This window comes from Oncorhynchus tshawytscha, linkage group LG34, assembly GCF_018296145.1.
Source record: "Oncorhynchus tshawytscha isolate Ot180627B linkage group LG34, Otsh_v2.0, whole genome shotgun sequence".
Taxonomy (NCBI): Eukaryota; Metazoa; Chordata; class Actinopteri; order Salmoniformes; family Salmonidae; genus Oncorhynchus; species Oncorhynchus tshawytscha.
Window position 1 is genome coordinate 765924 of NC_056462.1, and position 72089 is coordinate 838012.

At 41.5% G+C, this 72089-nt stretch overlaps 2 protein-coding genes across 2 annotated transcripts in view; both read right to left on the bottom strand.

Moving 5' to 3' along the window:
- Positions 1 to 1142: 1142 nt before the first annotated feature.
- si:ch211-197n1.2 lies at positions 1143 to 46091 on the bottom strand. The gene is made up of 8 exons (XM_024398374.2): positions 45971 to 46091; positions 42697 to 42807; positions 22884 to 23019; positions 18239 to 18363; positions 15037 to 15280; positions 3191 to 3363; positions 2778 to 2949; positions 1143 to 2403 (listed from the first exon to the last, which is right to left on the bottom strand). Exons 2-8 carry the CDS (start codon positions 42714 to 42716, stop codon positions 2146 to 2148), a joined length of 1128 nt encoding a protein of 375 aa, XP_024254142.1. The 5' UTR covers positions 42717 to 42807; positions 45971 to 46091; the 3' UTR covers positions 1143 to 2145.
- A 15399-nt stretch (positions 46092 to 61490) lies between these two features.
- LOC121841758 overlaps positions 61491 to 72089 on the bottom strand; it is a 14245-nt gene continuing 3646 nt past the window's right edge. The window contains exons 3-6 of the mRNA XM_042311770.1: positions 71804 to 71904; positions 71398 to 71475; positions 68060 to 68248; positions 61491 to 61820 (exon numbers count right to left, since the gene is read on the bottom strand). Coding sequence (XP_042167704.1) covers positions 61628 to 61820; positions 68060 to 68248; positions 71398 to 71475; positions 71804 to 71904 — 561 coding nt within the window. The 3' untranslated portion in view covers positions 61491 to 61627. The remainder of the gene's footprint in view (positions 61821 to 68059; positions 68249 to 71397; positions 71476 to 71803; positions 71905 to 72089) is intronic.

The following is a 72089-nucleotide window of genomic DNA, read 5'->3' on the forward strand; positions in this document are numbered from 1 at the left end:
CCATAGATTTTCAAGCCGATTAAAGTCAAAACTGTAACTAGGCCACTCAGGAGCATTCAACGTCGTCTTGGTAAGCAATTCCAATGTATATTTGGCCTTGTGTTTTAGGTTATTGTCCTGCTGAAAGATGAATTTGTCTGCCAGTGTCTGTTGGAAAGCAGACTGAACCAGGTTTTCCTCTAGGATTTTGCCTGTGCTTAGCTTTATTCCATTTATTTTTATAAAAAAAAAAAGTCCTATTACTTGATGACAAGCATACCGATGACAAGCATACCCATAACATGATGCAGCCACCACTATGCTTGAAAATATGAAGAGTGGTACTTAGTGATGTGTTGTGTTGGATTTGCACCAAACATAACGCTTTCTATTCAGGACGAAAAATGTATTTCTTTGCCAAGTTTTGCAGTTTTACTTTCGTGCCTTATTGCAAACAGGATGCATGTTTTGGAATATTTTTTTTCTGTACAGGCTTCCTTCTTTTCACACTGTCATTTAGGTTAGCATTTTGGAGTAACTACAATGTTGTTGATCCATCCTCAATTTTCTCCTATCAGAGCCTTTTAACTCTGTAACTGTTTTAAAGTGACTATTGGCCTCATGGTGAAATCCCTGAGCAGTTTCCTTCTTCTCTGTAAACTGAGTTAGGAAGGACGCCTGTTGATACACTATCCAAATCCTAATTCATAACTTCACCATGCTCATAGGGATATTTAGCGTCTGCTTTTTTATTTTTACACTACCAATCGGTGCCCTTTGCGAGGTGTTGAAAAATCTCCTTGGTCTTTGCGGTTGAATCTGTGCTTGAAATGTACTACTCGATTGAGGGACATTTACAGATAATTGTATGTGTGGGGTACAACGATGGGGTAGTTATAAAAAAAATAATGTTAACCACTATTATTGAACACAGAATGAGTCCATGCAACTTATTTTGCGATTTGTTAAGCAGATTTTTACTCCTAAACTTATTTAGGCTTGCCATAACAAAGGGGCTGAATACTTATTGATTGCCTCATGACATTTCAGCTTTAAATGTTTTATATAAAAAAAAAAAAATCTACAAATAAAATCCCACTTTGACATTATGGGGTATTGTGTGTAGACTAGTGAAACAAAATCTCAATTTAATCCATTTTTAATTCAGACTGTAACACAACAAAATGTGGAAAAAGTCAAGGGGTGTGAATACTTTCAGAAGGCACTGTATATATTTTCACACGTTGGAATAATATTGGGAAATCATGAAAATTATGACAATGCTCTTTTAGTGTGAGACGTGTTTGAAAAGATTGGTAAATTAGTTAATTGACTACTAAGAGCGAGAGTTCCAAACCTCTCTGTCAATAACAGCTAGTTTTCAGTTTTCCCCTTCCACTCAGACCACTGCCAGAAAGTCCTAGCAACTACATTGTTTCTTAACATTCTCTGAATGTTCTGAGAATTAAATAGAACCATGAAGAAACTTGCAGAAAATGTTACGCTGAAGTACTGAAATTCCCACAGAAGAACGTTGTTTTTTTAAAGTTCTCTGAACATCCTGAGAATATGATTTTAAATAGAACAATGAGGAAACCTATAGAAAACGTTATGCTGAAGTACTGGCATTCTCACAGAAGAACATTGTTTCTTAATTTATAATATAATTCTCAGAATGTTATGTGCTAGCTGGGTATCCTGCACCATTCCCAGAATGGGAATGCAAAACAACCAGAGGACAACCACACTTTCACCAAGCTCTAAGAAATGTGTTTCTCAAAACATTATGTGATAGCTGGGTTGTATTATTGTGGAGTGACACTTAAATAAATACAGTCATGTACAGCATTTCGCCACACCCGCAATAACATCTGCTAAACATGTGTATGTGACCAATACATTTGATTTGATGTCTAAATGTTGTTTGTATGTCATTTTGACAACCTAATGCAAAGCAAATTGCCCCTGCTGATTTGCCCAGCAGGCAAATCTGGTTGCAATGACAAGCTGGCATATTTTGTAACATCACGGTCAGGTTGTAAGGCGATTGTAAAAGGATGTTATTTAGACATATTTTTAGTGACCAGGAAAATACGTCTTAAATTTGTTGTATAATCTGACGTCACATCAACCAGAAAAAAACATTTCAACCCGGAAATGACGTCATTATGACGGATGATGATGACTCTTTACTCTAGTCCCAGAGGTTCTTCTCTTGCGTATGTCCTGGATCAGCCGGCGATAGGCCACCCGGCCTGCCAGGTCTCGGTCCAGCCCGGCCAAGACATGGTAGTACTCCTCCGGGTCCAAGGGTACGTCACACAGCCGCAGAGCCGCTCGGAACTCGCCTGGGGAGAGGTAGCCACTGTCGGAGCTGTCCAGCCTGTGGAAGGCCCGACGCAGAATCTTGCCCTGCCGCTGAAGCTGGGTGGAGGGTATCATGGGGAGATGGGGAGGTTTTCAACTCAAAGCAACATTAATACAACTATAGTGTAATTCTTATTAATCATTCTGCTTATGTGACTCAATAAAAACAATTGTTCCGAAAAAAAAACCCGATACTAATATGGTTCTCATACAAGAAGTCTCGCATAACTCTAACATTTTCCAAAGGTGTGTTGTAATTTTCTTTTAGCAGCAATTATTCGATAAAGCTCATTATGAAATTGAATCAGTGTAAGGTTTTCATCATGCAGAATGGGGTTTAACTAGATCTTGCAGTCTATGAGGATATGGAAGTGGATTGAAATATCCTAAATCTATGGTGGAACGCACTGATTAAAAGTTAGTCAGTGTACCTTCTTCCTTAGTCTTGAGCTCAGTGGTACTTGGTCACACAAGGAAGAGCCTTTCTCTGCAGACAGATCCTCTGTTTCGTTATGGAACTGCAGTATGCCGGCCATGTTGGATCCATGCCTCCACGGCTGTTTCCGTCTCCCAAAGGGCCTCAGGAACTCAACGAAGGAAACCCTGAGGATGGAGTGTTGCTGCTCATTCACGATATAAGGATCAAAACCATTGGCCATAGCCGCTTGAGGAATGTAGCTGAGGCACAATCAGATGGAACATCAGTCTGATGGTTCCAGATCCATGCTCTGATTCTAGAAGCAATTTTATGTTTGTGCAAAAATGTTAGGTTTGTGTAAAAAACTTAAACAGGGATAGGCCATCCTGTATGTCAACTAGTCAGAATTTCTGGCAATTCACCCACCTTCCATCCCTGTTGATGTCAAACTTTTGAGCCAGCATCTCCCACTCGTAGTCATCGAGGTGCACACACAGACCTTTCAGCACTTCCTGGAACTCCTCCTGGCTCACAAACCCCGTCCTATAAGGATCCAACTCCTCAAACTCCGCCCGCAACTCATCCAATGACAGCTCCACCTAGGCCAGTGTAGAGGGAGGGAAATAATGGCGACAATGAGAAAAAGTTGACCTGGGCCAAAGATGGGGTTAGGTACATTAACCTGAAAAAACCCTGGACAGACTGCAGATGTGAACAGTGGCTAGCACAGTCCACATATACGCTTAGGGATGCCAAGGGCATTAGCAAAGCTAAAGATGTAGGAATATTACATCTCCACATTTTTCAGCGGCTAGTAGACACGTCTCAGGACGAACTAAAGGCTTAGAGATTGGGCGTAAGTGACGTGTTCCACTTAGAGACAACACAACAGTTCTGGATAAACTCGATCACTTTCTGGGCCATAAAAGAACCTTACACTAGAACCGCCATAGGCCAAGGCCCCATGAGGTTTGATTTTGAAATTAAGATAAATCTGCCTTTTCCTAATTGCCCAGTTATTAGAATTTTAAAATCACAAACAGCAAAGTATTGAGAGCCGTTTTTCCTGTTTTTCCCCCCTAATTTAAGGGGCCAAGACAAATGCGCTGCTGGGCGTTGGTACCCAAGCGAGCTGTACGTGAGTCCTGCTGCTCTGATTGGATAAAGCAAAGCTGTCACCATTCACTCGCTTCATATTTCACGCAAGCTGTCTCAGTTCACTCACTTCATAATCTACCCGATCACTTCTCACAGCATGTTTCGGGTCTGATCATTTAGATTGCTGCTGCATCCTGTTAGCCTGCTACTATAATAAATCAATAGGCGAGGATGTTTGCTAGCAAGCTATCAATGTGCATAAAATCTTACAAGCGAAGTGAGATTAGTGAAAGTTCTGTGATAGCCTAATCAATTATGTTTGTTTGTTCCTTTATGTTTTCCAGACACCTTGATCACTGAACCCGAGACCATGGTGGATGGGGAAACGTCACTGGATTTGGTAGCTGGCACCGATCGATCCAAGGATTCTCCCCCAATCTAATGTCCTCGGCTCCTAACCCGTTATCAAACTCACAGGAACCAGTGCTACTCAGCCCGGGATGCAAGCATCTCTACTCAAATAAGCAAATACTTTGATGTTATCCAAGACATTGACACAGATGCTGCACTTATCTTCTGGGCTAAATTCAAAGACAGATTCCCAAATCTATACACATGGGCAATGAAGGTCTTATCAATCCCTGTCTCCTCAGCACTGGTCGAGAGGGTTTTTAGTAGAGGGTGGCTCATCATGAGACCCCACTGCGCTCGTTTAGGTCATAGAAGGGTCACTGCACCTGTATTTCTGAAATGTAATCATACCCCGTTGTAGTTGATCTCTGATAAGAGCTACACCAATCCATTCACTTTCTTCAAGCAATTCAAACTGGTATGAAATGGCTTAATTGAAGCTGGTAATGTGATTTGAAATGCCAAGATTATACAGTTGAATTTACAGTACACCTTAGCCACATACATTTAAACTCAGTTTTTCCCAATTCCTGACATTTAATCCTAGTAAAAATGTCCTGTCTTAGGTCAGTTGGGATCACTACTTTATTTTAATAATGTGAAATGTCAGAATAATAGTAGAGAGAATTAATTATCTCAGCTTTTATTTCTTTCATCACATTCCCAGTGGGTCAGAAGTGTACATACACTCAATTAGTATTTGGTAGCATTGCCTTTAAATTGTTTAACTTGGGTCAAACGTTTTGAGTAACCTTCCACAAGCTTCCCACAATAAGTTGAGTGAATTTTGGCCTACAAATTTTCTATGAGATTGAGATCAGGGCTTTGTGATGGCCACTCCAATAGCTTGACTTTGTTGTCCTTAAGCCATTTTGCCACAACTTTGGAAGTATTCTTGGGGTCATTGTCCATTTGGAAGACCCATTTGCGACCAAGCTTTAACTTCCTGACTGATGTCTTGAGATGTTGCTTCAATATATCCACATAATTTTCCTTTCTCATTATGTGACATGCACCAGTCCCTCCTGCAGCAAAACACCCCCACAACATGATGCTGCCACCCCCGTGCTTCACGGTTGGGATGGGTTCTTCGGCTTGCAAGCCTCCCCTCTTTTTCCTCCAAACATAACGATGGTCATTATGGCCAAACAGTTCTATATTTGTTTCATCAGACCAGAGAACATTTTTTGAGAGGACAATCTTTGTCCACATGTGCAGTTGCAAACCGTAGTCTGTTTTTTTTATTGCGGTTTTGGAGCAGTGGCTTCTTCTTTGCTGAGCGGCCTTTCAGGTTATGTCGATATAGGACTCGTTTTGCTGTGGATATAGATACTTTTGTACCTGTTTCCTCCAGCATCTTCACAAGGTCCTTTGCTGTTGTTCTGGGATTGATTTGCACTTTTCACACCAAAGTATGTTCATCTCTAGGAGACAGAACGGGTCTCCTTCCTGAGTGGTATGACGGCTGCGTGGTCCCATGGTGTTTATACTTGCATACTATTGTTTATACAGATGAACGTGGTACCTTCAGGCGTTTGGAAATTGCTCCCAAGGATCAACCAGACTTGTGGAGGTCTACAATTTTTTTCCTGAGGTCTTGGCTGATTTCTTTTGATTTTACCATGAGTTTGAAGGGAGGCCTTGAAATGCATGCACAGGTACACCTCCAGTTCACTCAAATTATGTCAATCAGCCTATCAGAAGCTTCTAAAATCATGACATAACTTTCTGGAATTGTCCAAGCTGTTTAAAGGCACAGTCAACTTAGTGTATGTAAACTTCTGACCCACTGGAATTGTGATACAGTGAATAATAAGTAAAATAATCTGTCTGTAAACAATTGTTAGAAATATTACTTGTGTCATGCACAAAGTAGATGTCCTATCCGACTTGCCAAAATTATAGTTTGCTAACAAGACATTTGTGGAGTGGTTGAAAAAACGAGTTTTAATGACTGCGACCTAAGTGTATGTAAACTTCCGACTTCAACTGTATGTGCACAGTATACTCTAGCCTGTGAAATGAAAATATTGGCTTTATGATTTGAATATATCAGAATGACAAGATATAAAATACATTTTATATTTTGAGTTGGTGTTGAAATGACCTGATGAAATCTTTTTCAACTTGTTTATTTTATTTATCATTAATGATCTCATTCCAAAATCATGGGCATTAATATGGAGTTGGTCCCCCCTTTACTGCTACAACAGCCTCCACTCTTCTGGGAAGGCTTTTCACCAGATGTTGGAACATTGCTGAGGGGGCCTACTTCCATTCAGCCACAAGTGCATTGGTGAGGTCGGGCACTGATGTTGGGGCTGAGGTCAGGGCTCTGTGGAGGCCAGTCAAGTTCTTCCACATCAATCTTGACAAACCATTTGTTTTTGGACCTCGCTTTGTGCATTGTCATGCTGAAACAGGAAAGGGCCTTCCCCAAACTGTTGCCACAAAGTTGGAAGCACAGAATCGTCTAGAATGTCATTGTCTACTGTAGCGTTAAGATTTCCCTTCACTGGAAGTAAGAGGCCTAGCCAAACCCATGAAAAACAGCCCCAGACCATTATTCGTACTCCACCAGACGTTATAATTTGCATCTATGCATTGGGGCAAATAGCTTTCTCCTGGCATACGCCAAACCCTAATTCGTCCGATGGTGAAGCCAGATGCCAGAGGGTGAAGCATGATTCATCACTCTAAAGAACACGCTTCCACCACTCCAGAGTTCAATGGCGGCGAGCTTTACACCACTCCAGCCGACTCTTGGCATTGCGAATTGTGATCTTAGGCATGTGTGTAGCTGCTCAGCCATGGAAAACCATTTCACGAAGCTCTTGATGAGTAGTTATTGTGCCGACATTGCTTCCAGAGGCAGTTTGGAATTCGGTAGTGAGTGTTGCAACCGAGGACAGACAATTTTTACATGCTGCGTGCTTCAGCACTTGGTGGTCCCCTCTCTGTGAGCTTGTGTGGCCTACAATTTCGCGGCTGAACCGTTGCTCCTAGACATTTACACTTCACAATAACAGCACTTACAGTTGACTGGGGCAGCTCAAGCAGGGCAGAAATGTAACGACCTGCCTCGTTGCAAAGGTGGCATTCAGTAAGGCCATTCTACTGACAATGTTTGTCTATGGAGATCGCATGGCTGTGTGCTCAATTTTATATACCTTTCAGCAACTGATGTGGCTGAAATAGCCGAAACCACTCATTTAAAGTTAAAGTTTTGTATATATATTGTATGTCATAGTAGTTCCTTATAAATACCTTTACTGTCTTTTAATCAGGATAGACTTATGTGTTGGGTATATGTTGTATGGCTAGGGACGTTTGAACTTGTTTTGTAAACTGGAGGGCACTATTTGCTGGGTCAAGGGTCACTGGTCATGTATAATGCAGCCAATTCTGATCTTTCCACTAATTGGTCTTTTGACCAATCACATCAGATCTTTTTCAGATCTGATTAGTCTAAAGACCAATTTGTGAAAAAAAGACTAGAATTGGGCTGCATGTCTAAACTCAGCCAAGTTAGCATAGAAGTCGGGTGTGAATCATACGCTGGACCTAGTTTTGTCCCATGGAATAAATGTGGTGGATCTTAATGTTTTTCCTCATAATCCTGGACTATCGGACCACCATTTTATTACGTTTGCAATTGCAACAAATAATCTGCTCAGACCCCAACCAAGGAACATCAAAAGTCGTGCTATAAATTCACAGACAACACAAAGATTCCTTGATGCCCTTCCAGACTCCCTCTGCCTACCCGAGGCCGCCAGAGGACAAAAATCAGTTAACCACCTAACTGAGGATCTCAATTTAACCTTGCGCAATACCCTAGATGCAGTTGCACCCCTAAAAACTAAAAAAAAATTCTCATAAGAAACTAGCTCCCTGGTACACAGAAAATACCCGAGCTCTGAAGCAAGCTTCCAGAAAATTGGAACGGAAATGGCGCCACACCAAACTGGAAGTCTTCCGACTAGCTTGGAAAGACAGTACCGTGCAGTACCGAAGAGCCCTTACTGCTGCTCGATCATCCTATTTTTCTAACTTAATTGAGGAAAATAAGAACAATCCGAAATTCCTTATGATACTGTCGCAAAGCTAACTAAAAAGCAGCATTCGGCAAGAGAGGATGACTTTCACTTTAGCAGTGATAAATTCATGAACTTCTTTGAGGAAAAGATTATGATTATTAGAAAGCAAATTACGGACTCTTCTTTAAACCTGCGTATTCCTCCAAACCTCAGTTGTCCTGAGTCTGCACAACTCTGCCAGGACCTAGGATCAAGAGAGACGCTCAAGTGTTTTAGTACTATATCTCTTGACACAATGATGAAAATAATCATGGCCTCTAAACCTTCAAGCTGCATACTGGACCCTATTCCAACTAAACTACTGAAAGAGCTGCTTCCTGTGCTTGGCCCTCCTATGTTGAACATAATAAACGGCTCTCTATACACTGGATGTGTACCAAACTCACTAAAAGTGGCAGTAATAAAGCCTCTCTTGAAAAAGCCAAACCTTGACCCAGAAAATATAAAAAACTATCGGCCTATATCGAATCTTCCATTCCTCTCAAAAATTTTAGAGAAGGCTGTTGCTCAGCAACTCACTGCCTTCCTGAAGACAAACAATGTATACGAAATGCTTCAGTCTGGTTTTAGACCCCATCATAGCACTGAGACGGCACTTGTGAAGGTGGTAAATGACATTTTAATGGCATCGGACCGAGGCTCTGCATCTGTCCTCGTGCTCCTAGACCTTAGTGCCGCTTTTGATACCATCGATCACCACATTCTTTTGGAGAGATTGGAAACCCAAATTGGTCTACACGGACAAGTTCTGGCCTGGTTTAGATCTTATCTGTCGGAAAGATATCAGTTTGTCTCTGTGAATGGTTTGTCCTCTGACAAATCAACTGTAAATTTCGGTGTTCCTCAAGGTTCCGTTTTAGGACCACTATTGTTCTCACTATATATTTTACCTCTTGGGGATGTTATTCGAAAACATAATGTAAACTTTCACTGCTATGCGGATGACACACAGCTGTACATTTCAATGAAACATGGTGAAGCCCCAAAATTGCCCTCGCTAGAAGCATGTGTTTCAGACATAAGGAAGTGGATGGCTGCAAACTTTCTACTATTAAACTCGGACAAAACAGAGATGCTTGTTCTAGGTCCCAAGAAACAAAGAGATATTCTGTTGAATCTGACAATTAATCTTAATGGTTGTACAGTCGTCTCAAATAAAACTGTGAAGGACCTCGGCGTTACTCTGGACCCTGATCTCTCTTTTGAAGAACATATCAAGACCATTTCAAGGACATCTTTTTCCATCTACGTAACATTGCAAAAATCAGAAACTTTCTGTCCAAAAATTATGCAGAAAAATTAATCCATGCTTTTGTCACTTCTAGGTTAGACTACTGCAATGCTCTATTTTCCGGCTACCCGGATAAAGCACTAAATAAACTTCAGTTAGTGCTAAATACGGCTGCTAGAATCCTGACTAGAACCAAAAAATTTGATCATATTACTCCAGTGCTAGCCTCTCTACACTGGCTTCCTGTCAAAGCAAGGGCTGATTTCAAGGTTTTACTGCTAACCTACAAAGCATTACATGGGCTTGCTCCTACCTATCTCTCTGATTTGGTCCTGCCGTACATACCTACACGTACGCTACGGTCACAAGACGCAGGCCTCCTAATTGTCCCTAGAATTTCTAAGCAAACAGCTGGAGGCAGGGCTTTCTCCTATAGAGCTCCATTTTTATGGAACGGTCTGCCTACCCATGTCAGAGACGCAAACTCGGTCTCAACCTTTAAGTCTTTACTGAAGACTCATCTCTTCAGTGGGTCATATGATTGAGTGTAGTCTGGCCCAGGAGTGGGAAGGTGAACGGAAAGGCTCTGGAGCAACGAACCGCCCTTGCTGTCTCTGCATGGCCGGTTCCCCTCTTTCCACTGGGATTCTCTGCCTCTAACCCTATTACAGGGGCTGGGGCACTGGCTTACTGGGGCTCTCTCATGCCGTCCCTGGAGGGGGTGCGTCACCTGAGTGGGTTGATTCACTGTTGTGGTCATCCTGTCTGGGTTGGCGCCCCCCTTGGGTTGTGCCGTGGCGGAGATCTTTGTGGGCTATACTCAGCCTTGTCTCAGGATGGTAAGTTGGTGGTTGAAGATATCCCTCTAGTGGTGTGGGGGCTGTGCTTTGGCAAAGTGGGTGGGGTTATATCCTTCCTGTTTGGCCCTGTCCGGGGGTGACCTCGGATGGGGCCACAGTGTCTCCTGACCCCTCCTGTCTCAGCCTCCAGTATTTATGCTGCAGTAGTTTATGTGTCGGGGGGCTGGGGTCAGTTTGTTATATCTGGAGTACTTCTCCTGTCCTATTCGGTGTTCTGTGTGAATCTAAGTGTGCGTTCTCTAATTCTCTCCTTCTCTCTTTCTTTCTCTCGGAGGAGGACCTGAGCCCTAGGACCTGAGCTCCAGGACTACCTGACATGATGACTCCTTGCTGTTCCCAGTCCACCTGGCCATGCTGCTGTTCCAGTTTCAACTGACCTGAGCCCTAGGACCATGCCCCAGGACTACCTGACATGATGACTCCTTGCTGTCCCCAGTCCACCTGGCCATGCTGCTGCTCCAGTTTCAACTTCCACCTGACTGTGCTGCTGCTCCAGTTTCAACTGTTCTGCCTTATTATTATTCGACCATGCTGGTCATTTATGAACATTTGAACATCTTGGCCATGTTCTGTTATAATCTCCACCCGGCACAGCCAGAAGAGGACTGGCCACCCCACATAGCCTGGTTCCTCTCTAGGTTTCTTCCTAGGTTTTGGCCTTTCTAGGGAGTTTTTCCTAGCCACCGTGCTTCTACACCTGCATTGCTTGCTGTTTGGGGTTTTAGGCTGGGTTTCTGTACAGCACTTTGAGATATCAGCTGATGTACGAAGGGCTATATAAATAAATTTGATTTGATTTGAATTTAAATCAGAGGAAAGGCTCAATTAGTCTGTCCCCCAATTTAAACGCACACCAGCTGATGGGGAAATTCTATGTATGTAGTGGCTAATCCCTGAGCCACCTCCTGCACATGTTGAGAGCAGTTAATGACGCAAGTCAGTCATTTGAAACTGAATTTTTTTAGATAAATGGATTGGCTTCTGTCGCTTAGTAAATGAACCAGTTTAGTGGATTTACTTTCTAAAGAATGGGGTGGAAGAGAGAAAGTATATGGCATCACCCATTTTTTCCTGAGTGTGTCAGCTCGTCCACCCCAAACGGCATGGGCACGGTCTTTTGGGATGTGGTCTCCCAGGGCTCTCATAGGGCCATCGCTTATACCAGGCTGCAGCAAGTCTGTCTGGATAGATGCTGAAAGTATCAGCATCTAGCGCCATGACCTAAGATGTCAGGCAATATATATATTGTACACCACCGTTCAAAAGTTTGGGGTTACTTAGAAATGTCCTTGTTTTTGAAAGAAAAGCACATTTTTTGGGCCATTCAAATAAGATCAAATTGATCAGAAATACAGTGTAGACATAGTTAATGTTGCAAATTACTATTGTAGCTGGAAAACAGCTGATTTTTATGGAAAATCTACATAGGCGTACAGAGGCTCATTATCAGCAACCATCACTCCTGTGTTCCTATGGCACGTTGTGTTAGCTAATCCAAGTTTATCATTTTAAAATGTTAATTGATCATTAGAAAACCCTTTTGCAATTATGTTAGCACAGCTGAAAACAGTTGTCCTGATTAATGAAGCAATACAACTGTCCTTCTTTAGACTAGTTGAGTACCTTGAGCATCAACATCTGTGGGTTCGATTACAGGCTCAAAATGGCCAGAAACAAAGCACTTTCTTCTGAAACTCGTCAGTCTATTCTTGTTCTGAGAAATGAAGGCTATTCCATACGATAAATTGACAAGAAACTGAATATCTCATACAATGCTGTGTACCACTCCCTTCACAAAACAGAGCAAACTGGCTCTAACCAGAATAGAAAAAGAAGTGGGAGGCCCCGGTGCACAACTGAGCAAGAGGACAAGTAGAGTGTCTTTCTTCTTTCTTTTATTCTTTCTTTAAAAAAAAAGAAATGTCTAAGTAACCCCAAACTTTTGAACAGTAGTGTATATATACATACAGTACCAGTCAAATGGTAAAAAAGCAAGTCCATATTATGGCAAGAACACCTCAAATAAATAAAGAGAAATGACAGTCCATCATTACTTTAAGACATGAAGATCAGTCAATGCGGAAAATGTAAAGAAATTTGAAAGTTTCTTAAAGTGCAGTCATAAAAACCATCAAGCACTATGGTGAAACTGGCTCTCATGAGGACCGCCACAGGAAAGGAACACTCAGAGTTACCTCTGCGGCAGAGGATTGTTTGTTCGAGTTTGTTAGAGTTACCAGCCTCAAAAATTGCAGGTAAAATAAATGTTTCACAGAGTTCAACAGACACATCTCAACATCAACTTTTCACAGGAGACTGTGTGACTCAGTCCTTCATGGTCAAATTGCTGCAAAAAAGAACACTATAAAAAGGACACCAATAAGAAGAAGAGACTTGCAGCAATGGACATTAGACCAGTGGAAATCTTTCCTTTGGTCTGATGAGTCCAGACTTTACATTTTTCTTTACATTTTTGAGACGCAGAGTAGGTGAACGGATGATCTCCGCATGTGTGGTTACCACCGTGAAGCATGGAGGAGGAGGTGTGATGGTGTGGGGGTGCTTTGCTGGTGACACTGTCTGTGATTTATTTAGAATTCAATGCACACTAAACCAGCATGGCTACCACAACATTCTGCAGCGATACAACATCCCATCTGGTTTGCACTTAGTGGGACTGTGATTTGTTTTTCAACAGGACAATGACCCAACACACTTCCAGGCTGTGTAAGGGCTATTTAACCAAGAAGTAGAGTGATGGAGTGCCGTATCAGATGACCTGGCCTCCAAAATCACCTACCTCAACCCAATTGAGATGGTTTGGGATGCGTTGGAATGCAGAGTAAAGGAAAAGCAACCAAAACGTGCTCAGCATATGTGGGAACCCCTTCAAGACTGTTGGGAAAGCATTCCAGGTGAAGCGAGTTGAGAGAATGACAAGACTGTATTAAGCTATCATCAAGGCAAAGGGTGGCTGATTTGAAGAATCTGAAATATAAAATATATTTGGATTTGTTTAACACTTCTTTGGTTACTACATGATTCCATGTGTTATTTCATAGTTTTGATGTCTTCACTATTATTCTACAATGTAGAAAATAGGAAACATAAAGAAAAACCCTTGAATGAGTAGGTGAGTCCAGACTTTGGTCTGGTACTGTATATACAGTATATAATCCTGGGCAGTAGGACAGCTACGTAACTGGTACTGTATGTCTTGGCCCTGCTCCATGGAGGAGGGTTGTCAAGAGCGAAGATAGCTCCTCACCTGCTCGCTCCCATAAGATGGGGAGGCAGAGCAGGCAGTAGCTAATCACAGTAACAAAATGGGACGAGGAAAAGTCAAAACTTTGTGGACTCGAGAGTACCAGATAGCTCGCCGCCTTTTCCCTAAAATCCAGAAAGTAAAGTTAGATTAAATTACTAGACTGACTGATCTCTAGCTCAATGGAGAGTGTTCTCCATAACAGCCAAGTTGTTTTTGCAGTGGTGGAAAAAGTACCCAAATGTCATACTTGAGTAAAAGTAAAGATACCTGAATAGAAAATGACTCAAGTAAAAATGAAAAGGTGCATGAGGGAAGCCCTACAATATTATGTTTTTCTAAGTAGTGATAAAGCCTGCGAGCAGGCAATGTTGGAAAGTAATCTTTAGACATGCTGTACTTTTCTTAAATGTAGTTTTGTAATTGACTAAAACAAGCAGACAACAATATATTTTTTCCTGGGCCAATGGGGGTAACATAGGTAACCACAGGTTGTTTTCTCCACAGACTCTAGTACCAACTGAGACAATACGGAATGATATTTGCTACCAAAGATTTTGGAAGCATCTATATACAGTAGGTCTTATAAATGGTTTATAGTGCAACGAGCCGGTGGTCTAGTGGTAAATCTCCTGGCCCAAGACACATATGTCGGCTATACCACTCTCTCCACCAGAGATCGAGGTTCAAACCCAGCTCCAACCCTTCAATCTGTTTGTCCAATCTGTATCCCCCTCTGTCATTTCAAATCTGGAAAATATATAAGTGGAATTCCACTATCCTTTAAAAAAGGGGTTATAAAGGCTTTGTTAATCCTTAAAAGTTGTGCTTTGTTTAAAGTGGGATGATTATTATTATCATGATCACAGGGAAGGTAGAAGTGAAGGGGCAGTTGGGAGGTTCTCTTGAGAGTTGCACCAAAGCTGAGTGGCCTCCCCATCCAAACTCACATGAGTGGGGATATGGTGGTAGGGAGACAGCAGTGGAGGTCCTCTGGTTCTCCCATGTGAAGGACAATGCTCTCTCTACTGGGTGAGTGTGAACAGCAAGTCCCCCTAGTGAACTTCCATGGCCCCCTGTTCTCATACCCTCCCAACAGCCAACAGTCCCCCCTAACACACACACACACACACACACACTATGCTGTAACCTTAAACAAGCTCGCAATTGAGGTCCCATTAGACAGACGTGGGTAGCACAGTGTTGTATGTGTGTGTGTTGAAGGCGATAGGGGCTTACCCTGGTTCGCTTTGTAAGTCCCCTCTACCCCCGCTCTTATCTTCCCACCCCTGCCCCCTTACCCCTACCTTGGCACGCACTCCATCTGCAAGTATGTCAGACACACAGTGGAGCTTTCTGGAGCACTGCCGGAGATTCTCATCCCCTTTCTTCGGGGGGCTGCGCTTGGCGTTGGGAAAGCACGAGGACTTGGGAGAGTAGCCAAAGTGGCGCGCAAGCTGCAAGAAATCCAGCGTCCTGTCCTGGTTGGTAATCAAAGTGACCCAAAGATGTCGGATCTCCCCCCGGCTCACTTCGGGGTGGATGTCAAATCTGCAGGATGAAAAGATGAAAAGAGAGAGACAGAGCGAGAGGGAGAGAAGGAACAAGAGAGTGAGAAAAGGGGGAGAAAGGGATGGAGAAAGAAGAGGGGGACAATTCCCACTACATATAGATGAATAACTACTATCTCACAGGGTTTAAGGGCCCCCTTTTTGCTTGCCCAATCCCCCTCACCCACCCACCCACCCATCCCCCAATCCCCACTTCACCAATAACAATGCCAAAACTTGGCAGCCAACCCAGCACATAAGCAACAGTTTCCCATCAGAGAGCAAGCAGCTATCTTAGGCCTTGTTGGCATCGACCGGAGGCCAAAGAATGGGAAGCACTGTAAGAGAGCAGACATGAATGGGTCTGTAAGAAATGTAAAAAAAAAAAATACAAAAATAAACGTCTACACAGTTATACTGCCTGACTCTTAGCTCCCTGAGAATATGTTATTGATGAGTAAAGAAGTCCTTTGAAGAGAAACAGATTTGACCCTGATAATTTAACTATTTTCGTTATTCGATTTTTATATAACCCATGTAGATGGATATATGTCAGATATAAAATGTTTTCAAATGACAAATCCTAAAATATATATATAACATCCAAAAAAAACTGGATTGAGTGGAAAATATTACAGATAGCGGGAGTATCTCAGAAGGGAAAGTTTTAACTGGCTAGATGTGGTATATTAGCTGTGGACCTGGTGGATTCTGACTACTAAGTTATTGTACTAAGACTCTGGAAGGGTAGGGTGAGTGTCCCCCCTGCCAAGGGATGAAGGGTTTACCTTTTCGCAGTTGGCACGACCCTCAATGTGCTCACCCGCACTGAGAACCCCAATGCCCGAGATTATGCAAATCCATGGAGATGTTCTATTCAACACTACCTCTATTTAGGGCAGCCACTGGGATATTCCAGCCAAAAAATGAATAGACAGATAAAGGAGGGAAACGATATAAAGGAGAAAACAAGTGGGAAAGGGTCAAAAGAAGACTCAGATAAATGAACAATACATTTTTTCAAAATGTTCCCCAAACTTTGAAAAGGTATCCCCAGTCTCTCAGTCTTTGTCACTCTTCTTTGGTAGTGGGATTCTGATAGACATGGAGCCCAATGCAGAACAGAGCATGACATGGGAACACCAAAACAAGCGTGCAATACGTCATAGAAAATGGTCTGCCTGTGCTCTCAAGAAAAACAAAATCACAGTAAACGCTTTGTTATTCATGGGAAAAAAAGAGCAGGCTTGTTAACTCCCACAATTAAGGCATCATTTGCCAGGAGAAAGTGCTGCTTTTGATGGCCATTGTTTTTGTGGACAAAAGGTCTCCAAAGCGACCCTCAGATCAGTGCGTATGACTGTGTGAGTATCGCGAGGGTGGCTTTGGTTATCATGTGGCGCCACAACAAGGGGCACTTGTGTCACGAGGAGAGACAGGGTTGTGTGACATCTGAGAAGTACTAAAGATGAATCAGTTGATTTGACACGGTGGTAAGACAAAGAGGCAGTATGCATTCCATAACTCTGTGAAACCATTGAGAGATGCTCACAGGAACTGGGGGCATAATAATGCATTTTGAGCAATTTCCCAAGACATTGCCTGACGAATAGTATTATTCTGTCAGGGAAAAAGTTCAGATTAAAAGCCTTTTTGTTATAGACTATAATATCATTATATCTAAACACCAATCAATTATTCATATTTTGAGTAATGTTTTCCATCAAAAGATCTTAGGTAAAAAATGATTATTTAAAACAAATTTAGAAATTTACTTCTCAGTTCTGTGGAAATAAAGATGAAAATCATGTCTTGTCAAATGGCAAATGATTACATTAGATAACAAAACACAATATTTTCAGTTGCAGCAAAGTTGAGGGTCTTAATTAGTTCTGCAAACGAAACACATTGTGTGGTTGACTCAGCTACTGTAGTTGCAAAGTCAAACTTCAATACCTACAGTAAGTTCACACAACATAATTTTAAAAATTCAGCTTAAAGTGAACAAACTGCCTTGGCTAGTAAAGTATTCCATGTCAGCTCAACATGTTTTAGTCCAGCAAACTTAAGACATTTAAACAGTTACATTTGTATTTATTTTACAGTGAAGCAAAACAATATAAGCGATTCAGAGAAACATTTCACATTTTTAGGAATGATCTGTGTTTGTTGGGGCATCATCCCTTTACCAGTGAGTTGAAATTGTGTGTGAACAGTGTTGGGGAAAGTACCCAATTGTCATACTTGAGTAAAAGTAAAGATAACTTAAAAGAAAATTACTCAAGTAAAAGTCTCCCAGTAAAATACTACTTGAGTAAAAGCCTAAAAGTATTTGGTTTAAATGTACTTAAGTATCAAAAGTAAATGTAATCGCTAAAATATACTTAAGTATCAAAAGTATAAATCATTTCAAATTCCTTCAACACTCAGACATAATTTACAAACGAAGCATTAGTGTTTAGTGAGTCTGCCAGATCAGAGGCAGTAGGGATGACCACAGATTTTCTCTTCATACATGTGTGAATTAGACAATTTTCCTGTCCTGCTAAGCATTCAAAATGTAACTATTACTTTTGGGTGTCAGGGACAATGTAAGGAGTAAAAAGTACATTGTTTCTTTAGGAATGTAGTGGAGTAAAATAAAAAGTAATCAAAAATACAAATAGTAAAGTAAAGTACAGATACCCAAAAAAACATCTTAAGTAGTACTTTAAAGTATTTTTACTTAAGTACTTTACACCACTGTGTGTGAATATATGTTCATGTATATTCACATACAGTATATACTGTACGTTGATATAATGATCATATTGTTTTTGTGATAATTAACATGATTTAAGAGAAAGACAAGTCATGCGTCACAAATAGCATCCTATTTCTTACATAGTGTACTACTTTGCTCAAAAGTAGTGCAGATTGTAGGGAATAGGGTGTCATTTGCGAAACAGGCAGAATGTACCTCTTTAGAAGCTGGTAGAAGGTCTCTTGACTGAGACGTTTGGTGTTCTTCTCATCCAGCTTCTCAAAGACTCGCTCTGCTGCCTGGTAGTGGTTCTTCACCAGGGCCTTGATGATCTGGAACAGCTATTGAAAAGAGACAGATGTGCCACATCTGACATTTACACCATACACTCTTAAAATTCACAATGGAATTCTATGGATATCAATAGTGTCAACTTATGAATCTGGCAAAACATATGACATCTACAGAACTACCCATCCTGGATCCGGGAGAATTGTCATCAACTACACTAATTAGCATAGCGCAACGGTCAAAAAATATTACTAGAAAATATTCACAAGTGAAATATAGTGAAAATCACAGCTTAGCCTTTTGTTAATCACCCTGTCATCTCAGATTTTGAAATTATGCTTTTATCGAAATTAAGTTTATCGATAGCCTAGCATAGCATTATGTCCAGCTAGCAGCAGGAAGCTTGGTCACGAAAATCAGAAAAGCAATCAAATTAACCGTTTACCCTTGATGATCTTCGAATGTTTTCACTGACGAGACTCCCAGTTAGACAGCAAATGTTCCTTTTGATCCATAAAGATTATTTTTATACCCAAAATACCTCCGTTTGTTTGTCACGTTATGTTCAGAAATCCACCGGAAATAGCAGTCACGACAACGGCAAAAAAAATTACATATATATATATTCATAATATCGACAGAAAATTACATATATATATATTCATAATATCGACAGAAACATGGCAAACGTTTTTTATAATCAATCCTCAAGGTGTTTTTCAAATATCTATTCGATAATATATCAACCGGGACAATTGGCTTTTCAGTAGGAGCGAGAGGAAAAATTACTACCTCTGTCTTTTACGCAAGAATCACTCTGAGAGCCCACAGCTGGCCACTTACGCAATGTAGTCGTTTATGCTCATTCTTCAACATAAAGGCGTGAAACTATGTCAAAATGCTGGAGACACCTTAGGGAATACGTAGAAAAAGGAATCTGGTTAATATCCCTTTCAGTTGCCAATAGGGGTATATAGAAACACAACGGTTTCAAAACATGAGTCACTTCCTGATTGGATTTTTCTTAGGCTTTCGCCTGCAATATCAGTTCTGTTATACTCACAGACAATATTTTGACAGTTTTGGAAACTTTTAGAGTGTTTTCTATCCTAAGCTGTCAATTATATGCATATTCAAGCATCTGGTCCTGAGAAATAGGCGGTTTACTTTGGGAACGTTATTTTTCCAAAAATAAAAATAGTGCCCCCTAGTTTCAAGAGTTAACAACAACTCATTTTATTATTACTACTATTATTACTACTACTACTACTATTAATAATACAACAACAACAAAAAAACAGTTCCAAAAGGGTTCCTCGGCTGTCCCCATAGGAGAACCCTTTTGGGTTCCATGTAAAACCCTCTGTGGAAAGGGTCCGACATGGAACCCATCAGGGTTCTACCTGGAACCAAAAAGTGTTCTTTAAAGGCTTCTCCTACGGGGACAGCCAAAGAACCAATTTAGGTTCGAGATAGACCCTTTTTTTCTTAGATTGTAGTACAGCTACTACTACTACTACCTTTACTGCTGATAATAATAATAATAATAATAATAATACATAATGTCACGTTCTGACCATAGTTCTTTTGTGTTTTCTTTGTTTTAGTGTTGGTCAGGACGTGAGCTGAGTGGGCATTCTATGTTGTGTGTCTAGATTTCTCGTTTCTGTGTTTGGCCTGATATGGTTCTCAATCAGAGGCAGGTGTTAGTCATTGTCTCTGATTGGGAACCATATTTAGGTAGCCTGTTTTGTGTTGGGTTTTGTGGGTGGTTGTCTTCTGTCTTCATGTGTCTACACCAGACAGAACTGTTTCGGTTTTTTCACATTAGATGTTTTGTATTTTGTAGTGTTCACGTTTATCATCGTTATTAAACATGATGAACACTAACCACACTGCGCTTTGGTCCTCGCCTTCGTCCACAGAAGAAAGCCGTTGCACATAAGCTCTTATTTTGACTCTGCAAGTAGGAAAGCTGCTCAAGCAGGCAGAAATACAGCCGGAATGGCACTTTATATGAGGGAAAATCATTAATGGCAAATCGATCAGATACACATGAAATGACCCCGGGAATCGATAGTACATCGCTCAGAGTTGCACAAATATGACACAACATTCAAAATGGGTGAATCTTTCCTTTAAAAGTCCAGAATGTAGCTTTGTAGGTGAACTGACCAAATTCATATAGAAATGTGTGTTACAGATCTGTCATTGTCATTGAAGGCAAGTCTGAAGAACATTATTTCTATGCTTCCAGTTCCGGTTTTGCGTCTTTTTTCTTTCTGAGTGAAAATGCTTTCGCTCAGATTTTTCTTTAGCATGACTTAAAAAAAAACGTAAGCTATGCAACATTAACATTATGTTTGTGCAGTAGGCCATAGGCCCAATACATTATCACTGCATATTAGCTATGCTTTAATTTTTTTTGTACTGGACTGATGGCCTGCATCTGATGGTCAGTCTGAGGGGAGGGAGTGAGTAGCGGTGAGGCTGCCTCTCACCCAAGTGACCGACTCACAGTCCCTCCCTCCTCTGAGAAAAGGGGACACGGTCTTCCAGTTGATGGCAAACTCAAGTCGCACTGCATTATTTCTGCCTCATGCACCAATTCATGTTGTTATTCCTATGACCAAAGAAAGTGAAATATTCCTTGATATTAAAAAAGACATAGCGTATAACAGTAACAATGCAAGCTTATCGGAACACTTTGTTATACTCCTTCATTGCAGCTGCTGTGCTGGTTGTAGCGTGAGTGGAAGTAGGGAGAATGCGCATTTTATGGATCATAAAAGTGTTGAACAAAGTGTTGCCAGTGCTAAATAACTACCTAAACATGAAATTTTAAAAAAAGTATCTCTCAGGTCAAAAGTTTAGAAATCTCACAGTATAAACTTTGCTCTGCGTTCAAGGCTTCTTTTTACAGTCTATGGCTCGAGGAAACTGTGCAGACATGTTCATTTGAACTATCTGTTTGGCGAGCGGTAGGCCTACAGGTGCACTTGATTTGCTCTCTGGGCCTGCCGGGTAGGCGGAGTCCTACCTTCAGACACATGAAATGGTTGAAAAAGAAAAAAGGCCTTCCCGGCAGGCTAGGGCAGCTGAATCAAGTGCACCTTTCAATTAACAGCGCAAAACAAACATTTAAAACATTGGAATGCTAGGCTTTACCTCTGTATTTTTTACAGAAAGGATCGACAGGTTGGTGACCACTGCTCTACACTATACAGGTAACTGCCAAAATAATGAACACTTTTGTAAATGAGGAATACAAAGTATATTGAAAACCAGTGTGGTTTATGAGTAAATTAAGCAATTAACATTTCATCATGCTTAGGGCCATCTATAAAAATGCTGGGCATGCCATTATTTTGGTTACCATGGTTATGCCCCTGTGGGATGACAATGCCCCTGTCCACGAGTGGTCACTGAATGGTTTGATGAGCATGAAAATTATGTAAACCCTATACCATGGCCATCTCAGTCACCAGGGCCCAGAGTCACAAAATCTTCTTAAGAAGCAATTTCTTCTTAACTGCCATTTTTTTCTTAACTATAGACTTAAGAAGAAATTTAAGCAAAGTTGCTATTCCTCAAAAAGGTTATTGGACATTTTCTTGCGCTATTTCTTATGTTTATCCTTAAGCATAAAGTTAAGAAGAAATTTGATTCTTGAAAATAAAGTTGTATAATGTTGTTAATTCCAAGATAGCTAAACCCTTGTCTTAAACTCAGGGCAGTGCGACAAAAAGCACATGAAAGTAATTGAACATGTTTAGTTCACTCACAAACCCCATCTGAAAGTTACTTTAAACCCAAGAACATGTTTTAGAACGATATTCTCAGTAAGAAATATGCTAACATGATTGCCATTGCTAGCTAGATACCAAAAACCGTTGCCTAGCAACAAACATCTTAAGATCTGTAAGAAGATATTTGAGAAGCTCGGAAGAAAATCATTAAATCTTACGATATTGTTGAGGAATTGCACTAACGAACTATCATATGAACTTCTTATTTTTATCTAAAGAACATTCTTACGTTTTTGCATAAGAAGTGTTTCGTGAATCTGGGCCCAGGTTGTCAAAATCAATGGCACTCCATCGATATAAAGTTGTTTTTGACAAAAATGTATCAGTTTGTCACTTTCACAAGGTTGGAGTAATAACATGTTCAACTACCTAAGAGATTGGCTTGACTCTAGGTTGGACCTTTTAGATTTTGAGCAAAATAACTAGGGAAGAATTTTTCACTTCACTCATTGAGTTTAAGACAAGGGTTTAGCTATCTTGGAATTAAGAACAAATTGAAAAACGTTATTTTCAAGAATCTAAGGCGAACATAAGAAATAGCCCAAGAATATTTCCAATAACTTTTTTGAGGAATAGCAACTTGGCCCAACACCCTATTAAGACGCTTTATGTTGGTGTTTCCTTTATCTTGGTAGTTACCTGTACATTGTTTTGTCACAAACTGAAATTAGGCGAAGATGATAGAACGTTAGGAACTAGATAATGGCGGATATATGCAAAACATGCAAAACATAATAAGATATGAGGAAAAGTCAATATACCTGTGCCACACTCCGTCCCCGTCCCAGAGTCCCACTCTCCTCATTCTCGAGTTGCACGTTTAGCCCCTCCTGTTCTTCGTTTGTACGCCCCAAATTCCCCGCAGGACTTGCCTCGAAAAGGCTGGGAACTCCTCTCCTGGAATTCAATTAACAGAGAGATTATTTCAGTCTCAATTGCACTGTTTTGTGCTCTGGGAGATTTTGCTCACTTGAAAAGGTCGCTTGAAGAATGTCTTAAAGGGCAGGATAATGTAGCAGTGCAGTGAGTCTCTTAATAAAAGCAGGGGTTGCTTTGTGTCGGGGCCCCCAAGCCTGCACCTTTTCTACACATATGCTTCAGTGGCCCAACGAGGCACATACGCAAAGCGACAACACGAATCAGGGACGAAGACATGAAACGCTTTGAGGCAGCCTGAAAGGACGTGTGATGTGGTCAAACAGTTTGAGTGCACCTGACAAACTTGACATGCCAGTCAACCCTGTAAGGGAGCCAAAAGAAAGGGCAGACAAAAACCACTGGTCCTAATTTGCTCCCTGTCCGCTTGGCTGGACTCATAAGGGGCTGGGCTGGTGTGTCCTCCCAGCCACCCCTGCCGCCCTGCTTTTGTCTGGAGAAATGGCCCAGCCACTCCTCTGCCTTTGGCTTCTTTGGCTGTGGGCCGGGGCCAGTGTCAGAGCCAGTGTTGGGGACGACTGTAGGTTTTAAAGGTCACGCGCCAGAGGTCACAATCAGGAGACCAATCGGGACAAAACCAATCAGGCGTAAAAAACAAAGCTGAAATATGAGCTGACAGGGTAGTTGGGTTGAGGACTTTATCACAAGTAACTGAATGATTTGAATCAATAACCTGTGTGTGTGTGTGTGTGTGTGTGTGTGTGTGTGTGTGTGCATGTTTATTGTGTAAAGTGTGGTGAGGGGGGACATTCTTTACATCAACATGGGGCTGTAGGTGACACTCCCAATAAACTACAGGTCTGAAGCAGAGGCTGGAAATGTACAAAAGCCAATCCCCTATTTCATTCTACCAGATCAGGGTTGAAATGAATTGGTATTCTTTAAAATAATTTAGGCACACTTGATTTAACTTTATCAATAGAAAAGTCCCGAAAGTGCAAACCCAGTGCGCCGGGTAGGCCAAATCAAGCACACCTATAGTGTTTGCCAGACTATTTCAACCCAGATCTGCATTCCACTCACACTATGGCTCCACACAACTACAAACATATCCAAGCTAGCACATAACATTCTGAAAACCATATATTTCTTCGAGCTTGGTGAGAATTCACAGAATATTAAGAAACAACACTCTGCTGTGAGAATTTTGGTACTTCAGCATAGCGTTTCCTACAGGTTTCCTCATGGTTCTACTTAGTCATGTTCTCAAATTTTTCCAGAACGTTAAAGAAAACTTTCCATAAAAACCACAAGAAAACTTTTGAAACGTTCAGAGAACTTTCTATGAATGCTATTTAACCTAAGGGTGAATACAATAGCATAATACAAAAATAACCATAAAAATCTGCCAGTTTAAATATGTTTTTTTTGCATTGCATGTAACACTTTCGCATTTGCGGTAAAATGTGACAGAGCTAGAACCGTGTTTGTCAGACCATGAGACATCCCGGAAATCGTCTGTAGCATCCAAACGGTTTTTCCTACTATTACCCCTCTATGTATAGATGAGACTCTCGCAAATACGATGGTGTCTCCGTTTTGCTCTTCGACCCCCACAAGCATCTTAGGACTCATCTGAAGTCAGTACAGCCAATATTACAGCCAATATTCCAACTTCTCTCTGTAGCATCTGTACAGTTTGGGCTACACACTAATATGATTCCTCTGTGGTAAAGGTGAGACTCTCACAAACTCATACATGTTTTGTTCTAGGATGTCCACAGGCCTCACAAGACTTGTCTGAAGGTCCCATGGTACCAGTTGAAAAAAATATATGGACACTGTTTAGTCATTTACATTTTTTTTTAAAGTTTCCTGATCTTTCTTAAACTTTCTTTTGATGTTTTTGTTCCATGTTCTGAATATGTTATTCAATGTGTTTGTATGGGTTAATAGCAGTAAGGCCCCACCAAAAAATGTTATCAAATAATTTGTTTAGATATTTTATTTTATACTTCAAGGGGTCTTAAACTAAAAAATCTAATAGCTAAAGGAACCTTCTTAAAACAATTCCATTTAGCTTAGTATAACCCTCCCCCAGCTTAGACGGGGCTTAGACTTGCGGTTAAAAACATATACATCTTCCGTTCTTAGCATCAACAAAACTCTATCTTGTTACGTGTGTTCAGGTGTGTTAGCTGCACCCACTAATTGGCCACACCTGATCTTAATGAGTGTTTGTTTCCTTTGAAATAGGGTCTGTCTGAGTAGTCTAAAATGAACAGCTTTATATGTGTAAAATAACAGCATGCTGGTTCCATCCTGGTAGTGCAGTGGACTAATTCCATGGATAAGGAACAGAAGATTATAGATTTGAATCCCACTGATGTCGTTTCAAAATTTAAAAAAATAATGTGTTTGCATGATTCATGTCTAAGGAAATGAATTTCCACATATCCTAACTGTGCTTGGAGTTCAAAAAAGTTAACACAAAATAAGCTATCAGTGTTATTAAAAGTATTATTGAAACATTCCATCAGTTTTAAGGAAGTTATTAAGAAACCTCCAAATAACCTATAATCTTCGTGCTCAGAGCTTTAATAAAACATCCCAGGAAAACGTTCAAGGAACCAGAGTAAAATGTTTGCAGAACCCCCCTGCAACCTAAAAATAGATTTTCCCAGAACAGGTAAAATGTTCAACAATTCTCAGAACGTTTTAAATTCCCATAACCAATGTCAAACCCAAAACATACGATCTAACAACTTCCAAAAAGCCAAATGTGCTAACTGGGGTCTTACTCTTACACTAAATGTTATGAAAATTCAAATGTGGGGATGTGCAGAATCTATGAGACTATAGGCATCAAAACATCCAAGAGGATCATAATGGAACCTTCCTGGACTCCACTACTGCACCCCTCTACTAGCTTGAACCAGAAAATGGCTGCTCATTTTTCGACTCCAGGTGAGAGTAAATGGATGCGTGTCGGAACCAGAAAGAAGGAGAAGATTCGTTCTCGGCGCGTTTGCCTTCTTCCCCTGCGTCCGGACTTAAGAGCTTCAAATTGCTTGGAGTCCCTGTACCAGCTGTCTTCTGCCGGGGACTTGGGTGTTCCCTCCATGGCTGTGGATGCCCCTCCAGCTACCGCTCCCTGTCCTAGTCAATCAACTGCCTGGGCACATCCTGGACCACCGCGGCCCCCCTCCGCTGGGCCTTGCTCTCTGGATCAGACCTCTGTCCCTATGCCTGTTGTGGCCTGCACGCAGCCGGTGTCTCAGCAGCCCTCTTCTCAGGTGAGTTCTGTGGATCTGACCTCACAATCTACTTTGAGATACGGCAGAGGCCTGTCTTAGCACACTCTGCCAACCGGGATGTCCTAGCCGTGTCTGAATCCTGGCTTAGGAAGACCACCAATAACCCTGAAATTTCCATCCCTAACTATAACATTTTCCGACAAGATAGAACTGCCAAAGGGGGCTGGGTTGCAATCTACTGCAGAGATAGCCTGCAGAGTTCTGTCTTACTATCCAGGTCTGTACCCAAACAATTTGAGCTTCTACTTTTAAAAATCCACTTTTCCAGAAACAAGTCTCTCACTGTTGCCGCTTACTATAGACCACCCTCTGCCCCCAGCTGTGCTCTGGACACCATATGTGAACTGATTGCCCCCCATTTATCTTCAGAGCTCGTGCTGCTAGGTGACCTAAACTGGGACATGCTTAACACCCCGGCCATCCTACAATCTAAGCTTGATGCCCTCAATCTCACACAAATTATCAATTAACCTACCAGGTACAACCCAAAAGCTGTAAACACGGGCACCCTCATAGATATCATCCTAACCAACTTGCCCTCTAAATACACCTCTGCTGTTTTCACCCAAGATCTCAGCGTTCACTGCCTCATTGCCTACATCCGGAATGGGTCTGCGGTCAAACAACCACCCCTCATCACTGTCAAACGCTCCCTAAAACACTTCAGCGAGCAGGGCTTTCTAATCGACCTGGCACAGGTATCCTGGAAGGATATTGACCTCATCCCGTCAGTAGAGGATGCCTAGTTATTCTTTAAAAGTGCTTTCCTCACCATCTTAAATAAACATGCCCCATTCAAAAAATGTAGAACTAGGACCAGATATAGCCCTTAGACCTGACTGCCCTTGACCAGCACAAAAACATCCTGTGGCGTTCTGTATTAGCATTGAATAGCCCCTGTGATATGCAACTTTTCAGGGAAGTTAGGAACAAATATACACAGGCAGTTAGGAAAGCTAAGGCCAGCTTTTTCAAGCAGAAATTTGCATCCTGTAGCACAAACTCAAAAAGGTTCTGGGACACTGTAAAGTCCATGGAGAATAAGAACACCTCCTCCCAGCTGCCCACTGCACTGAAGATAGGAAACACTGTCACCACCGATAAATCCACTATATCTATATAAATATATATATATAAATCCACCCAAGCCTCCCCCATTTCTCCTTCAGAATTTCAAGAAGCATTTTTCTACGGCTGGCCATGCGTTCCACGGGGCTACTCCTACCCTGATCAACAGCCCTGCACCCCCCACAGCAACTTGCCCAAGCCTCCCCCATTTCTCCTTCACCCAAATCCAGATAGCTGATGTTCTGAAACAGCTGCAAAATCTGGACCCCTACAAATCAGCCGGGCTAGACAATCTGGACACTCTCTTTCTAAAATGATCTGCTTGTTGCAACCCCTATTACTAGCCTGTTGAACCTCTCTTTTGTTTAGTCTCAGAATCCCATAGATTGGAAAGCTGCAGTGGTCATCCCCTCTTCAAAGTGGGAGACACTCTAGACCCAAACTGCTACAGACCTGTATCTATCCTACCCTGCCTTTCTAAGGTCTTCGAAAGCCACGTTAACAAACAGATTACCGACCATTTTGAATCCCACCGTACCTTCTCCGCTATGCAATCTGGTTTCAGAGCTGGTCAAGGGTGCACCTCAGCCACGCTAATGGTCCTAAACGATATCATAACCGCCATCGATAAGAGACAATACTGTGCAGCCATATTCATCAACCTGGCTAAGGCTTTAGACTCTGTCAATCACAACATTCTTATTGGCAGACTCAACATCCTTGGTTTCTCAAATGATTGCCTCGCCTGGTTCACCAACTACTTCTCTGATAGAGTTCAGTGTGTCAAATCGGAGGGCCTGTTGTCCCGGACCTCTGGCAGTCTCTATGGGGGTGCCACAGGGTTCAATTCCCTGGCTGACTTTCTTCTCTGTATAGATCAATGATGTGGCTCTTGCTGCTGGTGATTCTTTGATCCACCTTTACGCAGACAACACCATTCTGTATACCTCTGGCCTTTCTTTGGACAGTGTGTTAACTAACCTCCAGACGAGCTTCAATGCCATACAACTCTCCTTCCGTGGCCTCCAACTGCTCTTCAATGCAAGTAAAACTAAATGCATGCTCTTCAACTGATTGCTGCCCACACCTGCCCACCCGTCCAGCATCATTACTCTGGACGGTTCTGATTTAGAATATGTGGACAACTTCAAATACCTAGGTGTCTGGTTAGACTGTAAACTCTCCTTCCAGACTCACATTAAGCATCTCCAATCCAAAATTAAATCTAGAACCGGCTTCCTATTTCGCAACTAAGCATCCTTCATTCATACTGCCAAACATACCCTCGTAAAATCAAATCAAAATCAAATCAAATTTATTTATATAGCCCTTCGTACATCAGCTGATATCTCAAAGTGCTGTACAGAAATCCAGCCTAAAACCCCAAACAGCAAGCAATGCAGGTGTAGAAGCACGGTGGCTAGGAAAAACTCCCTAGAAAGGCCAAAACCTAGGAAGAAACCTAGAGAGGAACCAGGCTGACCATCCTACTGATCCTTGACTTCGGCGATGTAATTTACAAAATAGCCTCCAACACTCTACTCAAGAAATTGGATGCAGTCTATCACAGTGCCATCCGTTTTGTCACCAAAGCCCCATATACTACCCACCACTGCGACCTGTACTCTCTCGTTGGCTGGCCCTCGCTTCATACTCGTTGCCAAACCCACTGGCTCCAGGTCATCTACAAGTCTCTGAAGAATTGGCTTTGGGGGTGACCAGTGAGATATACCTGCTGGAGCGCGTGCTACGGATGGGTGCCGTTATGGTGACCAGTGAGCTGAGATAAGGCGGAGCTTTACCTAGCATGGACTTGTAGATGACCTGGAGCCAGTGGGTCTGGCGATGAATATGTAGCGAGGGCCAGCCGACTAGAGCATACAGGTCGCAGTGGTGGGTGGTATAAGGTGCTTTAGTAACAAAATGGATGGCACTGTGATAAACTGCATCCAGTTTGCTGAGTAGAGTGTTGGAAGCTATTTTGTAGATGACATCGCCGAAGTCGAGGATCGGTAGGATAGTCAGTTTTACTAGGGTAAGTTTGGCGGCGTGAGTAAAGTGTGTTGCGGAATAGAAAGCCGACTCTAGATTTGATTTTAGATTGGAGATGTTTGATATGAGTCTGGAAGGAGAGTTTACAGTCTAGCCAGACACCTAGGTACTTATAGATGTCCACATATTCTAGGTCAGAACCATCCAGGGTGGTGATGCTAGCCGGGCGTGCGGGTGCAGGCAGCGAACGGTTGAAAAGCATGCATTTGGTTTTACTAGCGTTTAAGAGCAGTTGGAGGCCACGGAAGGAGTGTTGTATGGCATTGAAGCTTGTTTGGAGGTTAGATATCACAGTGTCCAAGGACGGGCCGGAAGTATACAGAATGGTGTCGTATGCGTAGAGGTGGATCAGGGAATCGCCCGCAGCAAGAGCAACATCATTGATATATACAGAGAAAAGAGTCGGCCCGAGAATTGAACCCTGTGGCACCCCCATAGAGACTGCCAGAGGACCGGACAGCATGCCCTCCGATTTGACACACTGAACTCTGTCTGCAAAGTAGTTGGTGAACCAGGCAAGGCAGTCATCAGAAAAACCGAGGCTACTGAGTCTGCCGATAAGATGTGGGTGATTGAAAGATGAACTGACGTCCACACTTCAGTCGGTTGTAGTAATGCACAATAAAGTTGGTTGCCAACCGCCATATACAGTCCAAAGTAAAAAAGAAGCCTGAGGAAGGAGGAGAGATGATGAGAAAGGAATTTGGTTTACGTTTTATCTGTGAATTAATTGTTGGAGTAGAGGACCTTGTGCATTTCAGGTAAAATAACAACCGAATGTTTATATCCCAGGACAAATTAGCTAGCAACAGCAAGCTTGCTAAATAGGACAAATTAGCTAGCAAGTGCACGCTAACTAGCTAAATTGCCATAAATTTGTAATGCTTTTAGTCCCCAACTTAATGTCATTGGTTTAGAGTATGTTTTGATATCATAACCTGCGTGTCGTGATCACAAAATAAATGTATGCACGATGGCACACGATGGAGCACGATGGTGCACGTGCGCAGCCAGTTTGGGTTCCTTGTTAGAACGCCAGCGCGTTGAACAGCCGCAGCAGGAATGTGCTGACAGGGATTTCGCCCAGTGTGTGGATCTGGACAATGTGCCCAGTCACCTTGCAGTAGGTTACCGCACAGTGAGGCAGCAGCGGGCCCAGTAGATCCGCCAATCACCGGTGGCGAGTCCACCCGGTGGGGGATATCCTGGGCTAGGAAGCCCAGCGCATCTAGACGTTATGTCGCAGCGCAGATACCGACCTCCAACTTCCACCACACAGCAATGCAAGGCAGGATATTCATTCCAACGTGTCTAGACAGTCTGTCACAGCACAGATGTATCCTCTCTTGGCTTTCAGGGAGGGCACCACACCGGCACTATCACAATAGTAGCCATATCTAGGAAATCCAAAGTTCCAAAGGCTGGGCCTAATATAGTGAATAAGAGGTCATATAATACGTTTTGTAGTGTTATGTTATGTTGTGTTTTTTTGATGTGAAGAATATTTGTTGTTCCGTTGTGTGTAATGACGAGCAACCAGACGTTGCACTTGACACATTTATGAAATTGCTTATCCCAGTTACTAATAAGCATGCACATAGGTCTGGCTCTACAACCAATTTGCAAACATACTGCAAATTGAGATATCATGTGACTAAACTGAATAAAAACAAGAAGAAACTACACAATGAAACAAAGATAAATGACATAAATAATAGTAAAAAAGCATCACCATAAATGAAATTTTGGGCAAAAAGGCAAACTCCGCTCCATCATTCATTGAATCAGATCGATCATTCATCACAACACCCACTGATATGGTCAAATACTTTAATGCTTTTTTAAATTGGCATAATTAGCAAACTTAGGCATGACATGCCACCAACAAACGCTGACACTGCACATCCAAGTATATCTGACCAAATTATGAAAGACAAGCTGTCACACCCTGATCTGTTTCACCTGTCTTTGTGCTTGTCTCCACCCTTGACCCCAAGCCTGCCTGCTGTCCTGTAGCTGCCTGACTCTGACCTGATCACGAACCTGCCCTCAACCTGCCCTTTGCCTGCCCCGTGTTTCTAATAAATCATCTGAGAACTGTACTATCCGCCTCCCGTGTCTGTATCTGGGTCGTAATACAAGCATTATTATTTAGAATTCTGTAAAGTAAGTGTGGAAGAGGTGAAAAAATTGTTGTCTATCAACAATGACAAGCCACCGGGGTCTGACAACTTGGATGGAAAATTACTGAGGATAATAGCGGACGATATTGCCACTGCTGCTTGCCATATCTTCAATATAGGCCTACTAGAAAGTGTGTGCCCTCTGGCCTGGAGGGAAGCCAAAGTTATTTGCCTACCTAAGAAGAGTAAAGCCCCCTTTACTTGCTCATAGCCCACCAATCAGCCTGTTACCAATCCTTAGTAAACCTTTTTTTTAAATTGTGTTTGACCAGTACAATGCTATTTTACAGTAAACAAATTGACAAGACTTTCAGCACGCTTACAGGGAAGGACATTCAACAAGCACAGCACTTACACACATTACTGATGATTGGCTGAGAGAAATGGACGATAAAAAGATTGTTGGGGCTGTTTTTTTTAAGACTTCAGTGCGGCTTTTGACATTATCGATCATAGTCTGTTGCTGGAAAAACGTATATGTTATGACTTTACACCCCCCTGCTATAATGTGGAGAAAGAGTTACCTGTCTAACAGAACACAGAGGGTGTTCTTTAATGGAAGATTTTTTTCAATCTTTACAACATGCCACTGGCTTTGAATAAAGCCAGTGTGTCTATGTATGTGGATGACACTATACACGTCAGCTACTACATCGACTGAAATGACTGCAACACTTAACAAAGAGCTGCAGTTAGTTTCAGAATGGGTGGCAAGGAATAAGTTAGTGATAAATATTTCAACAACTAAAAGTTATGTATTTGAGACAAATCGTTCACAAAACCCTAAACCTCAATAATGTCGAAATTGAGAAAGTTGAGGAGACTAAACTGCTTGGTGTAACCCTGGATTGTAAACTATCATGGTCCAAACATATTGATACAATAGTAGCTTGGATGGGGTGAAGTCTGTCCATAATAAAGCACTGCTCTGCATTCTCAACAGCACTACTAACAAGGTAGGTCCTACAGGCCCTAGTTTTGTCGCAGCTGGACTACTGTTCAGTCGTGTGGTCAGGTGACACAGAGGGACTTAGGAAAATTGCAATTTGCTCAGAACAGGGCAGCACAGCTAGCCCCTGGATAAACACAGGGAGCTAACATGAATAATGTGCATGTCAATGTCACCTGGCTCAAAGTGGAGGAGAGATTGACTTCATCACTACTTGTATATGTGAGAGGTATTGACATGTTAAAACTTCTTAGGGCTGCAATTCCATTAACGGGATCGATATGACAACAGCCAGTGAAAGTGCAGGGCACCAAATTCAAAACAACAGAAATCTCATAATTAAAATTCCTCAAGCATACAAGTATCTTATACCATTTTAAAGGTAATTGTGTTGTGTCCAAATAGGCTTTACAGCGAAAGCACCACAAACGATTATGTTAGGTCAGAGCCAAGCCACAGAAAAACACAGCCATTTTTCCAGCCAAAGAGAGGAGTCACAAAAAGCACAAATAGAGATAAAATGAATCACTAACCTTTGATGATCTTCATCAGATGACACTCATAGGACTTCATGTTACACTATACATGTATGTTTTGTTTGGTAAAGTTCATATTTATATTTAAAAAATCTCAGTATACATTGGGCACGTTATGTTCAGTAGTTCCAAAAACATCCGGTGATTTTGCAGAGAGCCACATCATTTTACAGAAATACTCATCATAAATGTTGATGAAAATACAAGTGTTATACATGGAATTAAAAATATACTTCTCCTTAATGCAACCGCTGTGTCAGATTTCAAAAAAGCTTTATAGAAAAAGCAAACCATGCTATAATCTGAGAACAGCGCTCAGAGAGCAAATACATATATCCGCCATGTTGGAGTCAACAGAAGACAGAAATAACATTATAAATATTCACTTACCTTTGATGATTTTCATCAGAATGCACTCCCAGGAAACCCATGTCCACAATAAATGTTTGATTTGTTCGATAACGTCCATCATTTATGTCCAAATAGCTACTTTTGTTACTGTGTTTAGTAAACAAATCAATACTCAAGAAATTGCAGACGAAATGTCCAAATGTTCCTTTACAGACCGTAGAAACTTGTCAAACGATGTATGGAATCAATCTTTAGGATGTTTTTAACATAAATCTTCAATAATATTCCAACCGGAGAATTCCTTTGTCTTCTGAAAAGCAAAGGAACGGGAGATACCTCTCGTGTGAAATGCGCGTGACCAGCGCATGACTGCTGCCAGACCTCTGACTCAATCCACTCTCATTCGGCCCCACTTCACAGTAGAAGCCTCAAACAAGTTTCTAAAGACAGTTGACATGTAGCGGAAGCCTTAGGAAGTGCAAGAGGACCAATATCCCACTGTAACTGAGTTGAAAATCGACCAACCTCAGATTTCCCACTTCCTGGTTGGATTTTTTCTCAGATTTTTGCCTGCCATATGAGTTCTGTTATACACACAGACATCATTCAAACAGTTTTAGAAACTTCAGAGTGTTTTCCAATACTAATAATAATATGCATATATTAGGAACTGGGACTGAGGAGCAGGCAGTTTACTCTGGGCACCTCTGGGCACCTTTTCATCCAAGCTACTCAATACTGCCCCTGCAGCCATAAGAAGTTAAACGCACTAAGCTGTCTGTTTGAATTACTGGCATTCAACTCGGACACCCATGCATACCCCACAAGACATGCCACCAGAGGTATCTTCACAAGTCCAGAACAGACCATGGGAGGCGCACAATATACTACATAGAGCCATGACTACATGGAACTCTATTCAACATCAAGTAATTCATGCAAGAAGTAATATTAGATTAAAAAAACATTTTGTTTCTTTTCTTTGAAAAAAAGAGCCAATTAAAGAGCATTCTCTTGTGTGGTTGTAAGAGTAATGTGTTGTGTGCGGTCCAGGATAGGGAAGGATGAGGGACTGAGGGAGGGAGAGGTGTGGAGAGTGTGAACGGAAAAGGCTGAGGCGGTTAGGTAACCTTATAACCCCACGGTGGCCATCACAGTGGGGCATCCAGGTCAGACACCAGGGCACCAACAACAGCACAGCAGGACCAGGCAAGAACACAAGTCAGCACAGACACGCATGCAGGAACACACACACCCGGGTCTCCTGCCATCACAATACTGTGATAGCCCGCAGAACTAAAGCCTAGACATTATCCTGGTAAGCCAAAGTCTTAAGGCGTCAGGTCACTCATCAAGTGTGTTTCTGAAGCATCTCTTTTACATAAACACTCACAATAAACACTCTATTTAGCCATTTGCACATTTTTCCTACATCTTTTGCACCATTAAACTACGTTCTCTGGTTGATCTGAACAATATGCAAAGGATCTGTCTGTCTGTCTCTGTCTGTCTCTGTCTGTCTGTCTGTCTGTCTGTCTGTCTGTCTGTCTGTCTGTCTGTCTGTCTGTCTGTCTGTCTGTCTGTCTGTCTGTCTGTCTGTCTGTCTGTCTGTCTGTCTGTCTGTCTGTCTGTCTGTCTGTCTGTCTGTCTGTCTGCTTTTCCTAGGGTTTCTAACAAGGCTTTTCATAAATTAGAACACCAAGTCCACAAAACAAGTCTGCTTTCTGTCTATGTAACAAAAAGTGTATTTTTGGGGGGGCAAAACAAACAAGGGCTTGAGAGGCCATTATTGGAGGGCATCTGAGAGGGCAGTGCTGGGTTGGCAGTGCCCTCTGCCAAGTTACTTGGTCCTTTCTAGCTCAGTTGGCAGAGCATGGCGCTGGTAACGCCAAGGTAGTGGGTATGATTCCTGAGACCACCCATACGTCAAATGTATGCACGCACGACTGTAAATTGCTTTGGATAAAAGCATCTGTAAAATGGTATATATTATTGTTAGTAGTCTTCAGAAGCACTTATCAAGGGAGTGTGCTTTTTGGGACACAACCACTGTTGTACAACCCAGCCCAGCATGGGGTGACCATTTCCATGGCACAGGGGTCATTGTGATGTCAGAGGCTGGGCCCTGGGTTATTATTTGGGGTCAGGGGTTCAGAGGAGATGGTGTCACATGTAGCAGGGAAAGAAACCCACTACGGCTACAACTGAAACACTCAGAGAGCCCAGCCAACAATAATACCACAAGTACGTCCAATAACAACATGTTAAAAAACAAGCAAACTGAGAAAAAAAAGATGTATATACAATACTGTATAGCAAGTCCCTTTAATTTACACAGGAAATCTATATAACCATATAAAGTTGAATGAAGGCCAAATAAATACTCACTCATTTAAGTAAATACATTTGATGGCCTTCTATTGGAGCACAAGTGGAGGACAATAGGGTCCAACAATCTTCGAGGTAAAAAACATTATACTTTCACTTTTTGAACAATGAAAAATAGAAGACTTAGGAAGCTGCTTTTTACTGCGAGTAAAAAGACTGCATTATGAGTGCTACTAGGAATCCTGGCTCCATGTACTGTGAGAAACAAAGTCTGAGAGTTCTTTAGGGGCAAACATGCTTGATCAAAATTGACTTGCATACATCGTTTGTGAGTTATATGTATGTTTGTGTGTTTGTAAGCATGACAATCTTATGGTCTGATAAAACCAAGATAGAAACTCTTTGGCCTGAATGCCAAGCGTCACGTCTGGAGGAAACCTGGCACCATCCCTAAGGTGAGGCATGGTGGTGGTAGCATCATGCTGTGGGGATGTTTTTCAGTGGCAGGGACTGGGAGACTAGTCGGGATCGAGGGAAAGATGAATGGAGCAAAGCACTCAGGACCTCAGACTGGGGCGAAGGTTCACCTTCCAACGGGACAACGACCCTAAGCACACAGCCAAGACACCGCAGGAGTGGCTTCGGGACAAGTCTCTGAATGTCCTTGAGTAGCCTAGCCAGAGCCTGGACTTGAACCTAATCGAACATCTCTGGAGAGACCTGAAAATAGCTTTGCAGCGACTCTCTCCATCCAACCTGACAGAGCTTGAGAGAATCTGCAGAGAAGAATGGGAGAAACTCCCCAAATACAGGTGTGCTGAGCTTTTAGCGTCATATCCAAGGAGACTGAAGGCTGTAATGGCTGCCAAAGATGCTTCAACAAAGTACTGGGTAAAGGGTCTAAATACTAAATGTGCAAACATTTGGAAAAAAACAGTTTTTACTTTGTCATTATGGGGTATTGTGTGTAGATTGATGAGGGAAAAATCTATTTAATCAATTTTAGAATAAAGCTGTAATGCAACAATGTGGACATATTTTGAAAAAGTGAATACTTTCCGAATGCACTGTAAATACAGATATAGTATGTACATATACAGTACGTATACAAAGCTGAAAGAAATTACTTCAAAACAGGTAAAAACTGAGATACTGAAATTCTTGCTGCTCCCTCTGCACTGTGGTAAATAACGTCAAACTGAAAAACAGAGTGAGAGAGAGATAAAGAGAATTCTCCATCGTTTGCCGAGACAAGACACCCAGAGATAACTTGGTGAATGGTCCTCTTATTCCCTTTCTCTATCCCATCCCAGGGTAAAAGAGTAGAGATGGAGGGATAAAAAAGAGCCTAACTAGATGCACATTTTACATTGAAAACTGTATTGTTCGCCTCCTAATCTGGCCCACCATCTGAGAGGAGTGCCGTGCGTGTCGGAGAAGGGAGGCCTGAATGGGAGGACGAGAGCCAGGAGCGCTGGGACAGGGGACTGGGGGGCGAAGGGGAGTAACTGGGGGAGGACGGGGAGGGTGGCTAGGCTTTGGCTTTACGGGGGGATCAGGGTGGGTGGAAGTTCAGAATGGATGTTTCTTTTTCTCCAAAAAGGGGGGAACTTTGTATTTGACTGTTGTTTGTATCTGTCTTTCAGGGGGCCTGATCCCCGCCAGGCCGTCCGGGACGTACTGGAAGATGCCCTGTGTGTGTGAGAGAGTGTGAGAGAGTGTGTGAGAGAGTGTGTGAGAGAGTGTGAGAGGGAGAGAGAGAGAGAGATTGGATCTGCCCCTCTCCTTCCCTACAGCTGCAGGCTCAGAGGATTAGGCGTCATCCACAAGGCAACATTACAACAAGTAGCCTTTGAACAAAAGTCATGGATACTATTAATGAGATGGTAATCCTTAATGGAGCTACCTCCCAGTAGTGATTATACTCACATGGGAAGAATGTCCGAAAGTCCTGGACGCAACTCCCTCAACAACACTGTGGCCATTGTTATTGTTACCATAGGCCCTGGTCCGAGGCCTAAAACCAAGTTGTACTGCTATTGCCCCAACCATCAATACATGTATGCATGCACACACACACACACATGCGTATATGCACACGCTCGCTCGCTCCTACACACACACTCGCATGCACACCTCTGCCTCCTTGCTCTCCACAGCACCCTTCCCTCCACCCCTATCACCCTATGAATAAAAAATGAAAACCCCAAAAATGGACAGAGAGAAAAAGGGATGGGGGAAGGCGGGGGGGTGTCCTGGCGTGGATTTCTCCCCCTGTGGTTCCCACACACGGATCTGAGCTGGAGCCGAACGTTTTCCTGTTCCCTCCCTCTCCCCTCCTCTCCTCCATACCAGGAAGACCACACAAACACTGGATGATTTAATCGGAGCCTGTTTAAGCAGTTATGGCCGCCACCTCAGAGACAGAGGATAAGGATGACATCTTTTTTTTTTGGCTGCATCTTTCTTGGGGGGATTCCAGGAGTCAGAGAGTGGCCTCTGTATGCCTGAGTAAATGCCTCCACCCGTTCAACGGGCCTATGTCACATCAGCGGTGTTTAACCCCTCCAAAACTTTTGAGTCCTTTAAATCCCAATTATTCCTTCACACACTCTTACGGCCTCTCATTAACCCAATCACTGTTGAAACTGATCTAAGTGTGGACAATTCTAAAGCATTCATTTTTCAGTAAATACGACAGATAGCAACCTTTTGTCAAAAAGTGTTACCCAAAGTTGTACCTTGCAGGCCAAATTCATGCTTCATGCAAAATTCATGCCAAAATCATGCTTTTAATCATGCTTTCAAAATGTCTTGATGGTGACATCCTAAAGACTCTGGCAGGTGTGCTAGTTCAGTGTCATTGACTATGTGTGCACGTCATGGTTCACCAGCATCCCCGAACATCTAAAGAATAAACTACAGACCAGTCAAAACAAGCTTGTTTTGTTTCAGCAATATGAGGTAGATATAAAGTAAGAAAGTAAACAGCATAGTGGGTACATTTCTGCAAAAACTATGAGCGTTGAAGTGCGAGGCTGAACTCTTCCTCTGTTTTGGTCCCGTGGCCACCACGCTGTACACAGTGTGAAGTTAGCCTGTGCACATGCGCAGTGATTGTGTTACAGTGAAGTGTTACGTCATTTTGCTACCTTGAAACTCGCTCTATGTACTAATGTGGAGGTTGAGCAATTTAATCTGCTAGGCTGGAAATCGGTAGAGTAAAGGGTTGTATTAATTTAACTTGGCCTGGTCCAAATAATTATTACCGACACAGCTCCCAGGTAGCCTATGATCCAATGATTTTACTTTTATTATGAGATGTTCACCAGAGACTCTGATATTGAAATGTAAGACTATCCGGTAAGAACACTTTTCTATATAGTGTTACTTTTGAGTGGAACAAACTACTACAACAACTTAAAGCTATACCAACCTGATAAAATATATATATATATATGCCAAAAGCTGGCTGATGACTGAAGCCATGTTCATGTCTGCATCTATAATGTATCAATTCCTGTATCTATGTAATGTGTTTTACCATGCACTTTAAGGGACCACAATGGAAATAAGTAATTGACTTTATTGTGTGATTCCCATGTTTCAAAAATGTATGTACTGTGTGTATGTGTATGTATTTTTTTTTTTTACTGTCAAATAAAATCCATCAATAAATCAACCTTTAAATAATAATACAATTATGATCAGCTTAAATTAGTGAATCAGAGTTGCCTCTTTTTCTGTCTGATGTTGATGTACATTTTTGGGGATAGGGTAAAGTTGTCCTTAGAGTAGACGCTGATCTTGGGAGAGTTTTGAATTCACAACACTATTGGTTACGGTTAGGATTGGGGGATGGAGGCTGATCCTTTATCTGCACCTAGGGGAATCTTGTCTCATGCTGGTTGATATGTTATCTGCTTTCCATCCAAAACATGTCACTCAGGACCGAAAAGGATGGCCTTCGCAAGTGTATGTAATACCAAAGTAGAAACACAACAGGCATACTGATTGGCTGGCGTATATTGAACTACATTGTTGTGGTTGTCTCAGTTGTTGTTTGAGATTGATTAGGTTTGTACTCGATACCATAGGGAAATGAGAACATGAGTTGTTTGGAGTAGCTGTCTGAACATAAGTTAAGTTTGTTAATTATTCTCACTGTGTTTTGTGTCACAAACCAAGTTTTGGGTATGGTATGTTTTAGCTGACGTTAATTCCAAAACAATTTATCCAACATTTCAAACATTCAGCCGCCTCTGGAGCAGGCCTCTGTATGGACAGCCCAGGGCCCTGCCTGACTGATATGTCAAAGTTGAGGACAAACAGGAAGAAAAGGGAGTGAAAATACCACACAGGCACTGACACAGGGGATCAATCCGATTGAAATTATTTAGCTTTTTCTCCGGTTTGAATAAAAATGAGCGCGCTAGACAGTGGAGCAGTTTGATTAGGGAGATCCTAAGTCCCCCGGAGTCTCGGGTGGCTTTTCTCTCCTCCTTTGCTAGCATAAAAGTTCTCTTTCTCTCTTTTCAGGGCTCCCTTGGTACCCAGGCCTTTCCACACTGTTGGTATTACAAAATCCCCATTCAAAATAACCCTTGTCACCTGTCAACTAAGCCAGGCTGGTTTTCTAGGTCTTTATCCCATACACACACACACACACACACACACACACACACACACACACACACACACACACACACACACACACACACACACACACACACACACACACACACACACACACACACTCATACACACACACACAGAGACACAGACACATCCACAAATCCAAACCACACACACCCACCCACACTCACACACTAAAACCACATGTCTGGGAGAAGTTACTATAGCAGTTTAAAATTCATTACCCTGTTCAATTTAAGAAACGTTTACACTGGGATGGTTTTTGTTGGCCATTCATTGGATGGTGCAAGGCAACTTGGGGGTTCACGTGCATAAGATGCTGTCCTCTCACTCGCCCATCACGTTTAACCTTGTTGACCTATATATCTTCAACCCTAACTTTGTGTCAAGTGAATAGAAACAACTTGAGAATAAGTGAATAAATGATGAAAAATTCTATATTTGAAAATAATAACATACTTAACTATTTGTGTAATATCAGGATTTAATCTATCGTAAAATTGCTCTGAATTCAATTGATATATATAGAGGTGGGATCTTAATTTGTTCACTCCTTTTTTTGCTGAGTATGTTTTGTGATTTACACAAATTCACTGAAAACCCACATTAACACATAGCTGTATAAACAGTATTGCACATTCATGTAGCCTATTTCGGCCAGCTAATAGCCTAGACACCAATCAAGGAACATTATGGACTAAACGTTCAAATCTGAAGGATTCTTTTTCTGTGACAATATAGGTCAAATTAAGAAGAAGGAAAACACACTACCAAGTAGTTTGTGATTCTTCGAGCCTAAAACACAGGACAATGTAAAAATGCTGAATACTATGAATCCAAATCTACATTCAAGACTTACTTATTACTTGGTGAAATAAAATAAATGTTTTGACTGGCCTTCTGCAGTCTAAAAGGAATATTAAAAATGTCAAAAATCAAAACAAATAATTGAGTGTGGAATAGTATTCTGAAAGTTGTCAATGTCAGCAATGTTTCAGGATACAAACAAAAGCAATAAGCTACAGCGGTGGGAATACATACAATACTTTTTTAATTTGTACAAAATATGTTTAAACATATATATTTAAAAATTCTATATGATTATCCTTTGAATTAAAATGTTTCACAGGAATGTAAAATACAAAACTGGTTATGTTCCATATTCCATTATGAACCCCCCAAAAAAGAACTAAGCAAGAAGAGCAATATTAGTTTATTTAGAGGTTTGAAAGGTTATGGAGGATGATTACATATACATATAAATGAACAGTGCTGGACCATAAACCTCTCCATAAAACTTTACTGGCTACTATTGTACTTCATTTGACATTACTTTATGATCTTCTATGATTTTCCTAGGATTGATTCAAGACTGAGGATTTCTAAATGAGTGTGCAAGACCAATAACTAAAAGAGGATCTATGTTAGTTAATTGTAGAGCCTTAACCCTTTACTTCACCATTTGTATATAATAGTGGTTTAGGGCAGTAGTTCTCAACTGGTTTTGCCTCAGGACCCAAATTAAACCAGGTTGTCTCAGTCACAATCCAATATTCGCAGCGTGATTTTTTTGTTGTTTGCAAGAATGCAATCTGGAAACTTTGTTTAATCCTATATTGATAGTAAATGTACAAATGATATGACAAGGGAACAATAGTCCCACCTTTTCCATTGTCAATAATGACATTTTGCCCATATTCTCGATGAAGAATGTTAACCTTACTGCTTTGAGACCACAAAATAGTTCAGAGAATAAATTATTTAAAATATAGGTTCAGTATCATTTATACAGATTTTATACCTAGTCATTTAAGTTCCGACTGTAGTATTTGTACTCTTTTTACTCAGACACTCGCAACCCATTCAAAACCTCCCACAACCAAAATGTGGGTCCACCAGTTGAGAATCGCTGGTTTAGGGGAAGTTTACAACACGTGCCGAAAACGGAGACAGAGCTAATTAACAACAAATAAAAATAAATGGGTGAAGATGTCCTACATTTTAAAGCTGCATTCAGGGAGCAAAGTAGAGAGATTTCACTGAAGAGAGAGAACGAGAAAGTAAAAGAGAGAGAGAGTGAGAGTGAGAAAAAGGGAGAGAGAGAGAGAGAGAGAGAGAGAGAGAGAGAGAGAGAGAGAGAGAGAGAGAGAGAGAGAGAGAGAGAGAGAGAGAGAAGAGGGGGGAGGCAAGTTAACGCCAGTGAAGGGATGGTGGAGTGGTCAAGGAGAGAAGGGGTGGGGGTGAGTCGGGGGGATTACCTTGTGTCGAAAGCGGCCATGAAGACTGGGTACTGGACATTTCCGTCCTTGTCCAGGGGCAGCCTGTCCAGCAGCTGGTCAAACTCAGGTTCCGCGACCTCCAGGCCAAATCTAGAGAGGGTGTGTGTGTATGTGTGTGTCCAGAGGGGTTAACGGTGCAAGAAAAGGGTTTGAGGGGGGACAAAAGAGAGGCATTGGGTCAGAACAGAGGGTGGTCATCCGGCCCAGTCACTTAGCCATGGCCCACAATGCTCCTGAGCAACCGCTGGTCATTAGCCCTCTGACAAGGCCCCCTCCTCGCCCCACACTGCCGGGTCAAGTGTCAATCAGCTCTCTCTCCAGCCATCACATTGAGATGGACACATCCTCTCTCAATCAGAGGATTAATGGTGCACAACGATGTCACACACAAATATATGCTCATACACTCACACGCAGGCAGACACACACATATATACACACACAGACATGCAGTACACCTCAAACTAGTCAACCGGAGAAATACACATAGAGGCAAACTAACTTAGCACAGATTAATTTGGCATTTTCAAAACAACATATCTGGATGGTTGAGGGTTATATAGACGAAGACACCTTCATCCAGTCTACATGAGGAGGACATACACTGTTTTTTCCCCCATAACTTTGTTGCTATTTTCACAAGTATGTTGTGAATTTTCAAAACTATTTACAAAACTCCAAATTGGTAACACTTGTAACACAGAAAGTTTTATGTTCAAAACCTTATTGTGCATTAATCTTTGTTTGGAGACATCACAACCATTGATCCAAAATATAAGTTTTACTGTGGAATACCATGAGATCCTCGATTTAATCACCTAAACACAAATAATGATATCTTCTTAATTTAGTTATTTCAACAACCCGGGTTAATCCAATAGCAAGAAAATGAAAGAAACAGGTTTCAAAATGGCCATTTGGATGTAATATGCTATAGTACTGTAAATTACAGTACGTTACACCGATTTCACATTTCCATCATTTTTATCCCATCAAAGGTGTGATCGTTGATGACATCTTTCACAATCATTTAAGCAAAAAATAAATGTGTTGTTCAGATATAATTACAACATAGGTGTAATGTAATCAAATAAACAAATAAAACTAGAAATGGAAGTTTCAGTAGAAGCGTCGTGTGCTTGCTCATCTGGCTGAAATAATTAGTACTAATGATAGCGGAAGAAGTTTACATAGTGAGATAATTAAGCCTATATCTTTGAGATATCTTTCAGTTAAAACCAATGCCTGTAAACGCTTAAAGTTTAAAAGGTATAGCCCAAAGGGCCATCCACACCAAGGATGATAACTATAACGATAACTATAATGACAAATTATCCATAACTATAAACGTTTGAACTTCTATTTGCTATTTATGGCCTGTTGGCCTCATTGACCTGAACTCATTCAACTAGTTTTTGAGTTTAAAAAAAGCATAATGTATGGATTATTTTGACTATAACAAATACTCAGATGAAACATATTGTGCTATTTATCACAGACTACTTTGTGTCAAAGTTTAACAAGGACTCTCTCCTCCTCACTAGTGCCATGATCAAAGATATAATCAAGAGCCTCACATACAGTTATCGTTTGATCATTGTGCTGCCACAGAATGAATTATGAGCAAGACTTCAAAAAAGACTTGTATACTAGAGCTGCGAGAAAAGTTCTATATATTATTGAAAGAATGCTGAGATTGTTTGAGAGAATACCAACAGGTGTGTTTACCGTGGGGGAAAGATTCTATTGGGGAAGGTTCCCGTGGGGATTGCCATGGAAGCCAAGGGGAGTGAGGTGTGTGTGTGTGTGTGTGTGTGTGTGTGTGTGTGTGTGTGTGTGTGTGCTCAAACACACATGCATGTGGAGGTCTGGGAAAGGAAGTGTGTCCATCTGATGAATGGGCAAGTGCCTGAACTCAATTTTATTCACTAATTGTAGTCTCACCTGTTCATATTTGGGGCGGCAGGGTAGCCTAGTGGTTAGAGCGTTGGACTAGTAACCGGAAGGTTGCAAGTTCAAACCCCCGAGCTAACAAGGTACAAATCTGTCGTTCTGCCCCTGAACAGGCAGTTAACCCACTGTTCCTAGGCTGTCATTGAAAATAAGAATTTGTTCTTAACTGACTTGCCTAGTTAAATAAAGACTTTAAAAAAATGTAATATCTAATGACCGGTCATTTTGACGGGAATACCACAGGTGTAAAACACCCAAAATGTAATGAAAGTCATCTAAATGTATTTTGTGTGTTCAGATGCCCAGTCATGGAACCTTACGACAATCAGATTAAATTAACTACATTTTTCAGAGAGAAAACTTGTAAATCGGTGGTAACACATTCAGTGCCATTCAGTGCTTCAAGTTATGTTCATTGTCATTAGTGACAACTGCAAATAATTATTCAATGTACATGCAATGATTTTTTTCTTAACTCAATAAATGTAGCAAATCAACAACAAACGCTGTTTAGCCAAACGCTGTTTAGTTTGGTTCTTCTTTTTCGCTGTGCTTTCTCTCTGTCTGTCCCTGCATTAATGCTAAAATGTTCTCATCCCTTGCCAAAGTGATCACACCAACGCTCCTTAACTTTCCCCGACAGTTCGTTTGGCCTAGGCCTATTTTACATTCAGCAAGCCTGCTTCTCGCCACGAAAAGGCGAGTAGGTCTAATATAAAAAAGGCAAAAAAGATATGTCCTATAGCTTTTATAGCCTATAGATTTTCCTGGGATTTCACGTGAAGAGGAATAGCGGAGAGGCTTCCGTTGCCTATAGCCTATAGTGCGCACAGGAAAAGCTGGAAGAGAGAGGCTACAGATGTGTAATCGAAGTAAGATGCTAAATATCAGCTACAAATTAGGCCATTCATTAGATGAATAGTAGAAATGAATAGTGAATTTAAAAATAAATAAAAATAATGAAATGACATGGATTTCCCGAGTGGCACGGCGGTCCAAGGCACTCTAGTGTTTGCAAAAATGCAATCTGCAATGCAAACTACAAAATGCAATGCAAACTACAGATCTGGCCTCGACCGGGAGACCCATGAGGAGAAGCACAATTGGCCAAGAAAATAGTCAAAATAAAGAAAAATCCTGGAATGAGTAGGTGTATCCAAACTTTTGACTGGTACTGTGTGTGTGAAACAACAATGCGCTTCAAATTAAATTAGCTGGACAATCCAAGGATGTTCTAAAAATGGCACCTCAATACAACAAAGTCAAAACATACGAGAGGAACAGGAGAGGGACAAAATACCTGCTCTCAATCGCTGCTCGAAACTCCTCCTGGCTCACCACCCTCCTGTGGCATTTATCAATGCTCCTGTAGGAGAGACAAAACACCTCAATAAGACCAGGACAAATGTTAATGTGACAGATGTATTATTTCACTGACCTCCATGTTGAATTCCACTCAACATTTGTGCCAAGTACATATGTATTCACAGTTCGCAGTTCAAGATAATCACAAACCTTTGGGACTGGGTCAGTTAAGTTTTTTTTTAGCATTAGGACAGCTTGGGCTTTGAGTTTGGAGAGGTTGTTTGAGTTTGGAGAGGTTGTTTTCTATTCAAAAGCAGCAAGGACCAGCTGACATAGGCTGGTTCATTTCCTGAAGTGAAGAGGTACTATACACTTTAAGGGCTTGATCTTAATGAGGTATGACTATGGTGAAATGTAGGAGTTTATTACCTCTGACCAGGCAAAAGCCTGCGTGTGACCCCAATCATATTGAGACACGAAATGTAGAGAAAGGTAGTGGAAAGGGGTAAAGAGGGGGCCTGGTTCACTAAAACACAGCACTGAGAGAAAGAGCAGAGATGGTATATCTATATTCACCCCTGCAACAGAAGGGCTAGAATCAAAGCCTCATTCTCAAAACTATTCTACACTGAGTATACCAAACATTAAGAACACCTTACTAATATTGAGTTGCACCCCCCTTGCCCTCAGGACAGACGCAATTCGTCCAGGCATGGACTCTAGAACGTGTCGAAAGCGTTTCACGGGGATAATGGCCCATGTTGATTGCAATGCTTCCCACAATTGTATCAAGTTGGCTGGATGTCCTTTGAGGGGTGAGCCATTCTTGATACACACTGGAAACTGTTGAGTGTACAAAACCCAGCAGCGTTGCAGTTCTTGACACAAACCGGTGCTCCTGGCACCTACCATACCCTGTTCAAAGGCACTTAAATATTTTCTCTTCCCCATTCTCCCTCTGAATGGCACACATACACAATCCATGTCTCAATTGTCTCAAGGCTTAGAAATCCTTCTTTATTAACCTGTCTTCTCCCCTTCATCTACACTGTTTGAAGTTGATTTAACAAGTGACATCAATAAGGTATCATATCTTTCACCTGGATTCACCTGGTTAGGCTATGTCATGGAAAGAGCAGGTGTTCTTTATGTTTTGTATACTCAGTGCATATCTGAAACTATAAAATGTATCGCTTTCCCCATTATGTTCTGTTGAATGAACATTTGGAAAGCACATTGAAAGAGAGTGAGACAGAGAGAGAAATAAAGAAAGACAGGAACCAATTGAGATGACCATTCACTATCTATACAAAAGTATGTTGACACCCCTTCGATTTAGTGGATTCGGCTATTTCAGCCACACCCGTTGCTGACAGGTGTATTAAACATGGCATCGTCATAGGATGCCACCTTTCCAGCAAGTCAGTTTGTCATATTTCGCCCTGCTAGAGTTACCCCAGCCAATTGTAAGTGCTGATATTGTGAAGTGGAAATGTCTAGGAGCAGCAAAGGCTCAGCTGCGAAGTGGTGGGTCACAATGGGCCTACCTAGTACTGAAACTCGTAAACATTTTTTGCCTGTCCTTGGGTGGCAGGTTAGCCTAGTGGTTAGAGCATTGGTCTAGTAACTGAAAGGTTGCAAGTTCAAATCCCCCAGCTGAAAAGGTACAAATCTGTTGTTCTGCCCCTGAACAAGGCAGTTAACCCACTGTTCCTAGGCCATCATTGAAAATAAGAATGTGTTCTTAATTGACTTGCCTAGTTAAATAAAGGTACATTTAAAAAAAAAAAAAAAAGATAATTTTTTAACTCACTAGCGAGTTCCAAACTGCCTCTGGAAGCAATTCCAGCACAAGAACTGTTCGTCGGGAGCTTCATGAAATGGGTTACCTTGGCCGAGCTGCCGCACACATGAGCCTAAGATCACCAAGTGCAATGCCAAGTGTTGGCTGGAGTGGTGTAAAATTCACCGCCATTGGACTCTGGAGCAGTAGAAGCGTGTTCTCTGGAGTGATGAATTACGCTTCACCATCTGGCAGTCCGACGGACGAATCTGGGTTTGGCGGATGCCAGGAGAACGCTACCTGCCCCAAATTTATAGTGCCAACTATAAAGTTTGGTGGAGGGGGAATAATGGTCTGGGGCTAAGACTGTTGCGGTGATCGTATTAAGGCCACACCAGCGGTCAAGAGTCATGAAGGCAGTCATATTCCATGTGACCGTTTTGTCACCATAATGAGGCTTCTCCAAACTATGATGCTGCTGATGGTCATTAGTAGCCTACCAAACTTGCTAACTGCCTGGTAGTCAGCACTCTATTGTCCCTTTAGTCTAATCGCTCTGACATCAATGAAAATATGCTTGAAACTCAAACACTTCATGAGAGCCTATGAGCTCACGCTGTGCAACATTCCTATAGGCTATAAAATTGATGGCCTCTACTAAAAAAAGGAGGATCCCATCAGCTTTCTATAGGCTAGTCCTACTATATTTATTTCCTAATATTAAGCACATCGGTTTTAAGCACATATCTTTCTTAAGAACTACATTAGTATCTTCTTATGTTGCATTGACATTGGTGACGTGCTTGAAACCAATAAATAAGCTTATGTGACAGGAATGATCGGATTTGGTTATTTTGATATTTTTCACACATTATAGACATCAGACTAGCTATATCAAAATCAAAAATGGATGACCAGGAAAAGAGATTGAAGTGATGGTGGATGAAAGAAACCCAGCAAAAAAAGAAACGTCCCTTTCTCAGGACCCTGTCTTTAAAAGATAATTCGTAAAAATCCAAATAACTTCACAGATCTTCATTGTAAAGGGTTTAAACACAGTTTCCCAAGCTTGTTCAATGAACCATAAACAATTACTGAACATGCACCTGTGGAACGGTCGTTTACAGTTTACAGATGGTAGACAATTAAGGTCACAGTTGTGAAAACTTAGGACACTAAGAGGCCTTTCTACTGACTCTGAAAAACACCAAAAGAAAGATGCCCAGGGTCCCTGCTCATCTGCGGGAACATGCCTTAGGCATGCTGCAAGGAGGCATGAGGACTGCAGATGTGGCTAGGGCAATAAATTGCAATGTCCGTACTGTGAGACGCCTAAGACAGCATTACAGGGAGACAGGACGGACAGCTGATCGTCCTCGCAGTGACAGACCACGTGTAACAACACCTGCACAGGATCGGTACATCCGAACATCACACCTGCGGGACAGGTACAGGATGCCAACAACAACTGCCTGAGTTACATCAGGAACGCACAATCCCTCCATCAGTGCTCAGACTGCCCGGAAGATGCTGAGAGAGGCTGGACTGAGGGCTTGTAGGCCTGTTGTAGTAAGGCAGGTCCTCACCAGACATCACCGGCAACAATGTTGCCTATGAGCACAAACCCACCATCGCTGGACCAGACAGGACTAGCAAAAAGTGCTCTTCACTGACGAGTCGCGGTTTTGTCTCACCAGGGGTGATGGTCAGATTCGTGTTTTTTGTCGAAGGAATGAGCGTTACATCGAGGCCTGTACTCTGGAGCGGGATCGATTTTGTAGGTGGAGGGTCCGTCATGGTCTGGGGCGGGATGTGTCACAGCATCATCGGACTGAGCTTGTTGTCATTACAGGCAATCTCAACCCTGTGTGTTACAGGGAAGACATTATCCTCCCTCATTCTGGTACCCTTCCTGCAGGCTCATCCTGACGTGACCCTCCAGCATGACAATGTCACCAGCCATACTGCTCGTTCTGTGCATGATTTTCTGCAAGACAAGAATGTCAGTGTTCTGCCATGGCCAGCGAAGAGCCCGCATCTCAATCCCATTGAACACGTCTGGGAGCTGTTGGATCGGAGAGTGAGGGCTAGGGCCATTCCCCCAAGATATGTCCGGGTACTTGCAGGTGCCTTGGTGGAATAGTGGGGTAACATCTCACAGCAAGAACTGGCAAATCTGGTGCAGTCCATGAGGAGGAGATGCACTGCAGTACTTAAACTTCTTATGGCTGCAGGGGCAGTATTGAGTAGCTTGGATGAAAGGTGCCCAGATGTGCCCAGAGTAAATGGCCTGCTCCTCAGTCCCAGTTGCTAATATATGCATATTAGTATTAGTATTGGATAGAAAACACTCTGAAGTTTCTAAAACTGTTTGAATGATGTCTGTGAGTATAACATAACTCATATGGCAGGCAAAAACCTGAGAAGAAATCCAAACCGGAAGTGAGAAATCTGAGGTTGGTAGATTTTCAACCTAGCCTCTATTGAATTCACAGTGGGATATGGATGAAGTTGCACTTCCTAGGGCTTCCACTAGATGTCAACCATCTTTAGAAACTTGAATGAGGCTTCTACTGTGATATGGGGCTGAATAAGAGCTGAATAAGTCAGGTTACTGGCAGAGAGCCATTTCCTGGTCATGCGCATTTCACATGATAGCGACCTATAGCGACCTGCGTTCCATGGCTTCTCTAAACACAAAGCAATTCTCCGGTTGGAACATTAGTGAAGATTTATGATAAAAACATCCTAAAGATTGAATCTATACTTAGTTTGAAATGTTTCTACGACCTGTGATATAACCTTTTTTTTTTGCCGTTGGGAGTATGGCAAGAGACAGTGACACCGTAAAAAAGAAGTGGTCCGACATCAAATTGGCTGCTAAGAAGGAGGGAGCTGAGAGACCATTCATGTGGACCAGCTGGAGGAGAGGGTGTCGTCCATCATAGAGATGGTGGTAGAGGGACTGTGCGACCGGTAAGTTAATTAGCTACGTTAGCTAGCTAAAGCGTAAAGACATTATAGCCAACATAGCTAACGACGTAAATGTTAGCTAAGCTAGCCAAGTTCTTCTTTGCAAATGGACAAGATAGCGGTAGCTTTTTACACTTCTAGAATATTGTAATATATTGTAAATTACTAGCTAGCTAGATAATGCATGTTTAATTTGTATTCTTGCTGTAGTTAAATATCCGGTAGCCAACTCTGTCTGTGGGGTAAGAAAACATTTATGGTTACAAAAGTATCCATTCGTCTCAAGACAAGGGTTTAGCTGTCCTAAAGTTAAGTACATTTCCAAGAAGAAATTCTAAAGCATTATTTCATTGATCCCATTCCTTCTTTACTTATTTCTTAGGACGAAACTTAGGAAAAACCTTGTTAAGAACATTTCCAATAACTTTATTGAGGAATGGCAATGTTTCTTAACTTTCTTCTTAAGACTATAGTTAAGGAAAAAATGTCACTTAAGAAGGAATTTCTTCTTAAGAAGGTTTTGTGAATACTGCCCCAGGACCTAACATACGAAGAGCTCAGAGTATGCTATTCTGTACTTCTGAAATAGAATACATTTTCTTCATATCATGCTTCTTTAAACCTGTCTAAAATAAATAAGGGATTTATTGTGAAGGTGTAGGCTATATAGCATGGATTTATTAGACTTTTTCAAATGTAAATGTTCCAAAGGTCTGCATCAGTGGCTTGTAAGCTATGTGTGGAAGTATCCAGATGCTAAATGTGTTTCTATTAATTAACTGTCAATTACTGTGAGACCAACAGTTATTTGCTTGAAAATCACCAGCTGACGAACATTTGTGACAGCCACAACCCTACCTGGGGCTGTTTTTCATGGGCCGGGCTAGGCTCTGTAGTTACAGTGAAGGGAAAGCTTAACGCTAAAGCATACAATGACATTCTAGACAATTCTATGCTTCCAACTTTGTGGCAATAGTTTGGGGAAGGCCTTTTCCTGTTTCAGCATGATAATGCCCCTGTGCACAAAGCGAGGTCCATACAGAAATGGTTTGTTGAGATCAGTGTGGAAGAACTTGACTGGCTTGACTGATTGAGCTCTGACCTAAACCCCAACGAACACCTTTGGGATGAATGACTGCAAGCCAGGCCTAATCGTCCAACATCAGTGCCTGAACTCACTAATGCTCTTGTGACTGAATTGTCCCCGTGGCAATGTTCCAACATCTATTGGAAGGCCTTCCCAGAAGACTGGAGGCTGTTATAACAGCAAACTCCATATTAATGTCCATGATTTTGGAATGAGATGTTCAATGAGCAGGTGTCCACGTACCTTTAGTCATGTAGTGTATCTAGCTGCTACAATATGCTCATATTTGCTATTTGTTGAGTCACCATGTGACTCTATACTTACTGAAACATTTCTAACAGAGAGAGGTACTCTGACTGGAAGAGTCGAGCCAGTTTAGCCTCCACCATGGTGACTGTGGACGCATGGCTGATGCTCCCCTGGATATGGTGAAACCTGTGTTAAGAAGAAAACATTGGCCTTGTCCGAATACCCGTTCTTGCATAAACAGTAGGCATTTTGGTTCTGCAAAAACATTAAGTTTTATAGTATATGACATTTAAAAAATGTAATACCGGTATGCTTTGTGTTTGAAAACAGCTTGATAATCAGAGAAGGTGACACACTGTACCAAAATGAACGAATGGAGTGCCTGGATACAGCACTTAGCCGTCGTATAATATACGACGGCTAAGTGCTGTATCCAGGCACTCCTCTTTGCCATATACTACCACAAACCTCCAGGTGCCTTATTGCTTTTATAAACTGGTTACGGACATAAAAAGAACAGTATAGAAGTACTTTTGCATCATAACCGTGGTATATTGTTTGATATACACACAGCTGAAAAAAAAATCTTTCAGCCAATCAGCAACCAGGACCCAAACTACCCAGTTTATGATATGGGATATACAATATGATATCCGATATGATGCGATACACGATGCAATATTCAACACAATATAGTGGGCACACTAGTTACAGGACTAAGACAAACACAACATCATTTGACACATGTTCATGGCATACAACACATCTTGACACACATAACTTCAATACATCTCGTCATATACAGAGTTGTTCTCTATGCATCGTCACTAGTTCCCACTGTTCAGTAGCCTGATGGCTGTCCTCAAATCCAGCATAAAGGCACACCTGCAGGGTTAATGTGCTAATGAAACATGATGACAAACTATACTGAACAAAAATATAAATGCAATGTAAAGTGTTGGTCCCATGTTTTATGAGCTGAAATAAAATATCCCAGAAATTTTCCATATGCACAAAAAGCTTATGTCTCTCAAATGTTGTACACAAATGTGTTTGCATCCCTGTTAGTGAGCATGTATCCTTTGCCAAGATAATCCATCCACCTGACAGGTGTGGCATATCAAGAAGCTGATCATTACAGAGGTGCACCTTGTGCTGGGGACAATAAAAGGCCACTATGAAATGTGCAGTTTTGTCACACAACACAATGCCATAGATGTCTCATGTTTTGAGGGAGCATGCAATTTACATGCTAACCGCAGGAATGTCCATCAGAGCTGTTGCCAGATAATTTAATATTAATTCATCTACCATAAGCCTTCGCCAACGTAATTTTAGAGAATTTGCCACTATGTCCAACCGGACCGACAACCGCAGATCACTTGTAACCACGCCAGCCCGGGACCTCCACATAATCTGCCACCTGCCACCCAGACAGCTGATGAAACTGTGGGTTTGCATAATCAAAGAATTTCTGTACAAACTGATAGAAACCATCTCATGGAAACTAATCTGCATTCTCGTCATCATCACCAGGGTCTTGGCCTGACTGCAGTTTGGCATCGTAACTGACTTCAGTGGGCAAACGATCACCTTCGATGGCCACTGGCACGCTGGAGAAGTAAGCTCTTCACGGGTTTAAATTCCGGTTTCAACTGTAGATGGTGTCGTGTGGGCGAGTGGTTTGCTGATGTCAACGTTGCGACTAGGTGAAAAATCTGTCGATGTTCTCTTGAGCAAGGCACTTAACCCTAATTGCACCTGTAAGTTGCTCTGGGTAAGAGTGTCTGCTAAATGACTAAAATGTAAATAAGTTACGGACAACAAACACAACCTTTTATCGAGGGCAATTTGATTGGACAGCGATACCATGACGAATGGGCCATCATATAAATGGCCCATTGTCATGCCATTTATATGCCGCCATCACCTCATGTTTCAGCACGATAATGCAAAGATCTGTACACATTTCCTGGAAGCTGAAAATGTCCGGACCACTATCACAGGCCCCTATCAACAGCCTGATCAACTCTATGTGTAGGAGATGCATCACACTGCATGAGGCAAATGGTGGTCACACAAGATATATTTCCGTATATGAACTGTAGCTCAGTAACATTTTTGAAATTGTTGCATGTTGCATTTATGTTTCTATTCAGTGTACTTGTACTGTGACCATAGATCCCTAACTCCAGTTTACAGGCTTCAACAACCCAACGTAAATACCTCAAAGCCCAAAGTACACAATGATACGTAAAACCCACCCATCAAGTCCTGTTCGCAAGTCTTATGTCAAGCAGCCCCCCAAACACACACATACACACACACGCACACACACTTCGCTTAATCTGGGTAGAGATAACCTCCGACAAAGGACGGCTGACTTCTGTATGCTATCGTCGTGGTAACTCATCCCCGGGAAAGGGACTGTAAAATCAACTAAATTAATCTGTGCTAATGTTTGCTAGTCCCACTTTATCCAATTTAGGGTCCTTAATCAGGAAAGTAATAAATTAGCCTCTGAATACCCTACTAGCTAGCATAGTGTAAACCTCTGCTGCCTTTTAAACATTTAAGCATAAATTGATAAGTGTGGCACAGAGGAAGGCTAGATGTGAGTGGGAGTACTCTGGGCACGTTTTACTGTAAAAGTCGCTGCTCAAGGGTACACTTCCAGAAGCCTTCGTAACTCGAACTCTAAACTACATGTAAAAGATACAATCTGTAACTTCGATTAAGTCCCCTCAGGGCATGAGGACGAAATACAAAATCAAATCACACATCCATAAACAAGAACAAACCAGTTCCATTGAACCAGTCAGTGCGTGAGTGCGTAGCCTAATAATGACATCACTGAAGGGTCTAAACTGGTTTTCTGGTTAATGAGATGTCACATAAACAGATTGCAACCAGGTAAAGACATTCTGTGGTCGCTAATAATACAGTCGTGGCCAAAAGTTGAGAATGACACAAATATTAATTTCCAAAGTTTGCAGCTTCCGTGTCTTTAGATATTTTTGTCAGATGTTACTCTGGAACACTGAACTATAATTACAAGCATTTCATAAGTGTCAAAGGCTTTTATTGACAATTACATGAGGTTGATGCAGTTGATGCAGTACTTGCAGTTTTGACTCTTCTTTTTCAAGACCTCTGCAATCCATCCTGGCATGCTGTCAATTAACTTCTGGGCCACATCCTGATTGATGGCAGCCCATTCTTGCATAATCAATGCTTGGAATTTGTCAGAATTTGTGGATTTTTGTTTGTCCACCCGCCTCTTGAGGATTGACCACAAGTTCTCAATGGGATTAAGGTCTGGGGAGTTTCCTGGCCATGGACCCAAAATATCAATGTTTTGTTCCCTGAGCCACTTAGTTATCACTTTTGCCTTATGGCAAGGTGCTCCATCATGCTGGAAAGGGCATTGTTCATCACCAAACTGTTCCTGGATGGTTGGGAGAAGTTGCTCTCGGAGGATGTGTTGGAACCATTCTTTATTCATGGCTGTGTTCTTAGGCAAAATTGTGAGTGAGCCCACTCCCTTGGCTGATAAGCAACCCCACAGATGAATGGTTTCAGGATGCTTTACTGTTGGCATGACACAGGACTGATGGCAGCGCTCACCTTGTCTTCTCCGGACAAGCTTTTTCCGGATGCCCCAAACAATCTGAAAATCAGAGAAAATGACTTTACCCCAGTCCTCAGCAGTCCAATCCCTGTACCTTTTGCAGAATATCATTCTTTCCCTGATGTTTTTCCTGGAGAGTAGTTGCTTTTTTGCTGCCCTTCTTGACACCAGGCCATCCTCCAAAAGTCTTTGCCTCACTGTGCGTTGCCACCTGCCTGCTGCCATTCCTGAGCAAGCTCTGTACTGGTGGTGCCCCGATCCCGCAGCTGAATCAACTTTTGATGGTCCTGGCGCTTGCTGGACTTTCTTGGGCGCCCTGAAGCCTTCTTCACAACAATTGAACTGCTCTCCTTGAAGTTTTAGATGATCCAATAAATGGTTGATTTTGGTGCAATCTTACTGGCAGCAATATCCTTACCGGTGAAGCCATTTTTATGCAAAAGCAATGATGATGGCATGTGTTTCCTTGTACGTAACCATGGTTGACCAAGAAAGAACAATGATTCCATGCACCACCCTCCTTTTGAAGCTTCCAGTCTGTTGTTCGAACTCAATCAGCATGACAGAGTGATCTCCAGCCTTGTCCTCGTCAACACTCACACCTGTGTTAACGAGAGAATCACTGACATGATGTCAGCTGGTCCTATTGTGGCAGGGCTGAAATGTAGTGTAAATGTTTTTGGGGGATTAAGTTCATTTGCATGGCAAAGAGGGACTTCGCAATTAATTGCAATTCATCTGATCACTCCTCATAACATTCTGGAGTATATGCCAATTGCCATCATACAAACTGAGGCAGCAGACTTTGTGAAAATATATATTTGTGTCATTCTCAAAACTTTTGGCCATGACTGTACGTGAAGTATTGGGGCTCCCGAGTGGCTCAGTGGTCTAAGGCACTGCATCTCAGCGCTAGAGGTGTCACTACAGACCCCCTGGTTTGAATCCAGGCTGTATGACAACCGGCTGTGATTGGGAGACCCATAGGGAGGTGCACAACTGGCCCAGTCGTCCGGGTTTGGCCGGTGTAGGCCGTCATTGTAAATAAGAATTTGTTCTTTACTGACTTGCCTAGTTAAATAGAATAAAAACAGTTTACAACTGGACAACAATGTCACAAAAGAACTTCAAGGACACAACCAGTTTTGCCCATTGGATTCTAACTGTCCGGCTGTGACCTCTGACCTGTGTTGTGGATTGGATAGGATCCTATGTGTGACCCCCTCCTCGCTGCGGTCCTGAAACATGCGGAGGAACTCTGGGTAATGGATCACACCTGTCTTGTTGAGTCCCAGGCCACAGCGAGCCAAAAACAAGCCCACATGCTCCCTCTTTAGATTCAGGCCAAAGGTCTTCAGCACCTGCAGAAACTCCTCCAGGCCCACCTAGACAAATGCCCCGGCAAACACACAGACCTAGTTTCAATACGTTGAATTTCTTTATTTCTTTCTTCAGTTCAATACCATGCCAATAGTTTGACTAAAAGTGAAACAATATTGAATGTTCACCTGTCTCCAATCCCTAGCTGTCAACAGACTCACCTTGTAGGTCTGGTCTGGATCCAGTTGGTCAAACTGGGATTTCATTCTCTGGACGCCCTCCCTAAACTTGTCCTTCAGCCACTTCTCCATGGTAATGGATACCCCACGCTCCTCCTCCGACTTCGACAGGGCCCTGGGTCTGGCTGAAAGCATAAGGCCATGATGGGTAAAGGAAAAGGAGTGGTTTAGTATCTATGAGCAAACTGTAAAATTCCCCACTGGCACGCATCAATGATAATTTCAGCTACAGACACATAGCCCTCGAAATTTGAAGAATTTACATGGACCTAAACTTAACTAATAAATTACTAATAAATTATTTATTAATTTATTAATGAATAGTTATTTAAGACAATAAGGCTTGTTTGCATGTGGAAAACCTACAGATCGCACCTTTAATTTCAGTGGAAATTTCCCATTATTTCCCTGAAATGTGATTGCATATTAACCCAGTCATACCTTGGAGTGTAACAGCTTCAATATCATAGGGGTTATGGGGTACTCAGATTAGAAGAACATCCAACATCAATAATTTTAAATGATACATATTAATTTAGGGGACTTTGAATGGATTAAAGATGTAGAACTGTGCAGTATCTTATAAGGGAGGTGCCTTTGACTGGTATGATACTACAGTGCCCTCTATTGGTAACTATTGGTCACAGCAATCACTAACTGTTGTCTCTGGATGTAATGTATGATAATAGTATTGATAACATGGTCATTTAGCAGATGCTTCTATCCATGCAACATATGAAAGGGACACCTACATTAAGTGTGTTACACTACGGGATTCAAAGGCACAACCCTGGTGTTGCAAGAGCCATGCTCCAACCCACTGAAACGTTGACAGATGTTTGTACATGCAGTAGTTAATACTTACTTAAAAACATAATACTTAAAGTGATGCTCCAGAACTTTTGTTTAATTTCAGACAGCAGTTTTGAAAGTGGTGCTCACGAGCCAAAATGGGTTCCCGTTTTTTGTGTACTACGTCATCCAATTGTGTACAATGTCATCCATTTTGTCTGATATGTTACTTCCTGCAAAAAAACTTTTTGTGTGTGTGTGTGCAATTCATATGATATGTTATGAATTCAATTGGTAAAATATGTTACAAATTTGTTGTGCTTAAGATCCCGGACTGCATCTTTAAGTATATGTAAAAACGTAATACTTGAGTCAAAACTTGAGTAAATACTGAAGTTTAAGTAACAACAAAGAGACATTACCAAATGTGATGAACAGCATCACATCTTTTGACTCATACCGTTTCTGATGGAATATGAAGATATGCAGAACGTCTTTCCTTTGTTCTTACCTTTGGTGTCTTCACCATTGATAGAAGATGAAACTTGATCATTATTATCGTTGGTGTCTGAGGTCTTTCTCTGGCTCAGTCCAAGTTTCCTTAGCAAACCTCTCACGTTCACGGCTCCAAGTCCTTCGCTGTCAAATCTGTTCGTCAACATATTTTCTAAAATCATACAATGAGGTGTACCACTACAGTTTTCCTCATTCAATGCACACAGACAGTACATGAATACATAAAGGAAATACTGAACATGCATACATGCATATGGTGAACATTGGAATTGAAGTCACTCAATATATGAAGTGGTTTGAATATATACAGTACCAGTCAAAAGTTTGGACACACCTACTCATTCAAGGGTTTTTCTTTATTTTTAATATTTTCTACATTGTAGAATAATTGTGAAGACATCAAAACTATGAAATAACACATATTGAATCATGTAGTAACCAAAAAAGTGTTAAACAAATAAAAATATAGTTTAGACTTAAAATTCTTCAAAGTAGCCACCCTTTGCCTTGATCACAGCTTTGCACACTATTGGCAAACTAGCTTCACCTAAACTAGCTTCACCTGGAAAGCTTTTCCCACAGTCTTGAAGGAGTTCACACATATTCTGGGCACTTGTTGGCTGCTTTTCCTTCACTCTGCGGTCCAATTCATCCCAAACCATCTCAATTGTGGAGGCCAGGTCATCTGATGCAGCACTCCATCAATCTCCTTCTTGGTTAAATAGCTCTTATACCGCCTCAAGGTGTGTTGGGTCATTGTCCTGTTGAAAAACAAATGATAGTCCCAAGCGCAAACCAGATGGGATGGCGTATCGCTGCAGAATGCTGTGGTAGTCATGCTGGTTAAGTGTGCCTTGAATTCTAAATAAATCACAGACAGTGTCACCAGCAAAGCACCCCCCACCATCACACCTCCTCCTCCATGCTTCACGGTGGGAACCACACATGCGGCGATCATCCGTTCACCTACTCTGCATCTCACAAAGACACGGCGGTTGGAATAAAAAATCTCAAATTTGGACTCATCAGACCAAAGGACAGATTTTCACCAGTCTAATGTCCATTGCTTGTGTTTCTTGGCCCAATCAAGTCTCTTCTTATTATTGGTGTCCTTTAATAGTGTTTCTTTGCAGCAATTCGACCATGAAGACCTAATTCACGCAGTCTCCTCTAAACAGTTGATGTTGAGGTGTCTGTTACTTGAACTCAATGAAGCATTTATTTGGTCTGCAATTTCTGAAGATGGAAACTAATGAACTTATCCTCTGCAGCAGAGGTAACTCTAGGTCTTCCTTTCCTGTGATGGTCCTCATGTGAGCCAGTTTCATCATAACACTTTATGGTTTTAGCGACTGCACTTGAAGAAACGTTCAAAATTCTTGAAATGTTCCGGATTGACTGACCTTCATGTCTTAAAGTAATGATGGACTTTGGTTTTTCTTTGCTTCTTTGAGCTGTTCTTGCCATAATATGGACTTGGTCTTTTACCAAATCGCTATCTTATGTATACCACCCCTACAGTACCTTGTAACAAAACAACTGATTGACTCAAACGCATTAGAAGGAAAGAAATTCCACAAATTAACTTTTAACATGGCACACCTGTTAATTGAAATGCATGCCAGGTGACTAGCTCATGAAGATGGTTGAGAGAATGCCAGGAGTCTGCAAAGCTGTCATCAAGGCAAAGGGTGGCTAGGTTCAAGAATCTCAAATATATATTCTACACTGTAGAAAAAGTACAAATAAAGAAAAACCCTGGAATAAGTAGATGTGACCAAACTTTTGACTGATACTGTATATACAGTTAAAGTTGGAAGTTTACATAAACTTAGGTTGGAGACATTAAAACTTGTTTTTCCACCACTCAACAAATGTCTTTTTAACAAACTATATTTTTGGCAAGTCGGTTAGGACATCTAATTTGTGCATGACACAAGTCATTTTTCCAACAATTGTTTCCTTGGGAGCAATTTCCGAACGCCTGAAGGTACCACATTCATCTGTACAAACAATAGTACACAAGCATAAACACCATGGAATCATGCAGCTGTCATAGCGCTCACGAAGGAGATGCGTTCTGTCTCCTAGAGATGAATGTACTTTGGTGCAAAAAGTGCCAATCAATCCCAGAACAACAGCAAAGGACCTTGTGAAGATGCTGGAGGAAACAGGTACAAAAGTATCTATATCCACAGTAAACGAGTCCTATATCGACATAACCTGAAAGGCCGCTCAGCAAGGAAGAAGCCACTGCTCCAAAACCACCATAAAAAAGCCAGACTACGGTTTGCAACTTGCACAAGGGGACAAAGATCGTACTTTTTGAGAAAAGTCCTCTAGTCTGATGAAACAAGAATATAACTGTTTGGCCATAATGACCATCATTATGTTTGGAGGAAAAAGGGGGAGGCTTGCAAGTCGAAGACCACCATCCCAACCATGAAGCACGGGGGTGGCAGCATCATGTTGTGGGGGTGCTTTGCTGCAGGAGGGACTGGTGCACTTCACAAAATAGATGGCATCATGAGGAGGAAAATGATGTGGATATATTGAAGCAACATCTCAAGACATCAGTCAGGAAGTTAAAGCTTGGTCACAAATGGGTCTTCCAAATGGACAATGACCCCAAGTAAACTTCCAAAGTTGTGGCAAAATGGCTTAAGGACAACAAAGTCAAGGTATTGGAGTGGCCATCACAAAGCCCTGACCTTCTCTCTACTATTATTCTGACATTTCACATTCTTAAATTAAAGTGTTGATCCTAACTGACCTAAGAAAGGGAATTTTTACTAGGATTAAATGTCAGGAATTGTGAAAACTGAGTTTAAATGTATTTGGCTAAGGTGTATGTAAACTCCTGACTTCAACTGCATATATATATTTTTTAAACATTTTAAATAAATTGCTTCACCTTTTCAGCTTTTTTAGGGAAATTTGATTTGACTTATATTTGATTTGACTCCAACTCTGATGCACATACTTAAATTCAGAAAATGCAGTATATAATGTTGAACGTTTCAAAAATCATCATACTTTACTTATGTACCACATCGTATTATTCATAAATTATTTATACATATATAGAGAGAGATTTTGAGGGGGGAAACACACTTCTTCCAAAGCTTCTCAAACTCCCGGTCCTCTAAGTTGAGGCCCAACTGTGCAAGACATCTCTTCAGCTCTGGAGCTACAATCAAACTGATCCTCTGTAGGCCTAGCTCTGTGGGACGTGACTCTATGACCTTCAGGAACCTGTGGTGGGGAGAACCACATCATTTACATTTTATTCAGCTGTAAGCAGATGCTCTTGTCTAGCTATCTTTGGTCTAGCATTCAGCTTAGGAAAGTGAAAACATTTCTGTGACATTCAGATACATATACAGTGGGGCAAAAAAGTAGTTAGTCAGCCACCAATTGTGCAAGTTCTCCCACTTAAAAAGATGAGAGAGGCCTGTAATTTTCATCTTAGGTACACTTCAACTATGACAGACAAAATGAGGGGAAAAAAATCCAGAAAATCACATTGTAGGATTTTTAATGAATTTATTTGCAAATTATGGTGGAAAATAAGTATTTGGTCAATAACAAAAGTTTATCTCAATACTTTGTTATATACCCTTTGTTGGCAATGACAGAGGTCAAACATTTTCTGTAAGTCTTCACAAGGTTTTCACACACTGTTGCTGGTATTTTGGCCCATTCCTCCATGCAGATCTCCTCTAGAGCAGTGATGTTTTGGGGCTGTTGCTGGGCAACACAGACTTTCAACTCCCTCCAAAGATTTTCTATGGGGTTGAGATCTGGAGACTGGCTAGGCCACTCCAGGACCTTGAAATGCTTCTTACGAAGCCACTCCTTCGTTGCCCGGGCAGTGTGTTTGGGATCATTGTCATGCTGAAAGACCCAGTCACGTTTCATCTTCAATGCCCTTGCTGATGGAAGGAGGTTTTTACTCAAAATCTCATGATACATGGCCCCATTCATTCTTTCCTTTACACGGATCAGTCGTCCTGGTCCCTTTGCAGAAAAACAGCCCCAAAGCATGATGTTTCCACCCCCATGCTTCACAGTAGGTATGGTGTTCTTTGGATGCAACTCAGCATTCTTTGTCCTCCAAACACGACGAGTTTAATTTTTACCAAAAAGTTATATTTTGGTTTCATCTGACCATATGACATTCTCCCAGTCTTCTTCTGGATCATCCAAATGCTCTCTAGCAAACTTCAGACGGGCCTGGACATGTACTGGCTTAAGCAGGGGGACAGGATTTGAGTCCCTGGCGGCGTAGTGTGTTACTGATGGTAGGCTTTGTTAATTTGGTCCCAGCTCTCTGCAGGTCATTCACTAGGCCCCCCCGTGTGGTTCTGGGATTCTTGTGATCATTTTGACCCCACAGGGTGAGATCTTGCGTGGAGCCCCAGATCGAGGGAGATTATCAGTGGTCTTGTATGTCTTCCATTTCCTAATAATTGCTCCCACAGTTGATTTCTTCAAACCAAGCTGCTTACCTACTGCAGATTCAGTCTTCCCAGCCTGGTGCAGGTCTACAATTTTGTTTCTGGTGTCCTTTGACAGCTCTTTGGTCTTGGCCATAGTGGAGTTTGGAGTGTGACTGTTTGAGGTTGTGGACAGGTGTCTTTTATACTGATAACAAGTTCAAACAGGTGCCATTAATACAGGTAACGTGGAGGACAGAGGAGCCTTTTAAAGAAGAAGTTACAGGTCTGTGAGAGCCAGAAATCTTGCTTGTTTGTAGGTGACCAAATACTTACTTTCCACCATAATTTGCAAATAAATTCATTAAAAATCCTACAATGTCATTTTCTGGATTTTTTTCTCTCATTTTGTCTGTCATAGTTGAAGTGTACCTATGATGAATATTACAGGCCTCTCTCATCTTTTTAAGTGGGAGAACTTGCACTATTGGTGACTGACTAAATACTTTTTTGCCCCACTGTACATACTTTGTGTGTGTGTGTGTGTTTGGATTCATGATGACTATTTAAGCACCAAACATAGCAGATTCTTGGTTGCATTCATATTGCAGATATACAGTACGATCTCTATTAAAAAAGACTGCTTCTTTGTTTTCCAAATGTCACTCCATTTATCCAAATATTAGTGATAGTGATATCCAAATATTCAATCATTTTTTAGACTTCATAGGTGGTGACCAAAAATTTGATTTTTGGAAAATTTGACACTAATACTTTGTAAATGTTAAGGAGATAGATTGGGTGTAAGGCCCTGCGATAGACTAGTGTCCTGTCCAGGGGGTGTACTTGTACATCAAGCTGCCTCAGGCTACATAAACAGATAGTTTCCATTTCCAATGAGCCATTCTGGCTCGCACAAATGCCTAGGCTTGTGCAAGGCTAGTTACTTTTACTTACTTTATAAATGTAGCCTAGTGTCCACAGGGTGGCTGCTAGTGTGACTGACTAACAGACGTTTTCAAAAGATAACAATACTAGGACGCCTGCGGGTGAACGCCTTATGGAAAGCGAGCAAAAAGTCCTGTCAATCAGACACATCAGTAAGGGGTAACAGGATTAAAGAGTTCACAACCATTTGACTCTCCCTCCCTCTCTCTTTCTTTTCTCTCTCTCTCTCTCTCTCTCTCTCTCTCTCTCCTTTCTGCGCTTCTCACTCCTCTCTCTTCCTGAGTTTTTCTTTCTCTCCCTCACCCTTTTCTCTTGCTCTCACCGTTGTATCTGTCCCTCTAACTCCTCTCTATTCCTGAGTTCCATTTCTCTCCACCCTCTTATTTTCTCTCTCCTCCTTTCAGTGGAAAACGTACTCAATTGTCATTCTTGAATATAGGTAAAGATACCTCAAGTAAAGATGACTCAAGTAAAAGTGTGTGAAAGTCACACAGTAAAATACTACTTGTGTAAAAGTCTAAACGTATCTGGTTTTAAATGTACTTAATTAAGTACAGTGGTGGGAAAAGTACTCAATTGTCATACTTGAGTAAAAGTAAAAGGTGAAAGTAAATAAAATTCATTTTATTCAGCAAACCAGACTACACATTTTTCTTGTTTTTTAAATGTAAGGACAGCCAGGGGCACACTCCAACACTCAGACATAATTTACAAGCACATTATTTCTGCTTAGTGAGTCGGCCAGATCAGAGTCAGTAGGGATGACAACGTGTTATATTGATAGGTTTTTAAATTGGACCATATTGCTGTCCTGCCTGAGCATTTGATATGTAACTGGTACTTTCGGGTGTCAGGGAAAATGTATGGGAGCAAAATTACATATATTTGTTTCTAATTTTGTGGAGTAAAAGTAAAAGTAGTCAAAAATATAAATAGTAAAGTAGAGTACACATATTCCCAAAAACGACTTAAGTAGTACTTAGTTACTACTTAGTTACTTTACACGACTGCCTCATTTTTCATGCTGTTCTTTTTTGGTCACTCTTTCTCTTGTATTCCCTCCCTTTCAATCCCCTCCTGCTCTCTTTCCCTCACTCTTCCCTCTTTCTCTCCCTCTCCCACCCACCCCCTGTCTCTCACTCCCCCTCTCCCCTTCTCTTTGCTCCAACTGACTAGGAGTCTTCAGGTCTTCCTAATTGGTCACGGGGATTTCTGAACTGGTGGCTCTCAGGCCTTCTCAGCCTCCGCTGGAATGTGTTTATGTGTGTGTCTGTGTGTTTGTCTGTCTGTCCACCACAGCCGGTTTGCCAGTTTGCCCTGACAGGGGAGACACACATACCTCCCCGGTGGAGAGCTGCTGATGACAAACTGTCTCTTGCGCATGCGCCCACACCCACCCACACACACTCACACATATACACACACACACCATTTGACACCCCGACAATGGCACCAAAGAGAAGAGGTAAATACTTAAATAATCTCCTTTCCCCTGAGTCCTGTGGTTTTGGGCTCCTCTGTCGATAGAAAGGGAGTATGAATGTGCCCAGTGTTTAAAGCATCCTACCAAGTTTGAACTGAGATTGCTCTAAAGCGGGAGAATTGCGTCAGCATTAACTTAAAACAGAAAGGGCCATTTTGGCTCTGCATTGTTTGAATCTAACTATCCAGGGGGTGAGTTTCCCAAAAGCTTTGTAGCTAACTCACCCTAAGCCTGCCTTTTGTCTAGAGTTATCTTTCCAGGGTTAGTCAATCCCCAGCCTTCTTTGACCCAGAGATTTCAGAACTGATGGTCTAGTAATGTAGTTTTTGGGGTTGTGGTACAAGTATCTGTCACAACCGATATCATGATTTCACTATGTTGGAATTTAGACACTGCATTGCCAAGGCGTTTCTAGGCTGTTTCTAGGCTGCGACAGTACTTCAGCTCTCAGGAAGACAATAGATCCGCTCTACCTGTCTGACACTTGCAGATCTCAGCCATAACACACTCACACTTTCCTTAAAGTCTGAAGTACAACCCCGGCACAACCATAGCATGACTTAAAATATTTATACTTATAAAACAAACCAAAAAATTGGGGGATAGATCACCTTTAACATTTCATTTAGATTGTAGCTTCCATCAATGTAATTGTCTGCATAATTTCCAATCCCCATATATATTTTTTGTAAAACAATATATATATATATATATATTTTGTAAAACAATATATATATATATATATATATCAGTGCATTTGGAAAGTATTCAGAACCCATGACTTTTTCCACATTTTGTTAAGTTACAACCTTATTCTAAAATTGATTAAATATTTTTTTCCCCTCATCAATCTACACAGAATACCCCGTAATGACAAAGTACAAGATTTTTTAAACGTTTGCAAATGTATTAAAAATAAAAAACTGAAATATGACATTTACATAAGTATTCAGACTGTTTACTCAGTACTTAGTTGAAATACCTTTGGCAGAGATTACAGCCTCAAGTCTTCTTGGGTACGACGCTACAGGCTTGGCACACCTGTATTTGGGGAATTTCTCTCATTCTTCTCTGCAGATCATCTCAAAATCTGTCAGGTTGGATGTGGAGTGTCGCACCAGTTTGAGGTCCTGAGCGCTGTGGAGCAGCATTCATCTTTCCCTCAATCCTGACTAGTCTTCCAGTCCCTGCACTGAAAAACATCCCACAGCATGATGCTGCCACCACCATGCTTCACCGTAGAGATGGTATTGGCCAGGTGATGAGCGGTGCCTGCTTTCCTCTAGACGCTTGGCATTCAGGCCAAAGAGTTCAATCTTGGTTTCATCAGGCCAGAGAATCTTGTTTCTCATGGTCTGATTGTCCTTTAGGTGTCTTTTGGCAAACTCCAAGAGGCCGTCATGTGCCTTTTACTGAGGAGTGGCTTCTGTCTGGCCATTATACCATAAATGCCTGATTGGTGGAGTGATGCAGAGATGGTTGTCCTTCTGGAAGGTTGTCCCTCCTCCACAGAGGAACTCTGGAGTTCTGTCAGAGTGACCATCGGGTTCTTGGTCACCTCCCTGACCACGGCCCTTCTTCCCCAATTGCTCAGTTCGGCCGGAAAGCCAACTCTAGGAAGAGTCTTGGTGGTTCCAAACTTTTTTCCATTTAAGAATGATGGCAGCCACTGTGTTCTTGGGGAGCTTCAATGCTGTTGACATTTTTTGGTACCTTTCCCCAGATCTGTGCCTCGACACAATCCTGTCTCGGAGCTCTACGGACAATTCCTTCGACCTCATGGCTTGGTTTCTGCTCTGACATGCCCTGTCAACTGTGGGAACTTATATAGACAGGTGTGTGCCTTTCCAAATCATGTCCAATCTAATGAATTTACCTCAGGTGGACTCCAATCAAGTTGTGGAAACATCTCAAGGATGATCAATGGAAACAGGATGCACCTGAGCTCAATTTTGAGTCTCGTGGCAAAGGGTTTGAATACTTATGTAAATAAAGTTTTGCAGTTTTTGTATTTCTTAAAACCTGTGTTCGCTATGTTATTATGGGCATTGTGTTTAGATTGGTGAGGGAAAAAAACATTTAATAAATTTTTGAATATAAAATGTATTTATACATTTTCCTTTATTATGTTCTCCTAACCCTGCCATCCCTCCCCTAATGGAGTAAACTAATGGACAACAACAGTTAGGCTTCTACTTCCATCTTTTACATACTATATACATTTTAGCTTTCTATTCTCATAGCTTCTACAGATTGTAAATTAAAGATCAAATGTTTTGCTAAACATATTATTATATTGTTGACCGATTGACTATGACTTTTCAAATCCCCCAGCATTGCTTTTTGCAGAGTTAGCGTCAGGTAAATGTTGCAATTCTTCCGCCATTCCTGAATCTGCAACCAAAAACAAGCTACATATGGACAGTACCAAAACAAATATTCTAATGATTCTGTTTCTTCGCAACAAAATCTTCAGAGCTGGGATGGTTGTATCCCCCATATATATATAACATTATATTGGTTGCAAGAATTTTGGATAATCATTTAAATTGGAAAATTCAAAGTTTTGAATCCGGCATCGTTTCACAATACTTAGGGGATGGGTGTCTTCAATCCAGACTTACCTGTTCTGGGCCTGTCCCCGCAATAGGGATAGGGTCTGGGAGGCTGTGACTTTAGCTGGGGAAAGGGGAGTGGCTGTGCTGGGATCCTGGGTGGGGTTAAACCAAGTGGCTGGTCCACCTGCTCCAGACTCTCTTATGGCCTCCCACAGCTCCTCAAAGCTAATGGCTGCCTTCTTCGACAAATGCAGTCTGGAGGATTCAAAAAGGTTATGTTTTACTGTATGGTTTAGTCCAGTGATGTAGTTAACTGCAGGGATGAATTGAGATTATTTTAGATTTGATCAAATTTAAGAATTATTCATGGTTTTCTATGAGGAGTTTTGAGTTTTTGAATTTAGTTGAAATTGAATTGACCCCAACCCAGGTTCATTGGTTTTGTTTTTAGATGACTCTATTACACATGGCAAGTTCATTGTAGGCTAGTTCATGTTTTGTTTCAGTGAATCAAACCAAACATTCACACACAGTCAGATTTTAGAAAAGGAGTGTGCTAGACAAAACAAATATACAGTGCCTTGCGAAAGTATTCGGCCCCTTGAACTTTGCGACCTTTTGCCACATTTCAGGCTTCAAACATAAAGATATAAAACTGTATTTTTTGTGAAGAATCAACAACAAGTGGGACACAATCATGAAGTGGAACGACATTTATTGGATATTTCAAACTTTTTTAACAAATCAAAAACTGAAAAATTGGGCGTGCAAAATTATTCAGCCCCCTTAAGTTAATACTTTGTAGCGCCACCTTTTGCTGCGATTACAGCTGTAAGTCACTTGGGGTATGTCTCTATCAGTTTTGCACATCAAGAGACTGAAATTTCTTCACATTCCTCCTTGCAAAACAGCTCGAGCTCAGTGAGGTTGGATGGAGAGCATTTGTGAACAGCAGTTTTCAGTTCTTTCCACAGATTCTCGATTGGATTCAGGTCTGGACTTTGACTTGGCCATTCTAACACCTGGATATGTTTATTTTTGAACCATTCCATTGTAGATTTTGCTTTATGTTTTGGATCATTGTCTTGTTGGAAGACAAATCTCCGTCCCAGTCTCAGGTCTTTTGCAGACTCCATCAGGTTTTCTTCCAGAATGGTCCTGTATTTGGCTCCATCTATCTTCCCATCAATTCTAACCATCTTCCCTGTCCCTGCTGAAGAAAAGCAAGCCCAAACCATGATGCTGCCACCACCATGTTTGACAGTGGGGATGGTGTGTTCAGGGTGATGAGCTGTGTTGCTTTTACACCAAACATAACGTTTTGCATTGTTGCCAAAAAGTTCAATTTTGGTTTCATCTGACCAGAGCACCTTCTTCCACATGTTTGGTGTGTCTCCCAGGTGGCTTCTGGCAAACTTTAAACGACACTTTTATGGATATCTTTAAGAAATGGCTTTCTTCTTGCCACTCTTCCATAAAGGCCAGATTTGTGCAATATACGACTGATTGTTGTCCTATGGACAGAGTCTCCCACCTCAGCTGTAGATCTCTGCAGTTCATCCAGAGTGATCATGGGCCTCTTGGCTGCATCTCTGATCAGTCTTCTCCTTGTATGAGCTGAAAGTTTAGAGGGACGGCCAGGTCTTGGTAGATTTGCAGTGGTCTGATACTCCTTCCATTTCAATATTATCGCTTGCACAGTGCTCCTTGGGATGTTTAAAGCTTGGGAAATCTTTTTGTATCCAAATCTGGCTTTAAACTTCTTCACAACAGTATCTCGGACCTGCCTGGTGTGTTCCTTGTTCTTCATGATGCTCTCTGCGCTTTTAACGGACCTCTGAGACTATCACAGTGCAGTTGCATTTATACGGAGACTTGATTACACACAGGTGGATTGTATTTATCATCATTAGTCATTTAGGTCAACATTGGATCATTCAGAGATCCTCACTGAACTTCTGGAGAGAGTTTGCTGCACTGAAAGTAAAGGGGCTGAATAATTTTGCACGCCCAATTTTTCAGTTTTTGATTTGTTAAAAAGGTTTGAAATATCCAATAAATGTCGTTCCACTTCATGATTGTGTCCCACTTGTTGTTGATTCTTCACAAAAAATACAGTTTTATATCTTTATGTTTGAAGCCTGAAATGTGGCAAAAGGTCGCAAAGTTCAAGGGGGCCGAATACTTTCGCAAGGCACTGTATATATACAGTACCAGTCAAAAGTTTGGACACACCTACTCATTCAAGTTATTTTTAAATGTTTACTATTTTCTACATAGAATAATAGTAAAGACATCAAAACTATGAAATAACACATATTGAATCATGTAGTAACCAAAAAAGTGTTAAACAAATCAAAATATATTTTATATTTGAGATTCTTCAAATTCTTCTTCACCCTTTGCCTTGATGACAACCTTGCACACTCTTGGCATTCTGTCAACCAGCTTCATGAGATAGTCACCTGGAATGCATTTAAATTAACAGGTGTGCCTTGTTAACAGTTAATATGTGTAATTTCTTCCCTTCTTAATGCATTTGAGCCAATCAGTTGTGTTGTGACAAGGTAGGGGTGGTATACAGAAGATAGACCTATTTGGTAAAAGACCAAGTCCATATTATGTCAAGAACAGTTAAAATAAGCAAAGAGAAACGACAGTCCATCATTACTTTGAGACATGAAGGTCAGTCAATCCGGAACATTTCAAGAACTTTGAAAGTTTCTTCAAGTGCAGTCGCAAAAACCACAAACCACAGGAAAGGAAGACCTAGAGTTACTTCTGCTGCAGAGGACAAGTTCATTCGAGTTGTCAGCTTCAGAAATGGCAGAACAAATAAATGCAATTTAAAATAAATGCCCTATTTGGTAAAAGACCAAGTCCATATTATAGCAAGAACAGATAATTGTATATGTTTTGATTTGTTAAACACTTCTTTGGTTACTACATGTTTCCATATGTGTTATTTCATAGTTATGATGTCTTCACTATTATTCTACCATGTAGAAAATAGTAAAAATAAAGAAAAACACTTGAATGAGTAGGTGTGTTCAAACTTTTGACTGGTACTACCAGATAGGTACAGTGAAATGTGTCGTTTCAAACGGTCAGCCATAGTAGGAGTTTTTTCTTTCTTTCTGTAAGGGAGCAAATTAGAGTTAAGTGCCTTTCTCAAGGGCACATCAACAGATTTTCCACCGTGTCAGTTGGTGTATTCGAACCAGCGACCTTTCAGTTACTGCCCCAACACTACCTGCCGCCCTATAGAGTTAAGACTTCTATTATGTTTTTTCTTTATACTGTCAACCTTGCTGACTCCTTTACCCAGCACTTTGCAACAAATGCATTTGAATGCACTATACTACTAAAATGTGATATTTATTAAAATTGGTTGATGTACTAACCGGAGCAGCAACTGGCTGTACTGCTGCAGTGTGATGAATCGGCCCAGAAACTTGGTGAGGATCATCAGCAACACATCTCTGTGAGCATAGACAAGAGAGAGGGGAGGGATCAAGAAACCATATAGGATAAAGGACATCCTGTAGCTGTGTGTTTGTAGGTGTTAATGTATAGGGAGAAGATTTTGTGTAGGTAATATCATTTTTTAAAAGTGTGTGTGTGTGTGTGTGTATGTATGTGTGTGTGTGTGTGTGTGTGTGTGTGTGTGTGTGTGAATGTGTGTGTATGTGTGTGTGTGTGTGTGTGTGTGTGTGTGTGTGTGTGTGTGTGTGTGTGTGTGTGTGTGTGTGTGTGTGTGTGTGTGTGTGTGTGTGTACGCGTGCGTGCTCGTGTTAGTCAAAGCTTAACCTGTTGGCCAGTGCTTTTCCCTCCGGATGGTTGTTCTTGAACATTCGTTGAAGGTTCAAGTGTCCTAACAACTGAATGTTCTGCCTGAGCTCGTGCTCAAGCTGGAGGTAGAACACAAAGATATCAATGCAGTGACTATAGCTCCCTCAGTCTATTCAGTGCATTCATTTGTTAATTCATTTGGTCAGTTGTTCATTCATTTTGTTAGTTCATTCAATACACCAATCAACCATCAGAACATGAAACATTTCATCAAAATTCATTTTGACAGCTTTGACCATTGTCA

What these genes read in the sequence shown, in the direction of transcription:
- si:ch211-197n1.2 (XM_024398374.2), bottom strand. Translation starts at nt 42,716, where the DNA reads ATGGCCGCTTTCGACACAAG. An exon ending in CAGATGGAGTGCGTGCCAAG is followed by an intron (nt 3,364 to 15,036) that starts GTAGGGGTAAGG and finishes ACACTGGCCTAG; the next exon opens with GTGGAGCTGTCATTGGATGA. An exon ending in GACATCAACAGGGATGGAAG is followed by an intron (nt 2,950 to 3,190) that starts GTGGGTGAATTG and finishes CTCCATCCTCAG; the next exon opens with GGTTTCCTTCGTTGAGTTCC.